We start from the raw sequence: 69,671 nt of genomic DNA, 5'->3' as shown, positions 1-69,671 counted from the left end.
GTGTCAGAAAATGGAGGTTTCACGCCGTCTCTAAGACCATGACTGGTCTGGCAGCAGGAATGAGCTCCACGTGCCCTCTTCTGGGCCCTTTATTTTCCATGGCCCCATCAGAGCCCCAGCCTGCCGGGATCCGTCTTCTCTGTCACCGCTAAGCCGGTCCCTGTTGTGATTCCTCATCGCCCAGCGGTCGCCCTTAGGTCTTATATCCCAGTTTATCCATTCCCCTCCACGGGCACCTCTGGTTATCCGTCGGAGGCTCCCAGCCAAAGGACCCGTTTGCAGAGGAGGGTGCTAGCCCTTCCATGACACAGTGGAGCACTAGAGCCCTGGGCCTGGAACTGGGAAGATGCTCGTAGAGCTCAAAATGGCCTCAGACAGTTGCAACAGGCTTGGGAGGGGAGATGCCATCCACATCCAGAGAGCCAGCTATGGAGACTAAAGGGGGAGGGAACCATAGTGGTCTCATTTTGTTGTTTGTTTGCTTTTTCTTTCTCATGATTTCTTCTCCTTTGCTCTGATTTTTCTTGCACAACATGACAAATAGGGAATTTATTTAAAAGAATTATATATATTAAACCCATTTCAGACTGCTTGCTTTCTGGGGGAAGGGAAGGAAAGGAAGGAGAAAAATTTGGAACAAAGACTTGCAGAAATGAAGGCTGAAAGCTACTTTTTATGTGTTTGGAAAATAAAATGCTATTGAAATTTTTTAATAAAAAAAAAAATACCCTCAGACACTTAAGAGTTCAAGTCGCTTAACCCTGTTTGCCTCTTTTTCCTCATTTGTAGCATGTGCTGAGGAGGAAAATGGCAAACCACTCCAGTAACTGGCCCAGAAAACCCCAAATGCAGTCACAAAGAGTTGGACACAACTGAACAATGCCAGCACTCTGATCTCTTATGGCATATAGCTAGGGAAAATGGTGTGGACACGGTCCTGATTTGGAGGCGTTATGGCAAATTATTTTCATAAGAGCCAAACCATTCCACAACTCCACCAACAATGTACTGGTGTACCGATTTCCCCCCTGCCTCTCCAGTATCTGTCAGTTTCTGTTTTAGTCATCTTTGCCAACGTGATTGCTTTATAAATACAAAGAGTTGCTTTATTTTGCATTTCTCTAATTTTAGACACTCTGTCTCCCTATTTGCATTCTTGTGGGCCGGTCCCTATATCTGAAACTCTCTCCCTCATTAACTCTCCCTTCCGATTACCTTTAAATCTTCACTAAAATCACATTTTCTGCAGGAAACCTTTTCTGATTTCCCTCAATGCTACTGAGATTACCTCCAATTTACCCCTTGTTTGTTAATTATTGTATGTTGTCTCCACCATTACACTGTAAGCTCTTGAGGGCAAGAACTGTCTTTTACCCTTTTTTGTATCCCCCATACTTAGTACAGTGCCTGGCTCACATTGGGTACTGGATAGGATTTGTGGAGAGGCTCGGACTCTGATCGGGCCACGGAAAATGAAGGGCCCAGAAGAGGGCATGTGAGTAGGTGGACAATTATATATGGGAGCCCAGTTAGAACTGAGCTCAGAGTGGGCATAGGCAGCAGGGGTGATGAATACAAAAATCCCAAGGGGGACAATTGCGTAGTGGTCTTATGAGGTCATCTCTGAGCCAGGTTGTTTTTCAGAACTGGGAGTTGACATGAACCAGTCTGAGTTGGTGTTCTAGCAGGTGTTCTAGCATAGCAGGGAGAGTTCTGGGCTCAGTTTGCCAAACCCACAAAGAACTCTCAACGTGTGAATTCTTTATTTCCACAAATATCATGTTGTGCAAGAAAAATCAGATCAAAAAGGGAAAAAATGAGAGAAAAACAAGCAAGCAAAAAAACAACAAAAAGAGTGGAAATACTATGTGGTTGGAAACTGAGTGGATGCCCTTTGGTTAGAGAATGGCTGAATAAATTATGGAATATTTGTGTTATGTAAGAAATGACCCGCAGGATGATTTTAGAAAGACCTGGAGAGACAGGAACTGGTGCTGAGGGAAGAGAGCAGAACCAGAAGATCATTATACACTCCAACAACAATACTGTATGAGGATGTATTCTGATGGACGTGGATATCTTCAACAATGAGATGAACCAAATCAGTTCCAATAGAGCAGAAATGAACTGAACCAGCTGCACCCAGCGAAAGAACTCTGGGAGACGACTAGGAACCACTACATGGAATTCCCAATCTCTCTAGTTTTCTCCGCCTGCATTTTTGATTTCCTTCACAGGCTAATGGTACACTATTTCGAAATCTGATTCTTTTTGTACAGCAAAATAATTGTGTGGACATGTGTACATATATTGTATTTAACTTCTACTTTAACATATTTAACATGTATTGGTCAACCTGCCATCTGGAGGGGAGGGGAAGGAGGGGAAAAGTTAGAACAAAAGGTTTTGCAATTGTCAATGCTGAAAAATTACCCATGCATATATTTTGTAAATAAAAAGCTATAATAAAAAAAAAAAAAGAAAATACTATGTTGTGTTGATCTGATTTTTCTTGCACAACATGATAAATGCGGAAATATGTTTATAAGAATTGCACGTGTTTAGAATGTATTGGATTATTTTCTATCTAAGGGGAGGAGAATTTGGGGCACAAGGTTTTGTAAGGGTGAATGTTGAAAACTATCTTTGTATGTATTTTAAAAACTAAAAAGTTTTTATTTTTAAAAATGCTCAGTTTTATCTTACACTTCCCTGGTTCTGATTCCCAGATCAGCCTGGCACCTTTTGATAGTAAGGAAGACCCCCAAAAATCAAGGTGATTAATTAATTAAATTATTAATGATGCCCTTTTCACATTCCCTCCTTTTGTTCAAGTGAATGTCTGAGGTGCTCCTCATAGATCAAGGAGAAACCGCCAAAAACAGAATTATTTGTTCACCAGCACTTATGGGCCAGAGCTAGGCCACAGGTGAGGCCTGAGATAGAAGAATCCCCCATTAGGAGGACAGAAAGTGTTCCAGCAGCAGAAAGGAGAGACCCAGTGATTCCTCCCACCCTGGAGGGTAAGGAGCTGGAGATATCATAATGCTGAGTTGCAGGGGTTCCTCCCATTTATGGCCTGTTTTTATTTTTATTTTATTTTGTTTATTTGTTTTTATTATAGCTTTTTATTTACAAAACATTTGCATGGGTAATTTTTCAACGTTGACCCTTACAAAACCTTCTGTTCCAACTTCCCCTCTCCTTTTCCTCACCCCCTCCCCTAGATGGCAGGTAGTCCAATCAATATATGTTATATATGTTAAAGTATATGTTAAATACAATATATGTGGACATATTTATGCCGTTATCTTGCTGCACAAGAAAAATCAGATCTAGAAAGAAGGTAAAAAATAATCTGAGAAGGAAAAATAAAAATGCAAGCAAACAATAACAGAAAGAGTAGAGATGCTATGTTGTGGTCCACACTCATTTCCTCTGATCCTCTCATGATCCTCTTCGTTACTGAACAACTGGAACTGGTTTGGATCCTCTCCTTGTTGAAGAGAACCACTTTATGGCCCGTTTTTCTGCCTTTTAAAATGATCAATCTGCACACAGTTCTTGAAGAAAACCAGCCTAGTCCTGTTGCTTCCCTCAAAACTGACTATCCCATTTAATTAGAAAATTTTCACTGATCTAATCATTCCCCCTTTCAGAGTTTAATCCCTATATGATTACATCATAAAGCTAGGCTAAAACTGTAAGGTGTTCATACTTGCATCCTATTGTTATATAAGGACTCAGAGATGTTCCAGCATCCATCTTTTATTTAATAGATTTATCATTATGCTTAAGAAAACTTCTTGATTATAGAAATTTGCTATAAAAAAAATAAGGATATAAGGGGAAATGTTTCCTTATTTTGATGTCAATTCTGGGCAGAAGCTATGTAGATAGTCAAGTGCATTGAGCCAGGATTAAGTCAGATGGGATGGAGAAATTCCCGTTGGGGAAATTGAGTCAGAAGCTTTATGCGAACAGTCGTTCTCCCAGCCTTTCCCGTGAGAACTTCGCCTATAGTTTATGGATGTAGAACTCGATAGGGTTGCTGCATTATGGATTATTGGCTCAAAAGCTTTCCTTGATGATCATATCTGGAATCAGACCCAGAATAATAGCAGTTAACAGTTCCATAAGGTCTTAAATAGCAAGTTCCAGGAATCAGAACTCCGGGTGGGTTCGGCTCTCAAGGATCACATATCCTAAATAAAAGTGTTGGCTATCCTCTTTCATTGCTAAGAGTATGAAATTCACAGGTTCTCTTGATATAGGTAGGACTCATGCTAAGCAGATGGTTTTAATTTCAACATTACACATGATTTTGCCTCAAGATGCTTAATAACAACCAACGACGTGGGATGTGTAATATAAAAATTCTAGATCGTATATAGAGAACAGATTTGATGAAATATTGTCTGTCGTAAAACTCGTCCGGTTATTAAGCCTGTTCAAAGGGACATAAACATAGGATACTGTTCCCAGAATCCCTTTAAACAATGAGAACTTTTTTTAAGGTGACATATCTACATATATTTGTATTCCAGATCAAATAACTAACATAAATAAAATCTGATTTCCTATCAGGATGACACAAGATAGCTCAGGAATCATTACTTTTTACCAACATAAATGTCTGCTTTGAAATCTTACTTTTTTTTACATAAAGTTTTGTAGTTTCAAAACACATGTATAGTTTTCAATATTAGCCCTTGCAAAACTTTGTGTTCCAAACATTGCTTTCTTCCCCTCTTCCCCCCAACCCTTCCCCTAAGGCAAGTCATCCAATCTATATTAAACATGTACAATTCTTCTATACAGCTCTTCACAATTATCATGGTGCCCAGGAAAAATCAGGTCAAAAAGGGAAAAAATGAGAAAGAAAACAAAATGCAAACAAACAACAAACAGAGTGAGAATGCTATGCTGGGAACGACACTCAGTCCCCACAATTCTCTCTGAAGAGCCATATCCATCAGTATTGATGATCATATACTCTTGCTGTTGCTGTATGTAATGAGATGGTTCTGCTCATTTCCCTCAGCATCAGTTTATGTAAGTCTCTCCAGGCCTTTCTGAAATCATCCTGCTGATCATTTCTTACAGAACAATAATATTCCACAACCTTCATATAGCATAATTTATTCAGCCATTCTCCAATTGATGGGCATCCCCTCAGTTTCCAGTTTCTAGCCACTACAAAGAGGGCTGCCACACTCTCTTTCCCTCCTTTAAGATCTCTGTGGGATAAGCCCAGTAGAAACACTGCTGGTTCAAAGGGTATGCACAGTTTGAGAGCCCTTTGGGCAGAGTTCCAGATTGCTCTCCAGAATGACTGGCTCCATTCACAACTCCACCAACAATGTATTAGTGTCTCAGTTTTCCCAGATCCCCTCCAACATTTCCCATTATCTTTTCCTGTCATCTTAGCCAATCTGAGAGATGTGAAGTGGCACCTCAGAGTTGTCTTAATTTGCATTTCTCTGATCAATAGTCATTTAGAGCATTTTTTCATTTAACTAGAAATGGTTTTTATTTCTTCACCTGAAAATTGTTTGTTCATCTCCTTTGACCATTTGTCAATTGGAGAATCGCGTCTATTCTTATAAATTTGAGTCAATTCTCTATATATTTTGGAAATGAGGCCTTTATCAGAACCCTTGAATGTAAAAATGTTTTCCCAATTTACTGCTTTCCTTCTAATCTTGTCTGCATTAGTTTTGTTTGTAAAAAAAAATTAACTTAATATAATCAAAATTATCTAGTTTGTATTCCATAACGTACTCTGGTATATTATGGTCACAAATCCCTTCCATCTCCACAGATCTGAAAGATAAACTGTTCTATGTTCTTCTAATCTGATATAGTATCACTCTTTATATCTAAATCAAGAATCCATTAAATCCTATTCCTTAAAATAAAAACAAAAAACTTCCAAATTTTAACTTCCCAACTTAATATTTACATCTTTGTTGCACAAGTTTATTTGCCTAATTATACTCACATCATTCAGAAAGAATGAGATATTAGGATATGAGATATCCCCTTTGATCCAGCAGTGTCTCTCCTCCTGTCTATATCCCAAAAAGATCATTAAAAGAAGGGAAAGGGACTCACATGTGCAAAAATGTTTGCAGCAGCCCTCTTTGTAGTGGCAAGGACCGGAAACTGGGTGAATGCCCAGTGGTTGGAGAATGGCTGAAAAAGTTGTGGTATGTGAATATTATGGAATATTATTGTTTATAAAAAATGACCAGCAGGAGGATTTCAGAAAGACCTGGGAGACTCACAGGAACTGATGCTGAGTGTAATGAGCAGAATCAAGAATACTTGTACAACAGCACAACAAAATTATACAATGATCAATTCTGATGGACTTGGCTCTTCTCAACAATGAGGTGATTCAAGGCAATTCCACTAGACTTGAGATAGAAAGCGCCATCTGCATCCAGAGAGAGAAATATGGAGACTGAATGTTGTTTGTTTGTTTCTTTCTTTGATTCTTGTAGTTTTTTCCCTTTTTGTTTTGATTTTTCTTGCCACAACATAATATGGAAATATGGTTAAAAGAATTGTACATATTTAACCTATATCAGATTGCTTGTTATCTATTTTAGGAGGGGGTTAAGGGAAGATGGGAGGAAAATTTGAAGCACAAAGTCTTTTTTAATTAATTAAATTTAATTAATATTTACAAAAATTTTATGCATAGGTGATTTTCCAGCATTGACAATTGCAAAACCCTTTGTTTCAACCTTTCCCTCCCTTCCCCTCAACCCCTCCCCCAGATGGCAGGTTGACCAAAACATGTTACATATGTTAAAGTAGAAATTAAATACGATATATGTCTACATGTCCAAACAGTTGTTTTGCTGTACAAAAAGAATCGGACTTTAAAATAGTGCACAATTAGCCTGTGAAGGAAATCCAAAATGAAGGCGGACAAAAATAGAGGGATTGGGAATTCTATGTAGTGGTTCCTAATCAACTCCCACAGTTCTTTTGAAACACAAAGTCTTACAAAATAAATGTTAAAAACTATCTATTTGTGTATTTGGAGCAATAAACTACTATAACGAGGAAATGAGGAAAAATACTAAAATGAAGGTAAAACTTTTAAAACATAAAAAGACTAAGTTACTTCAAGATAGATAGATAACCTCCACAAGTAACAGAGAAATCACCTTAAATAAAACCCACTCTATACTGTAAGTAGACACGAGAATGCCCCTCCCCTTATATATAAGGATTCCCATTTTGTATCCCATTTTCTCATCAGGAAGTTCACAAGAAAGAGAACTCCCTTGTAGGATTGGTAAGAATTTATGATAAGCTGGTTCTAAGAATCCTTGTAGGTTTGCAAAGGAGATTTGACAGTCTTTTCTTTGTGCAATTTACCAAATTTTCCCTTTCCCAATATCTCCATAAAAAGTAGATATTAAAAAAAAAAAAAACTCCAAACAGCTTGGCTAACAATATATTCATTTTCTTAAGAGACAGTCAAATAATTTTAGGTGAAACTTCCTCTTAAATACAGACAAAACTTGGAAGTTTAGAAGTTCTTAATGACGATTACAACAACTTCCTAACCCATCCATTCACCTTTTCTTTTCTTTTCTTTTTTTTTTCCATTCACTTTTTCTTAATAGTACTATTCTCAAGGTAACAACAGCTGGATTATGTGAAGCTACTTTTCTAACAACAAAACTGCTCTAATTGTGGATTATCTGGCTTCAGTGGGCCGACACTGCATATATATATATATATAATCTTAGACACTTCTCAAAGTAAAAAGCAGAAAAGTTGTTTTATTTAATAAATTCTCACGAGAATGAGCAATTCCACCGTGAGGAGGGAAAGAGAGAAAGCTCATGGTAGAAGGGCTAAAGAACAAGGAGAAGACATACAGTTTTTATAGGCTTTAATTACAAAGGATTACATCATGGATTGGGGAACATTAAGGTGCCCCCCCCCTTAATTGGATGTTATTCGTGCCAAAAAACGGCAGATTCCCTGATTCCGGGAGGAACCACACATCAGGCAACTAGTTGTCTAAACATTGGTAAGTTGACCAGCGATAAATGTCATCATTCTGGGTTAAATACATATACCTAAAATCTAAGTAAATTTTGGCTAATACTCAGCATACTTACGCAAGTCACAGAGACCTAGAGAAGATAGAATACAGAAAAGGAATTTAACATTCTTGTAAGTTCTTCACCATATCTTACTCCACACAGAAGGGTCAAGGGTGAAAAATTATCCTTGCATATGTTTTGAAAATAAAAAACTTCAAGGGGCAGCTAGGGGGCGTAGTGCATAGAGCACCAGCCTTGAATTCAGGAGGACCCGAGTTCAAATATGATCTCAGACACTTAACACTTCCTGTCTGTGTGACCCTGGGCAAGTCACTTAACCCCAGCCTCAGGAAAAATAAATAAAGAAAGAAAAGAAAAGAAAAAGCTTCAATAAAAACATTATATTATAAATCAATTAATATTATGTGATATGCAATATAATGAATATGCTGTATTAATAATTAATAACAGGGATTCTCATTTCCTCTTACTAACATATGTTAGACACAATTGCACGCATTTGTGGGCAGGACGTCTCCCCAGGGGAACGCCAGCTTCTCCAGGGCAGGGATTGTGTTCTGGGCCTCCCTGGCCTTAACACATGATAGGTGCTCACTACCCGCTTCCGGAAGTTTCGATTTTGAGGCGGGACCGGGGGTCATGACCCCACTGCTTGCAACCCCGAGAGCAGGACTAGGTTTCCTAAGCTCTTGGCCACGGTTCCTTGTGGGTAGAATGAGGGCATTGACTACCGGCTCCCCAGCCTGACTGATGTTTAAGGCCGTGCATGGAAGGGCTAGGGCTCCACTAGAGGGAGCCCCAACACAGGGAGAGCACGGCCTCTTGTCCAGACAGAGCTTTCGTGCCCTCGTGACTCTGACCCTGAATGCCTCCCGACTCCCGACTCCATCCAACCCTGTGCTCTGTGCCGTCTCCCAGGAGAACGAAGCTCCCAGAGGGCCTGGCAAATAGTAGGGGGCTAATAAGTGCTTATCCTTCCCTGTGTCCTCAGAGTGCCTAACACAGTACTTGGCGCATAGTAGGTGCTCAGGAAATCTTTATCGGGCTGAATTGGATCCTGAAGCTAATGCCACATCTGATGTGGAAGTTAATAAGTATTCAGTTCTTTGTTTGTTTGTTGCTGAGGCAATCAGGGTTAAGTGACTTGCCCAGGGTCACCCAGCTAGGAAGCCCTAAGTGTATGGGACAGATTTGCACTCAGGACATCCTGACTTCAGGGCTGGGGCTCTATCCCCTGTGCCCCCTCACTGCCCCTTTTTTAGGTTTTTTTTTAAGTTAATAAATTGATAGCAGGAGAGTGCCCTTGGATCTCAGTCTGCACGTAGCCCAACCCCAGAATCACTGAGCTGAGATAAAGCAGGGGACCACTCACATGTTTGCCCCCTGACCCTCCTGGCCCAGGTCTCCTGGTCAGCTCCCTGTGTCACCTCTGTCACAAATAATCGTTAAAAAAGCAGAGTTGACTGAGATACCACTACACACCTGTCAGATTGGCTAAGATGACAGGAACAGATAATAATGAATGTTGGAGGGGATGTGGGAACACTGGGGCACTGATGCATTATTGGTGGAGTTGTGAAAGAATCCAACCATTCTGGAGAGCAACCTGGAATTATGCCCAAAAAGTTATCAAAATGTGCATACCCTTTGATCCAGCAGTGCTACTACTGGGCTTATATCCTAAAGAAATACTAAAGAGGGGAAAGGGACCTGTATGGGCCAAAATGTTTGCGGCAGCTCTTTTCGTAGTGGCCAGAAACTGGAAGTTGAAGGATGTCCATCAATTGGAGAATGGTTGGGTAAATTATGGTATATGAATGTTATGGAATATTATTGCTCTGTAAGAAATGACCAGCAGGAGGAATACAGAGAGGCCTGGAGAGACTTACATCAACTGATGCTGAGGGAAATGAGCAGAACCAGGACATCATTGTACACTTCAACAACAATACTGTATGAAGATGTATTCTGATCCAACTCACTTCCAGTTGCTCAATGATGGACAGAAACAACTACACCCAGAGAAGGAACACTGGGAAGTGAATGTAAATTGTTAGCACTACTGTCTATCTACCCAGGTCACTTATACCTTCGGAATCCAATACTTAATGTGCAACAAGAAAATGGTATTTACACACATATATTGTATCTAGGTTATACTGTAACACATGTGAAATGTACGGGATTGCCTGTCATCTAGGGGAGGGAGTAGAGGGAGGGAGGGGATAATTTGGGAAAATGAATACAAGGGATAATGTTGTAAAAAAAATTATTCATGCAAATGTGCTGTCAAAAAAATTATAATTATAAAATTAATTTTTAAAAAATTAAATAAATAAATAAGTGAAAATTACATTTCTATTTAAAAACCCTAAAAAATATAATAATAAATAGTTTTCCTTAAAAAAAAAAAAAAAAAAAAGCAAAGTTAAAAGCCAAGGAGGACCCCCATCACTTCAAGGAGGGGGAAGAGGGCAAGGCTAAACTAAAGTTCAGATGAAAAAGATCTGAGGATCTCAGTGGATTTCAAGTTCCCACAGTCAGCGTCTGATCCGGCAGCCAAGAAAACCAGTGCAGCCTTAGGACATCATGGACGTGTGAGCAGGACCAGAGAGAGGCCAGCTGTCGGCCCTGCCCTGCGAGAACCTGGAATAGTTGGGTCCTTGGAATCAATCACCTGTCCCATGGCCCCAGATAACCCCATCTCAGGTCTCAGACAAAGAGTGGCGGGAAGTGACAAGGTTTACACCCTTCTGCTGAGTCCGTTAAAGGTTAGAGAAAGGAGATCCCGGTTAACTGAGGAGTCCAACAGACCCCCTGAGGGAAACGGCAACGTCTGCAGGAGGCAGCCGGGATTGTTTGAGAACGCAGCCCTGCTGTGAAATCCCGTCCAGCAGACGATTCCATGTGCACGTGGGCGCCTGGCAGCCTAGGGCTGAAGCTGCCCCGCCAGGCCCTGAGAAGGAGGAGGCGGGGAGGGAAAGGAGAAAAGCCTCCACCCGAGGCAGCCTCGGCCTCCTCTTCCGAGCCAGGAGAAACCGTGAGCTTCCGAGAGCCGCTGGATCGGGGCCCTTTTGCTGCTGTCCTGGCAGGATCTTCAGAGGTGGCAACCAGCAGCAGTGTCTCCACCGAGGCCGTGGACAGACCGATTCAGGGGTCCCGAAGCTGGTGCTGCCATTCTCAGCATGAGTGTTTGCACCTTGGAAAGTCGGGCTCGAGGCGCTGTTTCACTGACTGTGCAGACTGGAGAAAATGGTGGGGAAATGGCAAGTGTGAGCCCGGGAACCTCAAACCCCTACTAGCTGTGGGGTCCTGTCATGTACCCTGTGTGCCTCGGTTTCTTCATCTGTAAAATGAGCCAGAGAAGGCAGTGCTCCCCCCTGCTCCCCCGCTCCCCCGCTCCCGTATCTTTTCCAAAAAACCCCGACGTGGGGCCATAGAGTCAGACAGCCGAAATGACTGAATGAGACGTAGCAGGCGCTGTGCTGGACACCCAGACACGCAAACACCAGTCCCAGCTCTCCAAGAGCTCCCGGTCAAAGCGGGGAGAAGCACAAACACCGGGGACAAATCTGGGCCAGCCTGTCCCCCCCCCCCCCGGAACAGCACCCGCCCTCCATTTGTTCTCCATCATCCAGTCCTGGAAGAACCTTGGCATGGAATTTGGGCCGGGCACTCGTGGATCTCCCCGGCAGAGAAGGAGGAAGAAGCAGCCCGGTTCTGTCTTTGGCCGCTCACTGTGTCCGACACACTTAACAGATGCTCAGGGAGAAGAATGAATAATTGAGAGCGTGCATTAGGGGATAAATACCTGAATGGCTCTACCGGTGGGTGAATGAGTGGAAGGAGGGAGGATAAACGGAGAGGAGAGATGGATGGAAAATGGCGGGGAGATGGATGGAGAGATGGATCAATGGGTGATAGATGAATAGGTGAGTGAATGAATGGGTAGAGAGAAAGGTGGCTGGATGAATGAAGGGTGGGTAGAAGGATGGATGGATGGGTAGGTGGGTGAAAGGATGAATGCATAAATTAATGGATAGATGTAGGAAGGTTGGAGGAATGGATCTAAGTGTGGATGGATAGATGGATGAGGGGGCAGATGGATAGGTGAGTGACTGAAAAGGTGGATGGATGGAAGGAAGGATGAATAAAGCATGGGTAGAAGGATGGATGGATGGGGAGGAGAGTGAAAGGATGAAAACATAGATGAATGGATGGATGGATAAATGAATGGATAAGTAGAAAGATGGATGGGTGATAGGTGGGTGAAATGCATAGATAAATGGATGGATATTTAAAGCATATGCATTACTCAACTACCTGGCCAGTCCTACCTTTCAAGTGTTATTTTCCATTTTTTTCTTACCCGATCCCTCCACTTCAACCAAATTGGGCGACATGATATTTAAAATATATCTCACACTTTCTATCAAAAAGAAATGATGGATGGATATAGGGAAGGTTGGATGGATGGATGGATAAGTGGGTGGCCAGATGGGTATGTGAGCGGATGGATGGAAGGATGCGTGGGTGGATGGGTTCCTCAGGAAGTTTCGGGAGGAATCCCAAAGAAGCAGAAGCAAGAATCCAGAGGCGGGTGATTTGGTCAGGGAGCTCCCGGGAGGGTTAGGGACCGAAGAATAGGGCAAGCGATGGACGCCTAGTTCTCCGGAGTGGCCGCGTTGATGCGTTCACTGTTCCCAGAACCAGAAGAGGAAAGTGGGGCAGCTTGACTGGAGGATCAGAGAGTGAAGGATCTGGGTCAGCCTCATCGTGGAGAGCACTGACCAATCAGCAGCGGACAGGGCTCTAGGACAGGTGCCAGGGGAGGAGACAGAAAAAGGGCCCTCACTGATTATCCAGCCCAAACCTTTTACAGAGAAGGAAACTGAGGCCCAGGGAGGCTCGCACAGACCCCCGGTTGGGCAGCAGTAAACCCCAGAGCCAGAATTCGAACCTGCAGCATTGCACGGGTCCCTTGGGACCGCTTTTTGGGGAAATGGTGTTTGTGGAGTCTGAGCCCGGAACGGCCTTCGCCTTCCTCAGACGCTTCCGTTCCCAAGGCCACTTAGAAGCTTTCATTTAGACACACTGAGCCCCCATAATTAAAAGACGAAAGAGCAGGATTCTCCTGGGAGCAGAAGCATCCATTTAGACACAATGAGCTCACTGGGCCTGGCTGCTGAACATCCCTGTGAAAACAGGGCTGGGAAGGGCCTGAGGACAGGGGATGTCAGGGTGGGAGGGGCTTGGAACAGGGGATGTCAGGGTGGGAGGGGCCCTAGATGTCAAATCCAAATTTCTCATTTTACAGAGGAGGCCCTGCCCTTGGAAAACCTGAGTTCAAATCCAGTCTCAGACACGTCCCAGCTGTGTAAGACCTTTCTCTGCCTTAATGTCCTCATCTGTAAGATGGGGACAGCATCTCAGGGTGGTTCCCCCACTCACAACTGCTGGGCAAACTGAGTGTTCCCTAAGTGCCGCCTAATGGGACGATTGCCCCCCTTTGCCCACTTGGTGCCTTGTCTCCCGTATCCCGGGCTAGGAAATGCTGTCTGTGCGGTGCCCGTGCCCTCCTGCCAGCCCTCGGGCCCTGCCAGCTGCCCCGTCCCCATGCAGCCCTCTCAGTAAGGGCCAGACGCGGGTGTGAAGGCCCGAGTGCCAGAACTGGAGTCAGAAAGTCACGGTCCCATCCTGCTTCCCGCACTTGGAGCTCGGCGATCTTGGGCAAGCCCTGTTGGGCCTCAGTTTCCTGATCTGTAAAGTGGGGGAGCTGGCCTGAAAGGCTGGCAAGGCGCCTCCCCATGCTGGGCCTCTGGTTCAGTTCGATGTTGTCTGCTCTGAGGCTCAGAGACCACAAAGGTCAAGTGCTAGCCGGGGCCCTCCCATGACCCTCCTCGGTGCCCGCCCCCACCGTGCCCTCAGGAGGCCCTTCCTAGGAGTCCCCAGTGGCCCCCGACCCCCCCGGCTGGAAGGATGGCTTCCCAGAAGGGGGGGTGCTCTTCTGAGGAGTCAGGGCTGGAGAGATCTCAGAGACGGGTCACCTTGGAGCTGCGGGGGCCCTTTGGCAGAAGAACGTCCCCGCCCCCCCACGACCCGGCTGTTCCTCAGCCCCCCTCTCCTCCCCCTCTCCCCCTCAGCTCCCTCCTCCAAGCCCGCGGTGGGGCTGGGTCCCTTTCCCCCTTGTCTCTTTCTGGCAGTGGGCCCCTCCCTGCCCCCGCCCCCTCCCCCTGGGTGCCAGCACCCTGAGTCGGAGCCTGTTATCACGGCCCTTAGTCATCACTCGGGCTGCCCAAATATAGATCCTGGGAGCTCGTCCCCTCCCCCCAGCCTGGGGCCCCAGCCTCTGCCTCCCACTCCCCCCCCCCGGGGCCGGGGACCCTCCAGCAGAGGCCTCTGGGCCCCCTCCTCCGGGCCCCCTCCTCTCCTCGCCCAGACACAGAGATCAGAGCAGTCTGCTCCGCTTCCATTTCCAGCCCAGCCCTGAGGAAGCACTTTTCCCATCAGCTGCAGCTGCTGTGTTACAAGGACGCCTATAATTACCCCATTTTACAGGGGGAGAGACTGAGGCCCAGAGGGAGCGTGACTTCACGGCAGCACCACGGAGCCGGAAGGGACCTCCGGAGTCAGCGAGTCCAGTCCCCTCCATTCACGCACGAGACTGAAACTCCCAGAGTTAAAGGTCCCACAGCGCAGGCCACAGGGCAGGACCGGAACTCGGCTCCTCAGGCTGAAAGTCCGCTCGCTTTTAGTGAACCATTCCTTCGCTAGTCTAACTGACACTGAGAATGCCCCCGAGGGCAGTTCTGTGGGGATCTGGGAATGTCACAGAGGATCCGGCCCCCTCCTCGTGGACCCACTGAGCCAGAGGGTCACGGAACCGAAGAGTTAGAGGGGAGAGGGAGCTCAGAGGCCATCTTGTCCCCTCACCTTACAGAGGAAGAAGCTGAGACACAGAGAGGACCAATGACCCGCCCGAAGCTCCAGGGGGGAAAAGTGGAGGCCAGGATTTGAACCCAGAGCTTCTGATTCCAAAGGCAGCAGCCTGTCCACTCCATCACTCTGAGGACAGGGAGGCCCTCCCCACTTACAGGGAGGTCTCCGAGACTGGAAACGTTTGCTGAAGTAGAAAGCCCCCATCAGTGTGCTCCCTTACCTCTAACAGCCAGAGGATGCAGTTAGTTCACAGCAATGGCACAATAAAAATATTGCAATAGAGCATCTGCCCCATTAACTCTCCCATCAGTGGATCAGGCAGTTAATAAGCAGTTATTAAGCATCCACTGTGTGCCAGGCACCAAGGAAACAAGGGACCACATAGGGATGTGGAGGGCCAACTTGTGCCTACAGCACAGGGGAGGGGGGCTGCCGGTGCCTCTCTGCATCTACCAGGATTACTCACCAACTCCCCGGGCACGTGGTCTCTGCCGGACACTTTGCCTCAAGACTGGAATGTTCTGTTAGCTGTTTTTGGAAAGCACCTGCCCTTGCCTTAGCATGTGACAGCAACACAAAAAAAGAAAACTGATCTCTTTTTTTGGTCGTTTTGTTGTTTTTTGTTTTTTTTGTTTTTTTTCCCTTTTTGGAGGAGCCTGTCTATTCCTCTCCTGAGTCTTGGCTAGGAAAAAAACCAACCTTCTCACCAGACACTCTTTGCCCTCAGATGCAGGACATAGAAGAGGTTCTCCTTCTGGTTAGCTAATAGATATTCATCTTTTCTTTGGACATTAAGGTTATTGCCCCCCAAAAAAGTACCAAACATTTCTGGGGCTTGGGGCCCCCCGATTTTTCGACTGCAAATTCCACTCTGTAGTACAGATGAGAGGATGAAGGCAGAACTCTGCCCAGGGATAAGGTTATTCATTGATCTCCCACCTGTCCAGTCCCACTCCAGTGGGCTAGCCAAAGCCAGTAGGGGCTTTAAGTTCAGAGTTACAATCATTAAGGGCCTACTATGTGCCAGGTGGGGGGGGCTGGTCAGTACAGTGGATAAAGCATCAGACTTTATCAGGAGTCATGAAATCTCCTCTCCCGGAGGAGACATTTCCCAGCTGGGTGACCCTAAGGAAATTAGCTTTCTCAACTGTGAAAGGAGCTGGAGAAGGAAACGGCAAACCTTGGTGCAGTATCTTTGCCAGGAAAACCCCAAATGGGTTCGGAAAGAGTTGGACACAACTGACCAGCGCCAGCCATGTGCTAGGTATTGTAGGAAATGCTGAGAAAAAGAGGAAAAAAATAAGTAGCCTTTGCTCTCAACGAACTTACTCCATAAGGCCGGTGGGGGGGGGGGGTCAAGAGAACATCAAATAATAAATACAAACTATATACAAAATATAATTTCCTGGGGGGCTATTGTGACTGAGGGAGATCATAAGTTCTCATGCCATTGTTCTTTGGAGAACATTTTTAGTGGACTATCTAAAAATAACGGCAACAAAAACTTACAATAGGGAGCTCCCAATAAAACAAACAGACACTAAAATAGCTCGTTTAATGGGAGTTAGAATTGGATGTTCACAAAGTGCAGGTGGTGCGGAGGGTATTTCTTTTTTTAAATATTTTTTCCCTTTGTATTGATAGTTTTTGCTTTTCCACCGCTTTCGTTTCCCAAGATGTCCCTCCTCCTCTCCCACCTGAAGACCCATCCCTTCGACAAAGAAAAAGGAAGTTTAGCAGAATGAAACGCCATTAAATCAAATCTGATAGCATATGCAGCATTCCCTACCCATAATCCCACCTCTCCTCAAAGAAGGCAGAGGGGTACATTCTCATACCTCTTCTTCACATCAAGCCTGGTCAACAAAACACACAGCTTTCCATTTTGATTTTTGTTGTTGTTGTTGTTGTTCTCTCCTTTTTATGTTGCTGTGGTTATTATATATGCTGTTCTCTAGGTTCTGCTTGCTTCCCTTGGCCCTAGTTCATAGAAGTGTCCCTGAGCTTCTCTGAATTCTCCATATTGATTTTGTATTGTAATATTCCGTTACATTCACGTATCCCGATTTCTTCAACCGTTCCCTAATCGTTGGGCAACTATTTTGTTCTCTGCTACCACAAATAAGTGATGACTAAAAGAAATATTTGGGGGTATTTTGGTCACTGACTTTCTTGGAGTATGTGCCTCATGGTGGGAAGTAGGAATGGAAAAAGTCTGGACATTTTAGTCATTTTCTTGGTGTAAAATCTCAATTTCTTTCTAGAATTTCTGTTCTAATTGACAGCTACACCAACAATGCATTTAGCTTGTCTTTCCACAGTCCCTCCATCATTCAACATTCCCTTTTTTTTTTTTTTTTTTTTTTTTTTTTGCCAAGGCAATTGGGATTAAGTGAGGGCAGATTTGAACTCAGGTCCTCCTGACTTAACATTCCCTCTTTTGATCATCTTTGCCAACTTGCTGGGTGAGATAAAACCTTGAGCTTGTTGTGATTTTCATTTACCTTACAATATATTGTAGTTTGTATCATCTTTTCCTCCCACCCATCAAGAAGCATTTCTTGCTATGCGCTTGGCACTCCACTAAACAAAGGATTTACAACAACAACAACAAACAACAGTTTATGCCGGCAAGGAACCTATTATTTGTTTAATTTAATTTTTAGGTTATACCTATACATTTATTTTTTACATATTTCCATATGAGTCATGTTGGAAGAGAAAAAAAAGGGAAAAAAAACAGAAGGGAAAAAAGTTGGGAATTGCATGCTTCAATCTGTATTCACTCTCTGGAGTTCACTCTCTGAATGCGGAGAGTGGTTTCCATCCAAAGTTTATTGCAACTGGCTTGGATCACCGAATTGCTGAGAAGGACCAAATCTATCAGAATTGATCATGGCACAATTTTGTTGTTGCCATGGACAATGCAATATTTATTAAAGCCTTTTATTTTTCAAAACATATTTGTAGACAATTCTTCAGCATTAGCCCTAGCAAAACCCTGTGTTCCAGTATCCCCCCTTCCCCCACACCCTCCCCTACATGACCAGTAGTCCAATATATGTTAAACATGATAGAAATATATGTTAAATCCAATATAGGCACATATTTATGCAATTATTGTGCTGCACAAAAAGAGAGAGAGAGAGAAGAGAGAGAGAGAGAGAGAAGAGAGAGAGAGAGAGAGAGACAGAGAGAGAGAGAGAGAGAGAGAGAGAGAGAGAGAGAGAGAGAGAGAGAGAGGAGACACAGAGAGAGAGAAAGAGAGAGAGAGAGAGAGAGAGAGAGAGAGAGAGAGAGAGAGAGAGAGAGAGAGAGAGAGAGAGAGATGCAAAATAAAATGCAAAAAACAGAAAGAGTGAAAATGATCTGTTGTGAACCACACTTAGTCCCCACAATCCTCTGGGTGTAAATGGCTCTCTCCATCACTGAACAAGTGGAACTGCTTTGAATCATCTCACTGTTGAAGAGAGCCATCCATGTCCATCAGAACTGATCATCGTTTAATCTTGCTGTTGCCATGTACAACACTTCCCTCAGCATCAGTTCCTGTCAGTCTCTCCAAGCCTTTCTGAAATCCTCCTGCTGGTTGTTTCTTACAGAACAACTCTTTGCTACTACAAAAAGTTTGACTACCAGCATTTTGGTATATATATGGAGGATCTCATTTTGTCAATGTCCTTTTTGGAGCACATGCTTAGCAGGAGAATCTACCAGCCAGAGAGCTTCTTTTTGCATGATTTTATTTGCATAATTCTCAATTCCTTTCCAAGATGGTTGGAGCAATTCCTGGCCCCATCCCCACTACACTAGAGTGCCTAGCTTTCCATCACCCCACGACTACTGTCAGTTCCCATTTTGATCAATTTTTTTCAATTTGTTGAACAGGGAATGAAATTCTTGTCAGGATTGTTTCAATTTGTACTTCTCTTTTCTTTTTCCTTTTTTTCCTTTTTTTCTTTTTTGCTTAGGCAGTTGAGGTTAAGTGACTTGCCCAGGGTCACATAACCAGATCGTGTTAAGTATAGGAGATCACATTTGAACTCAGGTCTTCCTGACTTCAGGGCTGGTGCTCTATCCACAGCGCCACCTAGCTGCATATATATATATATATATATATATACATATATATCTTTATATATATATATATATCTTTATATAGATAGATATGGACATATAGATGCCTTTTTTATTAGTGATTTGAAGCTATTTTTAAGTTTGCATGTCTTCTTGTGAAAACTGTCTGCTCATGTCCTTCAAATATTTATCCTTTGCTGTTGGTCTTATATATTCCTATTAGTTCCCTTTGTGTCTTGGGCAGAGAAATTTGATGACTTGATTTTCCCATGATCCATTGCTTCCCTTCTTCTAGGAGAAGCCTCTTGGACGTCGCACTTGAGCTGACCCTCAAAGGGGACAATGGATTCTGAGACAAAGGTAAGGGGTCACGTACTTGGGGTGCAGGGACAGCGTGTGCAGAAGCCCAGATGGTCCGTCTGGAACGGGGAGAGCTCATGGAGAGCAAGGATGTGTAACCAGGCTGGAAGGGTCACCTAGGGCCAGACCGGAAGTGACTCACCTGGCCAGAGAGGCTCTATTTAACTCTTGAGGGAAGGAGACCCTGGAGCTTTGGGAGCAGGAGAACCACATAGTCAGGCTTGAAATGTAGGAACATCGGTTTGGCAGCTCTGGCTCTCCAAGAGCCTGTTGTTAAATTCCCAGGGTGAGCAGTCGTATCTCAAAATTAGCAAAGGTCACAAATAGGGTTTGAGCTTTTGTTGAATTCTAGGCTAAATTGATGGCTCCAATTCTGGAAGCTGGAGGAGGCAGGAGGGAGAGAGCTGGGAGAGGAAATCAATGCAGAGTTTAGAGGTAGGAGGCCCCCAACTGGGTCCAGACTAGGGTTAATTGTGACATGGGGAAGAACTTCCTAAATATGAGGATGGTCCCAAGAAAGAAGAAGCTGCGACCTCTGGAGCTGGTGAGCGAGCTCCCGATCCCTGAAGGTGAGTGAGAAGCAGAAAACTGGATCTCTACTGACCAAGGACACGGCTGGGGGCCGGACCAGATGGTGCAGCTGGGAGCCGTGATGCTCTGGGCATGACCCAGAAAGGGAAAGCGTCCCAGTGCAGGATGACAATGCAGGGGAGTGGAGCCCTTCAGGGACGAGGTGAGGTCCAAGGGAGGGAGGTGGGGGGCTTCCTGGAGGCGGCAGCGGTGATGTTGGCTTTGGGGTTTAAAAGAGGGTTGGGTATCCAGGGGGCAAAGATGGCACTCCTAGGGTGGGAACCTGTCTGAGCAAGAACTTTCTAATTTGTCCAGAGGGTAGAGGGGAATAATGGGAAATAAAACTGGAAATAATGGAATGAACAGGGAATAATGGGAAATAAAACCAGAAAGAATGGAATGAACAGGGAATAATGGGAAATAAAGCCAGAAAGAATGGAATGAACAGGGAATAATGGGAAATAAAGCCAGAAAGAATGGAATGAACAGGGAATAATGGGAAATAAAACCAGAAATAATGGAATGAACAGGGAATAATGGGAAATAAAGCCAGAAAGAATGGAATGAACAGGGAATAATGGGAAATAAAGCCAGAAAGAATGGAATGAACAGGGAATAATGGGAAATAAAGCCAGAAAAAATGGAATGAACAGGGAATAATGGAAATGACTGGCTGCTGCCAGGTCTTGGAAAGCCTTGCCAGACAAAAGTTATCAAAGGAGGTTGAGATAAGATTAGAAGCTGTTCCTGTGGTCTTTAGTCCACTGTTCCACATGATGACATCTCCTTCCTTCCCCAGGTGTCTCACCAGGTTTCCCAGCAGGAAGATTTGAGCGCCCCCCCTCCCCCCCAACCAGGAATGCAGGGCTGAGCCTCCAGAGGCTTGGGATTCTAAGAGCTGGATGTGAGGAGGGAAAGCACAACCAGCTTGAAGCACAGCTTGGGCAAAGTACTGGAGACAGGAGATGAAGCCCTGAGTTCAGGAAACCACCCTCAAGCCAGAGTGGGCACAACACAGAGCAGGCACAGATGCCAACATACCTTCTGACAATGGAGACTGGGCATGATTTTAGAAGGTCTAAGTACCTCCAAAGCAGTCTGAATTGTGCCCTCAAGGCAAGAATTAGCCACTGAGGACTCTTAAGGTGGTAGCTTGATCTCTCTTTTTAAAAAAATACATTTTTATTTTTACTTTTTGTCTTTACATCCTCCACATTTCCCACAGTGCCCCTCCCCAGTTCTCCCAGAAAGCCAGTCTTTATTAAAAAATAATAATAATAAAAATAAAAAAAGAAAGAAAAAAGTTCCCCCACAGTCTTATCTCACTCTTACCACAGCTCAAGACTGGAAGGCTGGAACTCAGCCAGTGCCATTGCTTCCATTTGACAGATGGAAATGTCTGGCTGCCGGTGAGAACTGGCCCCGCCCTGGCATTTCTTGCTGCCTTTAGCAGGGGCCAAGTTCCCTTTATATCTGTCCCCTTCCCTCTCACCATCCTCACTGAAGCTCTGACCTTCCCTGACTTTCATGTCGTAAGCTCCTTCCCAGCTCTGATTTTTCACATACCTTCTGTTCAGCTCTCCCGTCCCGTGTTCTAAGGTTCTCCCAGCTCTGACGCTCTGAGTCCAGAGGGAAGATACACAGCGTGGTACAAGGCCAAGGACCAGTGTCAGATCCTGGCTCTGCCACGTGCCACCTGTGTGACCTGGAGCCCATCTCCCCGGCCTTAGTTTCCCCATCTGTAAAATGGAGTATGTGGATAGAATGAATGATCAGTAGGGCCTCCAGCCCCAGGCTGTGTGACTGATGGTCCCATGACCTTCAGCTTCGCCGTAACAGAGGCCAGGACCATCCATGGAGAACAGGGCAGGCCCCAGAGGCTTCACAGAAGGAAGGCAGGCCCTCATTTGCAAGCCATTTGCCTTGGAAAGCAGGAAGGGCAGAAGGAACAGGTATGTGCCCAGTCCCCCATGACCAGGCCCAGCCCAGCCCATGGGATGGGTCAAAGTTGGGGGCTTCTGACTGGGGGTGGGGCCTGCCTCCTGCCCCACCCCAACCGCTCCTAGCTCTCCATCAGGAATTTGCTTTCACCCAGTCCTGGGCGTGGCTCCTCAGGGAGCCCAAGGACAAAGCCTAGACCTAGGCCTAGGCCGTCAGAACCAGCTGGGCACTGACCTAGAGACCTTATGGGAAAAGCAATCAGGGGATGCCCTGATTCCCGACTGGTCCCCTGGAGGTCTGCTCGCCACTGGTTATCTTGGATACTTCACTTCCCCGAGAGCTGGCCCTTCCTGCCTCCCAGGGTTGCACCAGGGCCTGCTTAAAGAGGTTTAAGACCTCTTGTTATGGCAAATCCAACCCATTTCTTATTATGGGGAAGGAAAACTGAGACCAGAACAGGTGGGGAAGAGTCCAAAGTCATAGACAACTCTCTCTATTGTCTTCCAGGACAGGGACTATTTCCTTTTGGCCTTTGAACCCACACCCAGGCCCAGGTGGGACAAGATAGGTGCCGGGGGAGTCGGCCCAGTCAAAGAGCACTAAGGGAGGGGAAGACAGAGGACTGGGTACCTGGAGGTGCGCCAAGGGGGAGGACGAGCAGCCCGAGGAAGAACTTTGCTAACTTGGGACCTAGGAGGACAGCAGAGGCTTTAAATAACTCATTCTACACATGAAGAAACTGAGGCAGAGAGAAAAGGCCGGTGGGAAACGATGAGCTGAGCCACAATTGGAACCCAGCTCGCTTGCAACAACCTCATCCTGGCCTGGGCCTTATCTCCTGATCGTTGTTGGCCAGGCAGGGGGAGAAGTTATTTGAGACTGTCCAAACCTGCGACAATTCTTTGAGGGAAGCTCATCCATCATGAACCCTGCAAGAATGGGGGCGAGCCCGTGAGATCGGGGCCGCTTGGGCCTGCTGGGCCGGGGGTGTCTAGAAGGACCCTGAGCACTTGAGGGCACAGCAGGCTAGCTAGCACACTTCCCTGGGCTCCCACTGGGGGCTGGGCTGGCTCTGCCTCCCTGGCCCCATAGCCTGGAGCTAGGCATTCCACCCCTTTCTTGCTTGCTCCCAGCTGGCTGCACCCCCACTCCTTCCCCCCTTCTCCCCTCCCCCCTCCCCGCCTCCTGCAACTCAGCTCCTACTCAGGGACTCGGGGGACTCTCAGAGCAGCTCCATGGTAGCAGACGGGCTCAGCTGCCTCTCCAGCATTAACCCTTGGGCACCTTGGCCTGCGTCTCCAGCCCCAGACGGGTCCCCACCAAGGCGAGGGGCAGACTCACTGTGAGGTTGTCCTATAGCTGCCCCCCAGCACGGCAGAGGCTTTATAATAACCCATTCTACAGATGAAGAAACTGAGGCAGCCTTGGGGCTAAGGGTGAATGAGGGACCTTTCTCCAGCCTACTTTCTGCCCCTCACTGCTCCGTCCAAATCCCAGCTAGACCCGCCTTCCTACTGCCTACTCCTCTTGGGCCCTGGCAGTGGTCTGGAGTCCTGACCTTCACCATCTTTCAAGCAAACAACGAGCATTTATTGAGCACCTATCTTGTCCCCACCTGGGGCTGGGTGCGGGTTCAAAGGCCAAAAGGAAATAGTCCCTGTCCTGGAAAAATGCCCATTGTACAGAGGGGAAAAGCATGCATGGGCACATGTGTACGTGGACAGACAAAACAGAGACGAGGGAGTCTGAAGGGCTTGGGGAGCACTAGGATAGGGCCTCCCCAATAAGTGGGCATTCAAGGTGAGCCTTAAAGAAGAGCAGGAAATCTAAGAGGGGAAATTGAGGAGGCGGAGCACTTCAGGCATCAGGGAGAGCCAGTGCATTAGCCTGGAGAGGGGAAATGAGTCACCATGTCCTCACACAAGGAGATCGGTGCAGCTGGAACATCCTCATCCTCATCCTCACTACAATCAGCACCGGATGCACTGTCATCATTTTCACCCCTTCCCCAGCATGCTCATCGTCTTCTCACCATCCCCATCCTCCTCCTCCTCACCTACTCCATCATCTTCACCTCCCCGCCTTCTCCATCCTCATCCTCTTTTCCAGCTCCATCATCCTCACTGACTTCATTCCCCTCAGTATCCTCCCCTCCTCCCCCATTATCCTGTCATCTCATCATCCTCACCATCTCTATCACCTTCCTCTATCCCATCACCATCACCCTCCCTCCATCTCCGTCTATGGCACCAGGATGCCATGTTGGCCCATGATCCTCGGTACAGAGAATCCCGAAATCTCAGTCTCTCCTCCCAGAAGCCACAATCCAAAGCCGCCCCCGACACGAGCGCACGTACGTGACGCTGGGCCCTCTGAGGGCCCTTTCTGTGCTCCGGAGAGCGGGGATGTCATTGTACTTGGGGGCTGGGGGAGGGGGATGGTGCAATGGGGAGAACTTTGGTTAAGGAGGATAACTGAGCACAGAAAGAGCCCATTCTGGATCTGGAGCCGGAGGGCCTAGGCCTGAATCCCCACCTTAGTATTTTCAGGGCAACTTCAGGCAGGTGGCTCCTTCTCTCTGGGACTCTGCTTCATCTGTAAAATGAAATGGGTTTTGCTTAGTGGGGCAGCATGCGTAGTGGGGCAGCGTGCATAGTGGGGCAGCATGCGTAGTGGGGCAGCATGCATAGTGGGGCAGCATGCTTAGTGGGGGCAGCGTGCATAGTGGGGCAGCATGCATAGTGGGGCAGCATGCATAGTGGGGCAGCATGCTTAGTGGGGCAGCGTGCAGTGGGGCAGCGTGCATAGTGGGGCAGCATGCATAGTGGGGCAGCATGCGTAGTGGGGCAGTGTGCGTAGTGGGGCAGCATGCATAGTGGGGCAGCATGCTTAGTGGGGCAGCGTGCATAGTGGGGCAGCATGCATAGTGGGGCAGCATGCTTAGTGGGGCAGCATGCATAGTGGGGCAGCGTGCAGTGGGGCAGCATGTGTAGTGGGGCAGCATGTGTAGTGGGGCAGCGTGCATAGTGGGGCAGCGTGCATAGTGGGGCAGCGTGCATAGTGGGGCAGCAGTGGAGGGCACCAGGGAGAATGGCCTGACCTAGTCCCAAGTCTGAGCCTCTGAAGAGTGGGAGTTCTCTGTCTGGACTGTTCCTGAGGAGGAACAGCTACAAGTTTTCTCTTTGAAGACTTGAGGTGGTGAGAGGAGCACCAGCTGGGGATGAGTCTGGCAGGGGTCCTGGCTTAAAACAAACAGCCCATCCTGCAACCTCTGACCTCCAGGGCCCTGCCCCAACGCCTGCAGGAGCTGGCTCTCTACTCCCGGTATTCCCCTTTGTCAGGTTGCTTCTGCTCCCCCAGCTCCCTCTGGAAAAAAGATCCCGGACCATCTCCCCCACAATGGATTCTCCCTGGAGGCTCCCTTTGCTCTGCCTCTGCTTCGGGCTCGGGCCCCAATATTCTCGGGGAAACAGCTCGGGCTTCCTGCACCCCGGCCTTGGCCGCCTGCACCCGCTTCATTGCTCCAGAAGATACCTGAGGCCTCCTCCCGGGAGTCCTGACCTTGAGCCGCTCCTCCCCCTCCCCCTCTGAGCTGGCTCCTGCTTCCGTAAAAGGAGAGCGCCTGGCCTCCAGATCTCTGAGGTCCCTTCAGTCTGAACATTCCACAGCTACACTTGACTCCCTGGATCTGTATTCCCCAGGGAAGAGAGCTCTAGAGAAGAGAGAGGGGTGGGCAGGGAGAGAGAGAGAGGGAGGGAGAGAGAGGGAGAGACAGAGACAGAGAGAAGAGAAAGAAGAGAGACAGAGAGAGAGGGAGGGAGAGAGGGAGGAAGGGAGGGAGGGAGAGAGAGGGAGAGACAGAGACAGAGAGAAGAGAAAGAAGAGAGAGACAGAGAGAGAGGGAGGGAGAGAGGGAGGAAGGGAGGGAGGGAGAGAAGAGAAGAGAAAGAAGAGAGAGAAAGAGACAAAGAGACAGGCAGAGACAGGAAAGATGGGAGAGAGAGAGAGAGAGAGAGAGAGAGAGAGAGAGAGAGAGAGAGAGAGAGAGAGAGAGAGAGAGAGAGAGAGAAAGGGAGGGAGGGAGAGAAGAGAAGAGAAAGAAGAGAGAGAAAGAGACAAAGAGACAGACAGACAGGAAAGATGGGGGAGAGAAAGAGAAAGAGAGAGAGAGAGAGAGAGAGAGAGAGAGAGAGAGAGAGAGAGAGAGAGAGAGAGAGAGAGAGAGAGAGAGAGAGAGAGAGAGAAGAGAGAAAAGAAGGGAGGAGGAGAGAGGAAGGGAGGGAGGGAAGAAGAGAAACACAGAAAGGAGAGAAAGAAAAGAAGAAAGAGGAGGAGGGATAGAGGAAGAGAGAGGGAAGAAGAAAGAGGGAGGGAGGAGAGAAGGAAGGAATGAGAGAGTGACAGAGGAAGGGAGGGAAGGAGAGATAGACCCAGAGAGAGGAAAGAGAGAGAAAGGAGAGAAGACAGAGGGGAGAGAGAGAAGACAGAGAGACAGAAAGAAAAGAGGGAGAGAAAGGAGAGAAAAGAAGGGAGAAGGAGGGAGGAAGGAAGAAAGGAGGGAAGGAAAAAGGGAGGAGGGAGGGAGGGAGGGAGGGAAGGAGAGAGGCAGACACAAGAGAAAGAGAGAGAGAAGGAAAAGAGGAAGGAGGAGGGAGGGAGGAAGAGAGAAGAAGAAAGAGAGGAGGAGGAAAGAAGAGAGACAGAGACAGAAAGAGGGAAGGAGAGAAAGGAGAGAGAGGGAGGGAGGGAGGGAGATATGACAGCAAGGCCTGAGGACTCTGCTAAGGGAAGAAGGGGAGGAGGGGCCAAGTTCATGGGGACCAGGGTGAGGGACAAGAGGAGGGGCCTGGGAAGCTCACTGACTAGAACAGGCTTAGTCCAGTAAGTCCTAGGGGATGGAGAGAGGCAGAGCGACACTTGGGAGGGAGGACAAAGTCCCAGGATCTGGTGACAGGCTGAAAATGGGGCGAGGGGGGGTGCAGGGGAGGAGCTGAGAGGCAGCAGAGCGGGAGCTGGTCATGGAGAAAGTCAGAAGGACAAGGAGTCTCTGGGAGGGAGCGGGGAAGGGAGCCTGAAGCGGCAGCTGACTCTCAGGGAAAGTCAGGAGGGGAGAAAATGATGCTTTGGGACAAGTGCCCTTCCTGTGAGTTGTGGAGAAAAGCAGGAAGGGGCCTTGGGGCCAGAGTGTCAGGGCGGAGGATCTCTGACCCCGCCGGGAAGAGAAGGGGCTTTTCCGGAGGACACAGTACTGTTGCTCTGGAGGTCTCCGGGGAGACCTTGCAGAGCAGTTAGAGCAAAGCCCCCCATTTTACAGATGGGGAAACTGTGACCGAGAGGGAGCCCAAGGTGTTAGAGATGCGCGCAGTCACAAGGGAGATCTGAGTGGAGCCGGGGGGGCTCGTACTCCGGCGGGCTTGGAGGCGCCCATTGTCGGAGTCACGACGGCCAGTCCCGGTACTCCACAGCTCCATTTCCCGGAGGAGCAAACGAAGTCCCAGGGAGGCCAGAGGAGCTTCCAGAGGGGGCCCCGCAGGGCTGGGGACTAAAATGCGGCTCCTTCCACTTGGGAGTCCGGCGCCCCCTCCCCTCAAGGGTCCCTCCGGCTTCGGCGCCCCCTCCCACCAAAGGCCCCTCCGGGAGAAGGGTGGGGGCTGAAGGCCGAGGTTCCGCAGGCCCCAGATCCCGGGCCACCTTGTGCCAGTCGGGCCGGGGGGCTGCTCCCGTCAGGCGCAGGCTCCCCCGTTTCCTCCCCGGCCGGCCCGTGCGCACCCAGAGCCCCGGCGGCCCCGGCGCCCCGGCCCAAAGCGGCCCCTCGAGCCTCTGGGCGGGGTCGGGCTCCTGCAGGCCCCGCCCCCGCCCCGCTCCTCCACCTGCTGGCACCCCGCCCCTCCCCCCGCCCGCGGGGCGCACCGCTAGGGCACAGGGGCCCTGCGCCTTTAAATCCTCAGCAGGTTAGGGCGGTGAGTGACATCACTGGAAGCCTCCCGGGGAGCCGGGGCCGGCGGAGCCGCAGGAGCCGGCGGAGCCCGAGCCCAGCAGAAGCGGGAGCCGCCGCCGGAGCCGCAGCCGGAGCCGGGAGCCCGAGCCCAGCAGAAGCCGCCGCCGGAGCCGCTCGCGGGCGCCCATGGAGCAGCCGCGGCAGCCGCGGGGGAGCGCCGGGGGCCCCCGGAGGCCCGGCCATCCTGCCCCTCCCCGGGCCGCCCCGGAGCCCGGCGGCCAGGCCAAGGTAAGCCCTGCGGCCCCCAGCCTCCCCTCCCCCTCCCGGCCAGCCCCCCACGCCCGGCGCCCGCACCTGTCCCGGGGCGGAAAGCCGTCCCGGCGCCGGGGCTGCGGGGGGCTGCGCGGGGCGGCCCGGGCTGGGGACCCCGCCAAACACGCCCCCGGAGACTCTCGCGGTGGTCCTCGGCCGCAGGGCTGGGCCCCCACACCCCAGTCCTGCCCCCTCCCCACGGGCTTCTTTGGAGGGGCGGCCGGGGAGCTGCTTTCCAGCTGGAGAGGCGGGGTCCCTGCTCCCCCCCACGCCCTCAACCCTAGGGGACGTCTCCCCCTCTCTCCGCCTTGAGGTGGGGGTGTCTCGTGAGTCCTGCGGCCCATCCCCCACGGGGGGCGCCTGCCCCAGGGGCTGAGCCCCGCTCCGGGCGCGAGGGGCCGAGTGCGGCCGGGACCCGGAGGTCAGCTGCCCCCCCCTCCCCCGGCCGGCCGGACCCGGGGCCCTCTCACAGCGGGCGCAGACACGGAGGGGGCACGGTCCCCGCACCGGGAGGGGGGGCGAGGTGGGCGAGCCTTCCGCGGGCGCCGGCAGGGGCGGCCCCAGGCTGAGGGGGAGCCGGCAGGAGAGGAGGCGGACACCTCGGGGAGCCAGGGCCGTGCGCCCCGTTACAGCCAAGGACGCCCTCACCCCGGCTTCCGGCCGTGGGGGCAGCGGCGGCTGCGAGACAGCGAACCGGCGCCGGGCTCCCGCCCCCTGGCAGTCCGGGGGCTCCCGCGGGGGACGGGCTGGGGGCGCGCCGGCTCACAAAGGGGGGCTGAAGCCCTGGGGCCCAGGAAGCCGGAGACTCCGGGCCTGCTGGCCGCTGTCCAGGGACGCCGGGGAGGAATGGAGCAAAGGAAGGGCAGGAGGGGCACTGGGACAGGAGGGAGCACTGGGGCAGGAGGGGCACTGGGGCAGGAGGGAGCACTGGGGCAGGAGGGGGCACTGGGGCAGGAGGGAGCACTGGGACAGGAGAGGGCACTGGGGCAGGAGGGAGCACTGGGGCAGGAGGGAGCACTGGGGCAGGAGGGGCACTGGGGCAGGAGGGAGCACTGGGGCAGGAGGGGCACTGGGACAGGAGGGAGCACTGGGGCAGGAGGGAGCACTGACACAGGAGAGGGCACTGGGGCAGGAGGGGGCACTGAGACAGAAGGGGGCACTGGGGCAGGAGGGAGCACTGACACAGGAGAGGGCACTGGGGCAGGAGGGAGCACTGGGGCAGGAGGGGCACTGGGACAGGAGGGAGCACTGGGGCAGGAGGGAGCACTGACACAGGAGAGGGCACTGGGGCAGGAGGGGGCACTGAGACAGAAGGGGGCACTGGGGCAGGAGGGAGCACTGACACAGGAGAGGGCACTGGGGCAGGAGGGAGCACTGGGACAGGAGGGAGCACTGGGGCAGGAGGGAGCACTGACACAGGAGAGGGCACTGGGGCAGGAGGGAGCACTGACACAGGAGAGGGCACTGGGGCAGGAGGGAGCACTGGGACAGGAGGGGCACTGGGACAGGAGGGAGCACTGGGGCAGGAGGGAGCACTGACACAGGAGAGGGCACTGGGGCAGGAGGGAGCACTGGGACAGGAGGGGCACTGGGACAGGAGGGAGCACTGGGGCAGGAGGGAGCACTGACACAGGAGAGGGCACTGGGGCAGGAGGGAGCACTGGGGCAGGAGGGGCACTGGGACAGGAGGGAGCACTGGGGCAGGAGGGAGCACTGACACAGGAGAGGGCACTGGGGCAGGAGGGGGCACTGAGACAGAAGGGGGCACTGGGGCAGGAGGGAGCACTGACACAGGAGAGGGCACTGGGGCAGGAGGGAGCACTGGGACAGGAGGGAGCACTGGGGCAGGAGGGAGCACTGACACAGGAGAGGGCACTGGGGCAGGAGGGAGCACTGACACAGGAGAGGGCACTGGGGCAGGAGGGAGCACTGGGACAGGAGGGGCACTGGGACAGGAGGGAGCACTGGGGCAGGAGGGAGCACTGACACAGGAGAGGGCACTGGGGCAGGAGGGAGCACTGGGACAGGAGGGGCACTGGGACAGGAGGGAGCACTGGGGCAGGAGGGAGCACTGACACAGGAGAGGGCACTGGGGCAGGAGGGAGCACTGGGGCAGGAGGGGCACTGGGACAGGAGGGAGCACTGGGGCAGGAGGGAGCACTGACACAGGAGAGGGCACTGGGGCAGGAGGGGGCACTGAGACAGAAGGGGGCACTGGGGCAGGAGGGAGCACTGACACAGGAGAGGGCACTGGGGCAGGAGGGAGCACTGGGACAGGAGGGAGCACTGGGGCAGGAGGGAGCACTGACACAGGAGAGGGCACTGGGGCAGGAGGGAGCACTGACACAGGAGAGGGCACTGGGGCAGGAGGGAGCACTGGGACAGGAGGGAGCACTGGGGCAGGAGGGAGCACTGGGACAGGAGAGGGCACTGGGGCAGGAGGGAGCACTGGGGAAGGAGGGGGCACTGGGACAGGAGGGAGCATTGGGGCAGGAGGGAGCACTGCGACAGGAGAGGGCACTGGGGCAGGAGGGAGCACTGGGGCAGGAGGGGGCACTGGGGCAGGAGGGGCACTGGGGCAGGAGGGAGCACGGGGGCAGGAGGGAGCACTGGGGCAGGAGAGGGCACTGGGGCAGGAGGGGCACTGGGGCAGGAGGGAGCACTGGGGCAGGAGGGAGCACTGGGGCAGGAGAGGGCACTGGGGCAGGAGGGAGCACTGGGACAGGAGAGGGCACTGGGGCAGGAGGGGGCACTGGGGCAGGAGAGGGCACTGGGGCAGGAGGGGGCACTGGGGCAGGAGAGGGCACTGGGGCAGGAGGGGGCACTGGGGCAGGAGAGGGCACTGGGGCAGGAGGGGGCACTGGGGCAGGAGAGGGCACTGGGGCAGGAGGGGGCACTGGGGCAGGAGGGGGCACTGGGGCAGGAGGGAGCACTGGGACAGAAGGGGGCACTGGGGCAGGAGGGAGCACTGGGGCAGAAGGGAGCACTGGAGCAGGAGGAAGCACTGGGACAGGAGAGGGCACTGGGGCAGGAGGGGGCACTGGGGCAGGAGGGGGCACTGGGGCAGGAGAGGGCACTGGGGCAGGAGGGGGCACTGGGGCAGGAGAGGGCACTGGGGCAGGAGGGGGCACTGGGGCAGGAGAGGGCACTGGGGCAGGAGGGGGCACTGGGGCAGGAGGGGGCACTGGGGCAGCAGGGAGCATTGGGGCAGGAGGGGGACTGGGCAGGGTGGGGTGAGGGCCACGGAAAGCTGAGGAGATTGGCCTCTAGGAAGAGATAAGAATCGGGGCTGGCAGACGGGGAGGGCCCTTGGCAGCCTCCTGGCATCAGGGCAGGAGGAACGGGAAGGGCTGCTCCCGGCTTTTTATTGTCTAGCCCGGGGAGGGAGCTAAGGGCAGGGAAAGTGAAGGCCTGGCCTCCAGCCCTGGCCTCCAGCCCCAAGAGGAGGAAGAAGTCTGAATTGGAACTTAGGTCCTCAGACTCCCTGGCCAGGGCTCTTTCTGCTTGGGCCTCAGAAAGGCTCCGGGGAGTCATCTTGTCCAAGCCCTGGGTTAGTAGAGGGGGAAAGGGTCCCAGTGCTGAGGGTGGGGGGTGGGGGGAGGGGGGCCGCCCTCCAGTGATGGCAGGACCTCAGAGCGGAGGGCGACTCCCACATTTCCCCATCCCCAAGCCAGGGGGCTTTCTCCCGGTCCCAGGGCTGACCCTCAGGACCCCCGCTTTCTCCTCGGCTAGTTAAATTTTCCTCCACAGTGGAACCCCATATCCCCAGCATTCTGAGGGCAACAAAGTGCCGGGTTCCAGGAATCCCGTGACAGGGGTTCTGGGAGTGCCAAGGCCCCAAAGCCTCGGGTGCTACAAGTTTTAGGGGTTCCATGGGGGCCGGATGGTAGGGAAGTGGGGGGGCTGAGCCAGGAATGCACCCAGCAGGTGCCCCTGGGATGGGAACAGCGCCAGAGAGCGGCCGGGGTGGGGGCCTGCTCAGCCGCTCTCCCGCTGGGCCCTGCCCAAGGAGAGGGCATGGGGCTGCCGCCATGGCTTGGGAGCCTGGCACCCTGAGGTGCCCCTCTGACCGGAGGGCACGAGGGGCGGGTGGGAAGCTCCCTCCCCCCAGCCTGGGCCTCCCACCTGCCCTTCCCAGTAAGTGAGAAGCACCACCCACCAGAAGCCTGGGTGGGGGGAGGGCAGCGCCAGCCCCAGCTCCCTCCTTCTTGGGCCCCTCCGGGCCTGGGAATGGACACGGGCGGCTGGGAGGGCAGCCGGGGACAGGGCTGGCTGGGCCACAAGAACAGTGCAAAGGTCAGGGGCTGGGGTTCAAGGTCACACACGCCACAGGGAGAAACTCTCAAGGCCTGTACTGGGACTGTTTGAGCAGAGGGTTCCCCTCTTGGGGGTGGGGGGTGTCGGAAGATTGGAAAGCAAAATGGGCTTTCCCAGTCTACCTGGCCTTGCAGTGAGGGAGGTGGCCGGGGGTCCCCAAGGCCCTTCCTGCTCGCTGGGCCATGGACCCCCCATCTTTGGAGAGAGAAGCTCCACCACAGGGAGCCCTTCTGACTCGGGGTGAACAGGGGCCTCATGCAGCCACAGGTCTCTGTGGAAGCTGGGAAGTAGCATTCTGGGGAGCTCACGGAGGGAGCTGGAAAGGGGGCAGCTCAGGGCCCCCCCTCACTTTAGAGAAAAGAAAGCGGAAGTCCTTCGGGTGACTTGCCCAAGGTCACCCCTGAGGAGGAGCTCTCAAAGCCGCCTCCTCTCGGTTCTTAGTGGTCAGAGCTGTTCCCTGGCGTGGGTTGTCCAGTCTGGAAGCCGGGGGGCTGGGCCCCCGCCTTGGGGATACCTCCCCACCTCCCCCAGTGATGGAGCCCAGCTCTCTAATTATCCATAGGAGCAGGCAGCCCCCCGGCCCCTGGGACAGAGACCTGGCCCGGCACCCGCGGGACTGAGCCTGAACCCAGCAGCCAAAGAGCAGAGGTCGGCTTTGTCTTCGTCCCCGGAGCAGAGGGCAGCTCCGATCCCCGGCCCAGCTGCGGCCTCGGCAGGGGCTATGCCGCCCCTGGGACCCGGCCTGACGCCACTGGCAGCGGAGCAGGGCCAGCCTCCCGCCTCCACGGGGCCCAAGCCACCCCGGGGGGGCCTCGGATCCGGCCTGGCTCCATGGATGGCAGCGCCGGCGCCCTGTGCCCTCTCCTCGCCGGGGAGCAGGCCTTTCCCAGCACCCCCTGTGGAGCAGCACCAGCCTTTGTCATCGTCCTCCTCCTCCTCAGGGCAGAGGCCAGGCCCTCGACCCTCAGGGTTAAGTCCGGGACCCCCAGCAGCAGAGCAGAAGCCGTCCTCCCTGTCCCCCCCGGGGCAGAGGCCGCCTCTGGCCTCCACCAGCCATAACCCTGCCCTGTCCTGCCCTTTGCTGTGCCCGGCTTCATCCCCCCTCGAGCAGAGACCTCTGTCGCCCTCTGGAGAGCCATCGTGGGCATCCCAAGAGCCAGCCCCGGGCCTATTGTCCAGGGACTGGGTGCACACCGAGCCCGGACCGGCTCCCTCTTCCCAGAGACATCCCCTAGCCCCGTCCCAGGGCAGGGGCAGAGAGGGCGCCTCCTTGCCAGCGGGGGCCTCCCACCCCCCAGGCCAGACTTCGCCCGGGCCCTCGCTGTCTCTCTCCTTCAGGCCACGGCCCGAAGCCCCCCGCAACCCCAGCCCAGAAGACTCTCTCTTGCCCTGGCCGCCCCAGGCCCTGCCACCGGACCCGAGCCAGGGCCAGCCAGAGGCAGGAGCCCGTTCTCCAGTGCTGCTGTCTCCAGGGTCCCTGAAGCCAGCATTCTCCTCCTCCACGGGAGGTCCCATGGCCCTCCCCAAACCACCCCCCTCCCCTAACCGCTCCCCTAACCGCTCCCCGAACACCAGCCATATCAGCGTGGCCTCACACCTGGGGCCCCCAGCCCCCAAGCCCCCCGAAACGTCCCCCTCTAAGCCTAGTCCGAACGGGACCAGCCCAAGTGGGCACAGGAGCCCGGGCCCCCCCATGCAGAGCCTCCGGGCCCCTCTCCCTTCCCCCTCTGGATCTGCTTGGTCAGCACAGTCTACCTGCAAAGGAGACCCTGGCTTCCGGTGAGAAGGGGGAGTTCCTGGAGCTGCTGGGCCCAGGGATGGCAAGTGGGGAGAGGGAGGCCTCCAGAAGACGGCAGTTAGCCTGGGTACCGGCCCACGGGATGCCAGTGGCACCTTCCTCCCTGCCCCACTTCTCCCCAGCCCCTGCGCCTCACTTCTATCCCCACGGGCAGTGACTGGAGAGGCTAGCGGGGGCCCTATGCCCGACCAGGAGGGAAGAGGCCCTTGAGGAAGGCTCTGGCTTGGGAGGGAGCACGGGGGTTACTGTCGCTCCCATGCCCAGTTTGGCTCGCCCGGCAGGATCACCATAGTGACGTGGAACGTGGGGACCGCCATGCCCCCTGATGATGTCACCTCCCTCCTGCATCAGAACGGGGATGACAGCGGTGATTCAGACATGATAGCCATCGGGTGAGGGCCATGGGGCCGTGGTACCCTCCCTTTAAACACCCCCTGCCCCCCCCCCAACATAGACACGGATGAAATTCAACAGACAGAAATTTCTCAAGAAACAGAGACCCTGGCCTGCCTTTCTATGTATGACACTCAGCACAGAGCCTTGTGCATCATAGATGCTTAATAAAGGCTAGTTGACTGCATCATAAGTGCTTAATAAATGCTGGTTGACTGCATCATAGGTGCTTAATAAAGGCTAGTTGACTGCATCATAAGTGCTTAATAAAGGCTGTTTGACTGCATCATAGGTGCTTAATAAAGGCTGGTTGCTTGCATCATAAGTGCTTAATAAAGGCTGTTTGACTGCATCATAGGTGCTTAATAAAGGCTGGTTGCTTGCATCATAAGTGCTTAATAAAGGCTGTTTGACTGCATCATAGCTGCTTAATAAAGGTTAGTTGACTCATCGTAAGTGCTTAATAAAGGCTAGTTGACTGCATGCATCATAAATGCTAGTTGATTGCATCATAGGTACTTAATAAATGCTAGTTGATTGCATCATAGGTACTTAATAAATGCTAGTTGATTGCATCATTGGTACTTAATAAGGGCTAGCTGACTGCATCATAAGTGCTTAATAAATGCTGGTTGACTGCATCATAGGTGCTTAATAAAGGCTAGTTGACTTCATCATAAGTGCTTAATAAAGGCTGGTTGCTTGCATCATAAGTGCTTAATAAAGGCTGTTTGACTGCATCATAGCTGCTTAATAAAGGTTAGTTGACTCATCGTAAGTGCTTAATAAAGGCTAGTTGACTGCATGCATCATAAATGCTAGTTGATTGCATCATAGGTACTTAATAAATGCTAGTTGACTGCATCATAGGTGCTTAATAAATGCTAGTTGACTGCTTCATAAATGCTAGTTGATTGCATCATAGGTACTTAATAAATGCTAGTTGATTGCATCATAGGTACTTAATAAGGGCTAGCTGACTGCATCATAGGTACTTAATAAATGCTAGTTGACTGCTTCATAAATGCTAGTTGATTGCATCATAGGTACTTAATAAGAGCTAGCTGACTGCATCATAAATGCTAGTTGATTGCATCATAGGTACTTAATAAATGCTAGTTGATTGCATGCATCATAAATGCTAGTTGATTGCATCATTGGTACTTAATAAGGGCTAGCTGACTGCATCATAAGTGCTACTTGATTGCATCATAGGTGCTTAATAAATGCTAGTTGATTGCATGCATCATAAATGCTAGTTGATTGCATCATAGGTACTTAATAAATGCTAGTTGATTGCATTATTGGTGCTTAATAAATGCTAGTTGACTGCATCATAAGTGCTAGTTGATTGCATCATAGGTGCTTAATAAATGCTAGTTGATTGCATGCATCATAAATGCTAGTTGATTGCATCATAGGTACTTAATAAATGCTGGTTGACTGCATCATAGGTGCTTAATAAGGGCTAGCTGACTGCATCATAAGTGCTACTTGATTGCATCATAGGTGCTTAATAAATGCTAGTTGATTGCATGCATCATAAATGCTAGTTGATTGCATCATAGGTACTTAATAAATGCTGGTTGACTGCTTCATAGGTGCTTAATAAATGCTAGTTGTCTAAATGATGGCTGCAGTGGGAAAGGTCTTGGATCTGGAGTGAGAGGACCTGGAGCAAGCACTCTGATGACACCTGTGTGACTTTGGGCAAAATATTGTTCCTCTCAGTTTCTCCTCTTAGAGCCCCGCGTTCCCCAGACACCGACGGATCAGATAGTCTCGCCCTCCCCCAGCCCTACCTGTATCTATTAAGAAGCAGGGGGGCAGCTGGGAGCTCCAGGCACTAAAACACAGTGGGTGTCCTTTAAGAGCTTACATTTCCCTGGAGGATACAATAGATACTTCCAGAGTCTCCGGCCTCCCGTACCCCCTTCCTGGAAGTGAGGGGAGGGGAATGGAAATGGGGGCTAGAGAACGGAAGGGTGGAGGCTGTGTCCCAGCCGTCCTCAGCTTAGGGATTGGGGAGAGCTGGGGGGAGCACTCCTTTAGGGATCACAGCGGGTGCTCTTGGAGGTCCCAGAGCTCCAATGTGCTCTGCTCTCCCCAGGCTGCAGGAGGTGAATTCCATGATCAATCAGCGGCTCAAGGACGCGCTCTTCACGGACCAGTGGAGTGAGCTCTTCATGGATGCACTGGGGCCCTTCAACTTCGTCATGGTAGCGCCCCCTCCCCTCCCCTCCCTGCCCCAACAGAGGCTCCCTCTCCTCCCGGACCGGAGGGTTGGGAGCTTCCTGTGGCTGGGAGTGGATTGTAAGGCTGCTCACCGCTTCAGGGTCCACTCCTGGCTGACCTGCCGGGCCTCAGTTTCCCCCCCTGTAAAATGGAATTAGATGGTTTCTGAAGTCCCTTCCGAGCCCTAGGATCCTGTGACGTTCCTAGCAAACTCCTTCATCTCTCGGGTTCCTCAGATCTCTAGCCCTAGATGTCTATGCCCGTTTCCATCATTTCTCCCATAGCCCCCTGGGGCCTCTGGGAATTGGGTCCCTTGCTTGTTCCCCTCCTCCGCCCTCCCCAGCCCACGGTCTGCCTCTGCCCAGGTGAGCACGGTGAGGATGCAGGGAGTGATTCTTCTGGTCTTTGCCAAGTATTATCACCTGCCCTTCCTCCGGGACATCCAGACGGACTGCACCCGCACCGGCCTGGGGGGCTACTGGGTGAGTGCCCGATGGAGACTGAAGGAGGGTCGGGACGGCCGCATGTGGCAGAGCCCTAGTCTGGAAGGTTGGAATGCTAGTCCCCAGACTAAATCATTGACCTTGGGAGACCGAACGTGGTGACCTTTTCGGACCTCAGTCTTCTCATCTGAAAAATGGGGGTGATCACAGCCCTTACCTCACAGGATCATAAAACTGGAAAATGGGGGTGATCACAGCACTTACTTCATAGGATCATAAAACTAGAGGCTGCAACAGCCATTTCATCATTAGCGGGGACTCCCAAATGGAAAACTCCCTCCAAGGATGCAGGTGGCCACCTTCTGCAACTTCTCGTCTCAGAGAGAATTGTCTGGAACATCCTTGTCAAGCTACAGTAGAAATTGTTCCCTGTGGGACACATAACTTAGAAAAAGCACAGATTAACATCACCTATGTCATGTTGCATTTTATTTATTATTTATTATTTTATGTTACCTATTTATTTATCATATTATTTATTTTATTATAACATTTTATTTGTTTATTTGTTTGTTTGTTATGATTTCCCAATTATATTTTCCACTGGTTTATCCCATAATGCGGAGGAGGGCTGTGAGTTTGCTCCTTTGGCTCTAGAGCCCGACGGGGTCTCACAGCCATGATGGCATTTGAGAAGAAGGATGGGGGAACAGTTGGAGGTCCCTCCTCCAGTGCGACCCCACTTACGGTCCCCTAAGGCAGCTCCCTGAGACTGAGTTGCGAATGAGTCGCCATTTGTATCTGTGGACGGAGGGGCCACAAGGGAAGGACCGGGACGGGTCTGTACATAAGAAAATGACGGTTCTGATGATTTCAGGGCAACAAGGGTGGGGTGAGCGTCCGCCTCTCGGTCTTCGGCCACATGGTCTGTTTCCTCAACTGTCACCTGCCTGCCCACATGGACAAGGCGGAACAGCGGAAGGAAAACTTCATGACCATCCTCAACATGCAGCAGTTTGAGGGGCCCATGGCCCACGGCATCCTGGACCATGAGTACGGTGGGCCGTGGGGGGCTGGAGTGGGCCCCGTGGGAAGGGAAAGGACTGATTCAGTGTTTTCATGGGTCAAAGGAGGGACTGGGATCTCCCAGGCCTGGCTGTGAGCCTCCACCGAGCCACGTTGCACTTCTAGTCCTGCAGTTCTTTTTTTTTTTTTTTTTTTTTTTCCCTGAAGCAATTGGGGTTAAGTGACTTGCCCAGGGTCATACAGCCAGGAAGTATTCGTCTAGCTGCCCCTAGTTCCTGCAGTTCTGAAGAAAAGGCGCGTCAGATGCCCCAGAGAAGTGGAAGTGTGACCATTGCACTTCCCTTCTACAACAGGGACCTAAACTCCCATAAGAAAAAATTGTTTTTGACTTTTTGAGCAAAGGGAGCCAGGCCCGGGATCCAGAAAGGACCCCCCAACATCTGTAGTTTCTTGTAGCTGAAGGGCCTCCTCAAGGGAGCAGCCCCCAGCCCTTCCCACCCCAAATTCAGCCTTCTTTTCCTTTTGACTTGTTCTGATTTTCTCAGTCGTCTGCACTCCAAACTACGTTTTCTTGGTGATTTTTTTTTTTTGATGGTGTTGGGGTGGGCGTGTGGTGGGGGAGACATTCAGGATCGGCCCCTCCCCCAATCCGCAGACCCAGTGACTGGCAGGGAGTTCTCCCCCACCTCTTACCCTCCCCCCGCCAGACCTCGCTGAGCCCAGACCCTCACCACGCGTCTTCCACGTGTCCCCAGCATTGTCTTCTGGTTTGGGGACCTCAACTTCCGCATTGAGAGCTACGATCTGCACTTTGTCAAGTTTGCCATCGATAACAACCAACTTCAGAAGCTCTGGGAGAAGGATCAGGTGAGGGCCAGGCCAAGGAGCCCACCCCTGGCCGTCCCAGCCGGACACCCCGGGCCCAGAGGGAGCCGTCCGGTTCTCCTGTTCTCTGAAGCTAGCCTGGCCCCGGTCTGCCTCCGAGGCTCTATGGGAGGGCTGAGGCCTTCCCCCCACCCCCGTCACCCCTTTTCCTGCTGGGAGTCACCTCAAGAAGTTGGCTCCGGGCCCAAGGCCAGTGGGAGAGGGGCACTGGTACACAGGCGGCCGTTTCCACTGTTAATTATTCAGAAGGATGGAGCCGTAGAGTCCAGACAACCTCTTCTCACCGGCCTCCCCCTCCTTAGCCCGGCTTCTGGTCTGGCCCAGGCTGTGGGGACCTTAGGTGAACCCAGGCCAGAGGAGCTGCCTGGGCCCGGCCCAGGAACTGGGCTAGGAAGGTTGGGTGAAAAGATCTGGAAGGTAGGAGGCTGGCCTCCATCACATACTAGATAGCCGATCTTGGGCAGGCCCATAGAATGCAGAGGCTGGATCCGAGGCTCTCAGAGCTCCTAAGGCTGACATTGAATGGAGATTCAGAGCTGGGAGGGACCCCACGGGCTCATCAAGTCCCATTTGGCAGATGAGGATCTAGAACCAGAAGGGTGAAGGGACTTAGCCAAAGTCACGCAGTTTAAGTAGCACAGGAGGCATTCAAACCCAGGTCCTTTGCTTTTAAATCTCACTGCTGAGTCACAAGGTCTTCTGTGTTCCAAGCCCCCATCTCCCAGCTTTGACTTTCTAGGATCTAAGGGTTCTCCCAGCACTTGCTTTCTAGGTTCTAAAACTCTTTCTCAGCTCTGATTCTCTTTTCTAAGGGCCTTCCTTCTTCTGACATCCTAGGCTCTAAGGTTTTTCCCATCAATAGTTTTCTGGATTCTAAGGGTCCTTCCCAGCATTGACATTCTCTTTTTTCCAAAGGCCCTCCAAGTTCTGACATGCTAGGCTCCAAGGTTCCTCCCAGTATTTGTTTTCTAGATTCTAAGAGTCCTTCCTTATTCTGACATTCTCTTTTCCATGGACCCTCCTACCTCTGATATTCTAGATTCTAAGGTCCTTCCCAGCATTAGCATTCTAGGTCCTAAGGATTGTTCCCAGCTCTGACATTCTGGGTTCTAAGGTTCCTCCAAGCATTGGCTTTCTAGGTTTTAAGGGTTCTTTCAAGCTCTGACATTCTCTTTTCCAAGGGCTCTTCTAGCTCTGACATTCTAGGCTCTAAGATCCCTCCCAGAAGTAGTTTCCTAGGGTCCTTCTCAGTTCTGACATTCTAGATTCTAAAGTTCCTCCCAGCATTAATTTATAGGTCTATTCTTTTCCAGTTCTAACATTCTAAATTCTAAGGTTCCTAAGAACCTAGAAAACATGCTGGGAGGAAGCTTAGGGCCTAGAATGTCAGAACTTGGAAGTTCCAAGGACCCTTGGGTTCCATTATCTGACATTGTGCTCCCTTCCAGCTCGAATGCTGGTTCTGGGATCTTCCCAGTGACCTGGGCTCATGACTCTCCCAGTTCAGCCTCCTGACTCTGTTCTTTCCTCTTCCCTTTTCCAGCTGAACATGGCCAAAGGCTCGTGGCCAGTCCTCAGGGGCTTCCAGGAGGGGCCCCTCACCTTCGCCCCCACTTTCAAGTTTGATGTGGGCACCAACTATTATGACACCAGGTGAGAGCAAGTCTACTCCCAGGAGCCCTTGAGGAGGGAAGGCAGGGAGGGCCAAGGGGAGGGAGGAGAAAGGCATCCGGGACCCGCTCTGCATTCTGGTCCCTGTTCGAGCACCAAAATGTTATGTCCGGGCTAGCTCCCTGAAGAGATCAGAATCAGCCAGAGTCAGGATAAGCAAAAGTCCTTGCCCCACATTGGGCGCCAAAATTCCCGACCTCCCCTGGAAACAGTGCCAAGAAGCGAAAGCCTGCTTGGACAGACAGGATCCTCTGGAAGATCAAGACCCCCAGCGGGGGACGGAGCCCCTCTGGCCGAGAGAGCCACCGAGTGCAGGTGACCCAGCACAGCTACCGGAGCCACATGGAATATACCGTCAGCGATCACAAGCCTGTGGCTGCCCTCTTTGTCCTGCAGGTGAGCGCTGGCCCTGCCATCTCTAGGCCTCTCCTGGGCCCCTTATTGCTCCTGCTTCCCTTACCTCATCCAATTGGTTCCCAGCTCTTCCCCTCCCGCTCAGGCCCCCAGAAGCCTTCTCCCTGTCCCTTGCCCTCCACTCCCCAAAGCTAGGACCCAAGGCATTTCAAGCATTTGTCCATCTTCCTTGGTGCAAGAAGTCCCTTCCCACAAGGAAAAGCATCTAGGACTAAGATCCAGGAGTCCCTGCGTTCCCTCTCCTCTCTGCCGTGAACTCCCTGGCCAACCTCACGCCAGGGTCAGGGAATTGGGCCAGATGGGCAGTTTTCAAATCCTTCCACAGACTATAAATTGCAGAGGAGGAATGACCTGCTTTGATAGCAAGGGTTGTCTCACCTGGGACTTCTCTAAACCAATGAAATCACAGGCCTGGTGTAAAAAATCACATGGCAAGAATAAGAATAATGCCCTGGGCATAGCTAAGTGGCGGCACGGAATTGGAATCAGAGAAATTCTTTTATCTCTTATGACCAGAGTGACATTGGGCAGGTTCTGAACCTTGGGTCCAGAATATATAAAACGAGGCCATTGGAACACGTGGCCTCTGTGGCCCCTGGCACTCTAAGACCCCGAGTCACAGCATCACGCAGAGTAGTTTCTTCTTTTTTATTCCAAAATGACTTAACCTCCCCAGCTCCCTTCTCAACTCTCTATCCCAGAAGTCCTCCAGCCCTTCTCTCTGCCCCGTCCTACCTTGGGGCAACAAGCACAGGCTCTATTAAAGGTATATTTCAGGTCCCGAAGTTGTTGGAGGCTAATTTGGTTTCTGAAACACCGGGCCAGATGGCACGTAGAGCCTCCCCTGGATCTTAGTATTCTCCTCGAGTGACAATAATAACAGTCATATAATACAAATCATAATTACAGTTATTATTGCTGTAGTTCTTCATGGATACAAAACATTTTTATTATTTCATTTGAGCTGCACAGCAACAAGCCCAAGTGAGGCAGGCAGGGAATCTCATCCCCATTTTCAAGGCTAGAAAACTGAGGCACAATTTGCCCAAAATCTCAGAAGGGAAATAGTCTTCTGCACATTTCCCAGGGGGAATCTCGGGCAACCGGCTGATATAGACGCGACCCTGTCTGCCTCCCTGGTGAGGGGGAGGAATGGGCCCCCCCTCTCATTCTCCCACTTTCCTCCTCCAACACTTCTCCCCACCCTTGGACACAGTTTGCCTACAGAGACGACGTGCCCCTGGTGAAGATTGAGGTGGCAGATGAGTGGCTGAGGCCCGACCAGGCCATGGTCCGCTACCGCATGGAGAGTGTCTTCCCCCGAAGCTCCTGGGACTGGATTGGCCTCTATAGGGTGAGACGCCACCTGTGTCCCCATGAGAGAAAAGGGCGTGGGCCGTGGCACAAGTGGCATGAGCCTGCCCCATGGAGAACGAGTCAAGCAGTGGGGGGACACAGAACTTAGAATATGGAATGCCAATGTGGGAAAGTCCTTAGAACAGGGGATGTTAGGGCTGGGAGGGAGCCTAGAACAGGGGATGTCAGGGCTGGGAGGGAGCCTAGAACAGGGGATGTCAGGGTGGGGAGGGAGCTTAGAACAGGGGATGTCAGAGCTGGGAGGGGTCTTAGAACAAGGGATGTCAGGGCTGGGAGGGAGCCTAGAACAGGGGATGTCAGGGCTAGGAGGGAGCCTAGAACAGGGGATGTCAGGGCTAGGAGGGAGCTTAGAAATATAGAATAAGGAACATCATGGCTCGGAGGAACCCTTCTCATGTGTCCAGTTCCAAAATACTCAAGGAGATGTTTTGTGTCTGAGGGAAAGCTTGTGGGCAGCAGGTTCCGATGAGGCTGCAGGCCCGGCTTCCCCCTCGTCCCCAGCCTGGGCCCGAGCCCACGCGCAGGGGATGATGCCGACCACCTTCGCTCACCCCCAGCTCCTCCGCGGCTTTGCCAGAGGAGTCGTGTGCCGGGGCGAAGCTTGTGAGGCTGGAAGGAGGCCCCAGCCCTGAGCAGGGAGGACTTCTCCATGCTTCCTTTCCTTTGTGATCTGGAGCAAATGACTTCTTCCCTCATCTGTAAAATGGGAGAACGAGCGGTTTCGACGAGCTGATCTCGGAGGGCCCCTGCAGTTCTCAGCCTGACTCTCATTTTCAGCCGCTTAGGAAGCTGTGAGCAAACGAAAGCTCCTGTTTCCTGAGCTCTGTGCAGGGACCAGTCTAATCGCCTACGGCATCGTCAGGTTCTAAAGCATAGTGACCCTTTGATGTGGCACACTCTTGTTAGGATTTTACTTTTGCCAGTCGCACACACTATGATGCCCCTTTTACAGATAAGGAGACTGAGGCTCACGGGCATTAAGTCACTTGTTTATAGTTACTCTGTTTGGTCTGGATCCGAAATGGGATTCCAGTTCAAACCTTCTGCCAGGGCTCACTGCTCTTAAAAAAAATGTTTTTTCCCATTAACACGCCTTTATTTCCTCTCTTTTTTCCATCTCTTCCCCACTGGGGAAACAACAAAATCCTTGGGACAAACACAATAGAGAAGGAAAACAAGCCCCAGATTAGCTCTGCCCAAAACCATAGGTGCCATTCCGCGGCCCCGAGTCCACCGCCCCTCTGGCAGGAGGCCAGTAGCCCAGTGGTCATGGCTTCCAGCATGAGTCCAGAGTCAGGGTCCAAAGCCCCCAGACAGACAGAGCGAGCCAGGCCCGGAGAAAGGGGCCAGGGGAAGCACAAGCGGAAAGTTGGGGCTCTGGTGAGCTCTCACCCCAGCTTCTGTCCCCTGCAGGTGGGATTCCGGCACTGTAAGGATTACGTGGCATATGTGTGGGCCAAGCATGAGGACATGGATGGCAGCATGTACCAGGTGACTCCCCCACGTCCCAGAGGCCCCTCTTGTGTGCTTGTGAGCACCTGCTTATACACGCACACACACACACACACACACACAATCACACACACACACACACACACAAAATCACACACAATCACACACACACACACAAAATCACACACAATCACACACACACAAAATCACACACAATTACACACACACACACAAAATCACACACAAAATCACACACACAATCACATATACTCTACACAAAATCACACAATCACATATACTCTACACAAAATCACACACAATCACATACACACACAAAATAACACACACACAATCACACACACACAATCACATATACTCACACAAAATCACACACAATCACATACACACACAAAATCACACACACACACACAATCACACACACACAATCACATACACACACAAAATCACACACAATCACATACACACACAAAATCACACACACACACACAATCACACACAATCACACACACACAAAATCACACACAATTACACACACACACACAAAATCACACACAAAATCACACACACAATCACATATACTCTACACAAAATCACACACACAATCACATATACTCTACACAAAATCACACACAATCACATACACACACAAAATAACACACACACAATCACACACACACAATCACATATACTCACACAAAATCACACACAATCACATACACACACAAAATCACACACACACACACAATCACACACACACAATCACATACACACACAAAATCACACACAATCACATACACACACAAAATCATACACACACACACAATCACACACACACACACACACACACACACACACACACACACACACACACACCTGGCGTCAGCCCTTCTGGGTTCTGGAGGGCCAGGGCCCCTAACCCTTCCTCCTCCTTGTCCCCCAGGTGACGTTCAGTGAGGAGTCACTCCCTAGGGGAGGGGGCGAGTTCATACTTGGCTACTACAGCCACAGCCAGAACATCCTTATTGGGGTCACTGACCCCTTCCAGGTCAGAGGATGGGATGGGAGGGGGGCAGGAGGAGGGAGAAGGAATGGGGAGGGGGGAAATGGAAGGAAGGAGACAACAGAAGGGGGTGAGAGGGCCAGGAGTGGGGCCCGGGAGGGCCAGGAGTGGGGCCCGGGAGGGCCAGCAGCTGCCCCTCACTCACTGTGGCTCACTCTCCCTGGCCCTGACCCCCTCTCGCTCTCCCTCGCTGACCAGATCTCCCTGCCTGCCTCCGATGAGGGCAGTAGTCCCACGGACAGCTCCAGGGCCAGCTCCGAGGGGGAGGATGACAGCACCCTGGAGCTGTTGGGCCCCAAGTCCCGGAGCCCCAGCCCGGGCAAGATGAAGAGACACAGGAGCCGCAGCCCCGGCCTGGGCAAGTTCTCCGGCCTGGTCCTGCGGCCTTCGTCCCGGGAGAGGGGGACCAGCCGCAGCCCCTCCCCCCAGGGCCACCGGCCCCTCAAATCCACCAGCTCTGTGCTGGGCATGGGCACGAAACTCAAGGAGAAGAAGGGGAAAGGAGGCCTGGGCTCCGAGGAAGAGGAGCCGCCCCTGCCAGAGATGCCCGGGCCCTGGAACTTCCCGCTGCCCAGCTCCCTGCCTCGGCCCGTGCCCCGCACCCTGGGCCTCCTGCCCTCCCTGCGGCTGGAGCCCATGGTCGGTAGCCAGTGGCGAGGTGAGTTTGAGCACGAGGACCAGCTCAGCCCAAAGAGCCCCAGCCGTGCCCCCCGGAGCCCCTCCCCCACCCCCAAGAGCCACCGGGGGCTGGAAGATGGGCCTCTGGGGCCCTGAGTGGGAGCCGCCACCCCGTAGAGCCCGCTGCGTCCGCCCGCCTTCTCCGTGCTGCCGCCGTCTCCACCCAGCATCCCTCCTGCAGGGCCCTGGGGCAGGGTCAGGAGGGGCCCTGCAGGGTGCGGGGCTGGCCAGGGTCTCCACCTCCGTGTGAGGGCCCCTGCCTCCTCTCATCCTGGACCTGACCTGTGACAATCGCCGCCCCCTTGCTTTCCCCAAGCCCAGAGCTGGGTGCAGGGGGGCTGGGGGCTGCGTGGGCCCCCAGCTGCTAGCCATCATCCTGAGGGTTGTTTATGAGGAATAAAATTCTCAGAACTCTCTGGAGTCTCTTATTTGGGGGGGGGGGGTAGAAAGGGGGAGGCCCCATGAGTCTGGGAATCCCTGAGCTAGAAGGAAGCCAGGCTGAACTTAGCGGGAATCTTCCCCACAGGTAGGGGTCCTGCCTCCACACAGACCTCCAGCCATGGGGAGCTCACTACCTTACATGGGCGCCTATTTCCCATCTGGCTCGGATGAGTTTTTCCTCAGCTGCTGTTTGTTCATTCAGGGCTGAAAGGGAGCATTTAATCAAAGCCCCTCGGGGTTATTTTACTGATAAGGAAACATCCCAAGAGGTTGGGTCTCAAAGGTCATGAGTGAACAAGGGGCTGAGACCGGAACCCTCATCTCTCAAGGCTGCCTCCATCTCCCCCCGCCCTTGCTCCTGTCTTGTAGAACTGAAATGATTTCCCTTCCACCTCCCACTCTGCAGAGTCAATGAGAAGGAGCTGGGGGGAGTGACGTAAAACAAAGATCACCCAGAGGAAGGAAAGAAATGAGCGTTTATTAAACACCAGCCACTGGGCTCAAGGCTTTACAAATATCTCACCCGATCCCTGCAACAACCCTGTGAGGTAGAGATTAACCCCATTTTACAGATGAGGAAACTAAGGCAGGCAGGTTAAGAGGCAACTTGCCCAGAATCACAGTGAGAGGGAGATTCAAACTTGGGTTTTTCCTGACTCCAGATCCACATAAAGAACATTGTTGCACTGGGCCTTAGGGTCCAATTAACTGCAGAGGACTTCGGGATCCTTCTCCGATGATTTCCCCCCAGGGCTGGAGTTTTATCTCGGGTGCTTCTAATGATCTTACTGCATCACTGTGAGGTGCCCATTGTGTACAATCCTGGTGCCGGGACTGGGTGCCTGAGGGGAACCCCTGGTGCTTGTGTGGGGCACCGAGACTTTAGGTAACTTGCCAGGGTGGCCCAGGCAGACTGAGTCAGAGCTAGGCTGCAATAAAAGGCATTAATTCACCATAAAAATGAAAAACAGTCGCTCACGGGGCGAATATCCTTCCATTGCCTGGGACGGCATTTGCCCCTGCACAGGGGAGGAAATGCAGAGGAATGTGAGGGGGAAGGGTAACAATGAGGGGGATCACTCGGCACCTACACAGGGGATAAAGTAAAACATGAAACTTTTCAAGGTCCCATTTGAAGGGAGAAACATGTTCACATCTAAGATGAGACGAATTTGGGGTGATTTGGTGGAATCCTCTTGAAGGACCAGCAAAGGGCTTGTGCTGAAGGCGGTTCTTGGGCAGAACGAGGCCGGAGGCACAGCCAGGGCAAAGGCCCAGAGGTGGGAGTTGAAAGAAGCAACGGGGCACAGTGATTAGAGACTGAGAAATCAGGGCTTCCCTCACTGGACAAAATGACAATAAGGTGCTCACCTGTTTCCTCGTGACATGGGACTGAAATCAATCTGAATAAATTAATGGAACCCCATCCCAGAGTGCTCATCCTGGCACTTGACGTGGTACCAAAGCAGGCCCCTGGGAACATGGGTCTGTCCGGCAGCCCTGGCAAGATGCCCCAAGAAACTCGGATCCGCGCAAACTCCTCATGATCCACGGGTTCGGGGGCCACGGGTCACCAGAAGCTGGGGAAGATGAGGGTTCAGGGGTTCCAGGCAGGGGAGGATACCAAGACCTAACCCGGGCGATCCTGAGAACCTGGGCCTTCCCTTCTGCGGGGAGATCTGGGCCCAGACCATCCCCTTAGCCAGAGCAGGGGATGCTGGGACCGAGACAAGGGAGCCCGGCACAAGCTTCCCCACAGGGGGCAGGGAACGGTGACTAATTCTACAAGGAAGCCAAGGGTTCTCGAGACAATTATTCCTTCCTCTGGAGGCTGTCACAGGAGGGAGGCTGGGCCCCCTTCTGCTTGTCCCGAGGTTAGAGCTGCTAGAAATTACAAGGCAGCCCAAAGACCCAGGACTTCCCAGCAATTAGAGCCAGCTCACAATGGAATGGGCGGATGTGGAGGTGGTGAGCTCCCTGTCACCAGAGCCCTCCCCGCGAGGCTGGGGGAACAGTGCTCAGGGCTGGGAGGGGCCGGAGAACAAGGCCCACCCCTCCCTCCACAGAGGAGAGAACTGAAGGTCAGAGAAAGAAAGGCTGCCCCAATCAGCCATCAGAGGGGAGCCGGGCCATGGGCGCTGTCCATTGTACCGCTTCAGGAAGCAGGGGGACCAGAGCCCAGGGGCAAGAGCAGAAGGGGAGCTCTGTCCTGGGTTTCAGGTTCTCTTCCCTGGCAGCTCTGGGAGCCCCCACTCTGCTCTGGGAGCCCTCACTCTGCTCCAGGGACTGTGGGTGGGGAGGAGAGGTCTGTCCACAACTACTGAGGCTGGAGGCTGCCCTTCCCCACTGAGACTGAAGTCCCTTCTCAGAGCCTTCTGTGGAGCAAGAGGAAGGGTGCACTGGTGGTCAGCAGGGGGCGGAGGAGGCCCTGCCAGGTACCGAAGAGTCAGAGTGGAAGAGAGACAGCTGGGGGTGCAGAACAGGGGATGTCAGAGCTGGGAGGGAGCTTAGAACAGGGGATGTCAGAGCTAGGAGGGGCTTAGAACAGGGGATGTCAGGGCTGAGAGGGGGCTTAGAACAGGGGATGTCAAAGTTAGGAGGGGCTTAGAACAGGGGATGTCAAAGCTAGGAGGGAGCTTAGAACAGGGGATGTCAGAGCTAGGAGGGGCTTAGAACAGGGGATGTCAGAGCTAGGAGGGGCTTAGAACAGGGGATGTCAGAGCTAGGAGGGAGCTTAGAACAGGGGATGTCAGAGCTAGGAGGGAGCTTAGAACAGGGTTTGTCAGAGCTGGGAGGGAGCTTAGAACAGGGGATGTCAGAGCTGGGAGGGAGCTTAGAACAGGGGATGTCAGAGCTGGGAGGGAGCTTAGAACAGGGGATGTCAGAGCTGGGAGGGGCTTAGAACAGGGGATGTCAGGGCTGAGAGGGGGCTTAGAACAGGGGATGTCAAAGCTAGGAGGGGCTTAGAACAGGGGATGTCAAAGCTAGGAGGGAGCTTAGAACAGGGGATGTCAGAGCTAGGAGGGGCTTAGAACAGGGGATGTCAGAGCTAGGAGGGGCTTAGAACAGGGGATGTCAGAGCTAGGAGGGAGCTTAGAACAGGGGATGTCAGAGCTAGGAGGGAGCTTAGAACAGGGGATGTCAGAGCTAGGAGGGGCTTAGAACAGGGGATGTCAGAGCTAGGAGGGAGCTTAGAACAGGGGATGTCAGAGCTAGGAGGGGCTTAGAACAGGGGATGTCAGAGCTAGGAGGGGCTTAGAACAGGGGATGTCAGAGCCGGGAGGGAGCTTAGAACAGGGGATGTCAGGGCTGAGAGGGGGCTTAGAACAGGGGATGTCAGGGCTGAGAGGGGGCTTAGAACAGGGGATGTCAAAGCTAGGAGGGGCTTAGAACAGGGGATGTCAAAGCTAGGAGGGGCTTAGAACAGGGGATGTCAGAGCTAGGAGGGAGCTTAGAACAGGGGATGTCAGAGCTAGGAGAGAGCTTAGAACAGAGGATGTCAGAGCTAGGAGGGGCTTAGAACAGGGGATGTCAGAGCTGGGAGGGGCTTAGAACAGGGGATGTCAGAGCTGGGAGGGGCCTTAGAACAGGGGATGTCAGAACTGGGAGGAGCCTTAGAACAGGGGATGTCAGAACTGGGAGGAGCCTTAGAACAGGGGATGTCAGAGCTGGGAGGGGCCTTAGAACAGGGGATGTCAGAACTGGGAGGAGCCTTAGAACAGGGGATGTCAGAGCTGGGAGGGGCCTTAGAACAGGGGATGACAGAGCTGGGAGGGCCTTAGAACAGGGGATGTCAGAGCTGGGAGGGGCCTTAGAACAGGGGATGTCAGAGCTGGGAGGGAGCTTAGAACAGGGGATGTCAGAGCTGGGAGGGGCTTAGAACAGGGGATGTCAGAGCTGGGAGGGGCCTTAGAACAGGGGATGTCAGAGCTGGGAGGGGCCTTAGAACAGGGGATGTCAGAGCTGGGGGGGGCTTAGAACAGGGGATGTCAGAGCTAGGAGGGGCTTAGAACAGGGGATGTCAGAGCTGGGAGGGAGCTTAGAACAGGGGATGTCAGGGCTGGGGGGGGCTTAGAACAGGGGATGTCAGAGCTGGGAGGGGCCTTAGAACAGGGGATGTCAGAGCTGGGAGGGGCCTTAGAACAGGGGATGTCAGAGCTGGACAGCAATTTGGAACTGTACCCAAAGGCACATTGTGCATCCCCTTTGATTCAGCAGTGTTTCTCCTGGGCTTTTATCCCAAAGAGATCTTAGAGGGAAAGATGTTTGTGGCAGCCCTTTTTGGAGTGGCCAGAAACTGGACACCGAGGGGACGCCCATCCATTGGAGAATGGCGGGATAAATTGTGGTATATGAAGCTTGTGGAATGTTATTGCTCTGTAAGAAATGAGCAGCAGGAGGATTTCAGAGAGGCCTGGGAGACTCACAGGAGCTGCTGCTGAGTGAGAGGACCAGGAGATGACAGGACTGTGACCTGGGACTGCGATCGTTCCGAACAAATTCCTGGAACCCCGTCCCAGACAGTGGTCATCCTGTCATGACTTTAAACCCTGGCATTTGACTTTGACCTTGACAAGGTCAAATTGAGGATCAATTCTAATGGCTTTTTTCAACACTGAACTGATTCAAGGCAGTTCCACTAGACTCAGGATGGAGAGCGGTCTGCCCCCAGGGAGAGACTGTGGGACTGAGTGGGGTCCAAGCGCCGCATTTCCCCCTTTTTGCTCTTCCTTGGGCTTTTCCTTTCTCCTTCCCCTTTTGCTGTCCCTTGTCTGCTCGGGATTTTCCTTTCTCCTTCCCCCTTTCGATCTGACTTTTCTTGCGCAGTGTGACAAATAGGAAGCACGCTTAGAAGGCTGGCCCATGTCTAACCTGCCTCAGATGGCTTGCTGCCTTGGGGAGGAGGAGGGAGAGAAACCGGGAGCACGAGGGGATGTCAGAGCTGGGAGGAGCCTTAGAACAGGGGATGTCTTGGAACAGAGAATATCAGAGAATGTCGGAGTTAGAAGGAAGCTTGGAACAAGGAATATCAGAGCTGGGAGGAGCTCAGAACAGGGGAAGTCTGGGCTAGGAAGAGCTTCCATTTGATCAGGTCTAGCTCCATTTTTCAGATGAGGTAACTGAGGCTCGGAATGAGAGCCTAAGGTCCCACAGCTGGGATGGACAGATGCCCCATCTACGTATGCATCTACACGGGGGGAGCCATGAGCAGCTCCCATGTCTGCCGGTGGAGACTGGAAGCCCCAGGTCCTCCGGGGCAGCAGGTTCTCCCTCTGGCCTTGCCCTCGGCCCTGAGACAGGCTCACGATGCCCTCCACGGCTTAGCCCTGGGGAAGGAGATGCCCTCCTGCCCCCCCAGAGCCACAGCCTCAGCTGGACTCAGGGCAGAGCCTCCTGGACCAAGGACGTGGGGACAGGCGATGCTGCTGGCCCCGGGAAGCCGCTCAGCCTGGAGGCTCAGACGCCGGGGGACAAGTGACCTTTCTCATGGCATCCCAGGGAGGCGGCGGCCCCCGCCCGGCCCCGGCCATTGCCAGCTCTCCCCTGAACGGTATTCCAACATCGTCCAACATGGACCGGACGACCCCGGTTATTTGTCTCCAGGCAGTAAATAAGCTCCCGGTCCCTCGGGCAGAGAAGGCCGGAGCCAAACAGAGGGAGCCTCTGCGGGAGGCGAGCGGGGCATCGAGGCCGCCTGGACGGTGACGTGACTCCTGGAGGGGCCGGCCCTGCCTTGGCTCAGACCCCTGGGGCTCTCCCGAGGAAGGACCGGGGAGGAGCCCGGCCTGCTAGCCCGGCCCACATTTTGGAGATGGACAAACAGGCCCGGAGATGGACTGGGACCCAGCCGTCCGCTCCCTCGCTGGCGCCGCACCAGGGAGGGGACTGGCCCTGACCGGCGTGCAGTCTGAGGGGCTGGGACTGACCTGGGGGTCCGGCGCCCAGCCCAGGGCTCACCCCCCCCAGCAAGGCGGTGACTCGGCCTGTCAGTCACGGGTCCCCAGGAGGGAGCGGGGCCCTTGGGTTGTGGGGCCGTGAGTGGGAGGGCAGAGGCTGCCCCAGAAGAGCGGAGGGGCGGCCCCACTGCCGGCAGTCCGAAGCCCGGGGTCTGGCCCGGGGAAGTCCGGGTGCCGCGGGCCCCTGCACACCCGCCCGGCCCCAGCAGACCCCTCCATCAACGCGGCGCCCAGCGCGAGGCGGAAACCATCTCTCGGCACCTGTCGTAGAGAGCCCGGGCCCCCCGAAGCCCCCGGCCCCGCGGTCTCCTCTCCCGCTTCCTCTTCTTCAGCCGCTTCTCCACAGCCGTCCCTCCGGCCTGCTTCCTCCACAGCCGCCGCAGGTGCCGGGCCGGGACCACCACGGCCCCGGGCTCCTCCCTGCATCTGCGGGGAAAGAACCGGGTCAGGGGCACCGGAACCGAGTGGGAGGGGCCTAGAACAGGAGGTGTCAGAGTGGGAGGGGCCTAGAACAGGAGTTCAGAGTGGGAGGGGCCTAGAACAGGAGGTGTCAGAGTGGGAGGGGCCTAGAACAGGAGGTGTCAGAGTGGGAGGGGCCTAGAACAGGAGGTGTCAGAGTGGGAGGGGCCTAGAACAGGAGGTGTCAGAGTGGGAGGGGCCTAGAACAGGAGGTGTCAGAGTGGGAGGGGCCGAGAACAGGGAGTTCAGAGTGGGAGGGGCCTAGAACAGGAGGTGTCAGAGTGGGAGGGGCCTAGAACAGGAGGTGTCAGAGTGGGAGGGGCCGAGAACAGGGAGTTCAGAGTGGGAGGGGCTTAGAGATCCTCCTCTCCAACCTCCCCATTTCACAGAGGAGGAAGCTGAGGCCCAGAGCGGTTCGGTTCCTCTGCTAAGGTTGTATGTCTCTGCGTCTAGAACACCGAGCCTCGGAGCTGGAGGAAGCGGGCGGTTCCCAAGGTCATGGGGGTCGGAAGAGGGGCAAGGAGAGGGCGGGGCTGCTGCCCCTCCCCAGCCCTTCCGGGCACCGAGAACCAGCCGCTCTGCCCCGTGCCCGCTCACTCTGGGGGGCACGGGGCGCTCTCCCGCCACCTGCTGGCCACGGGCCTCCACCGCAGGGACAGGCGGGAGAGGTGGGGACCGCCCTGGGCCCCGGCCCAGCAGGTTCAGACTCCGACCCAGTCATGGTGCTCCCGCCCAGGCCCGGCCTTCCAGAGCGGCGCCCACTCACCCGCGGCTGGGCTCGCAGGCCTCCGGGGGTCTCAGCTCAAAGCACGTCCGAGCCAGCGCCGGCCACAGCTTGTCCTCCACCTCATTGGGGCTCCTGGTCCTCAGCACCTTCGCCAGCCTGAAGGGGCACCGTGGCCTGAGCCCTCCTGCTCCCCCTCCCCCTCCTCCTCCCCCCCACCGTTCCTCTCTCCTCCCCCCTTCCCTCCTCCTCCCCTGCCTCCCGTGCCCCTCTGGGTGACCCCCCCCACCATCCCTCCCTCCTTCCCCCCACCGTTCCTCCCTCCTCCCCCCCACCGTTCCTCCCTCCTCCCCCCTTCCCTCCTCCTCCCCTGCCTCCCGTGCCCCTCTGGGTGACCCCCCACCATCCCTCCCTCCTCCCCCCCACCGTTCCTCCCTCCTCCCCCCCCACCGTCCTGTCCTCCCTCCTCCCCCCTTCCCTCCTCCTCCCCTGCCTCCCGCGCCCCTCTGGGTGACCCCCCCACCATCCCTCCCTCCTCCCCCCTACCGTTCCTCCTCCCCTCCTGCCTCCCCGGCTCCTCACCGCCTGGTACAGTTGCAGTGGAAGAGGGTGCGCGCCCTCCAGTTGTGCAGCCGGTACTTGGTCTCCCCGGGCTCGATCTTGTGCGGGCAGAGGTCCAGCTCTCGGTAGCAGCCGCAGGGCTCGGACAAGTCTGGGGGGGAGAGTGGAGGCCTGAGGGGCCAGAGCAGGGCGAGCTGCAGGTGGGCGAGCAGGAAGCCCGAGGCAGGAGCACCGGGCACATCTAACTCCGGGGTCAGGACCTCGGCCAGAGCGGAAAGGGCCGAACTGAGGGGCTCACAGGGCCCCCGGTGCCCTGTGACCTCGGGCCGGAATTTTAACTCCCTGGGACTCAGTTTCCTTATTTGGGGAGGGGGGAGCGGAAGGTAATTGGGGGTAAGTGCCCGGGTCACTCGGCCAGGGCCTGAAGGCCCAGGAAAATAAATCCCCCTGACTCCAAGCTGGTCCCCTCTGTGCTAGGGCACCAGCCAACTGCCCGTAAGGATGCATGCTCAGAGACCCGGGCGGACGCACTCTCGCACACACTCTCACATCCCTTCCTTCCACTACCCATCCATCCTGTAGCGCAATAAATTCCAAAGATTCCTGGGGAGAAGCCCAGGGAGACAGTGCAGCAGAAGGCGCCTTGGTTCTGTAGTTCAGACGTACTGGGTTCAGATCCCGCCTCTCCTATTTGCCACCTCTGTGGCCCCCTCCCCCAGCCTCAGTTTCTCCACCTAAAATCCCAGGGTGACTTCCAGAAGGTCCCTTTTATCTCTGACTCTATTATCCCATAAAGCAGACCTCCCCCCGGGGTCAGGGCTGGGCACCCAGGAGCGTTTGCTAACATGGTTTGTTGAATCATGCTTCAATCCTACAAAGTGATAGAAATAATCCCTGAATCACAGAATCTTAGAATCTCAGAGCCAGCAGGACTTCAGAGGCATTTAGTCCAACCAAATCTGAACCAGAATTCCCTCTTTAGAATGGATCAATTAAATAAGCATTTAGTAAGTACCTGTTGTATGCCAGGTATGTGTGTAGCCCCAGGGGCACAAAGAAAAAACCATCAGTCCCTGGCCTGGGGGGAGGGGTTATCATTCTAATGGAGGAGAGGGCATGTCTGATGTGAATAACTGATAAACATTTATTATGCACTCACTGTATGCCTCCTACAGCATTAAGAACTAGGAACCGAAGGAAAGGCAAAAACTCTACCTCTGCCCTCAGGGAACCTCCTGTCTAAAGGAGGAGATAACAAGATATAAACAATATGAAGGTAATCTCAGAGGAAAAGGCACTAGCATCTGGGGAGACTGAGGGGCATGAACTGCCTTTAAAACGGCCCTCCAGAGGCAGCCCGCCCCACTTCAGGACCCCATTTTCACACTCACTCAGCTTCCCTCCACTCCCAGTCCTCAAGCAGACGCCTTCAAAGGGGAATGCAGCACATGCCAGGAGCAAGAGCTGTTATCCATTTCTGAGGTGAGTTAAGGTTTTCGAGCCCTTTACATCCATTATCCTCGAGGAGCGTCCAAAGGCTCAATGGGGGGTGGGCACTCTGGATGTTTATTGCTCCCATTTTTAGAGGAGGCTTGGGTATGGGCCTGCTATCGTCCAGGGGAACAAGTGCACTTTAGGGGCCCCATCCCTGCTCACCTTGGTAGATGTCCTTCTTGTCAATGGGGTGGAGAGTGCCCTTTGGACCTGCATCATCAGGAGCTGGGCTCTCTGGGGGTCCCTGAGCAGCTCCCTCTGCCGTACCTCCAGCTGCTTGTTTCCCTCCAGGCCTGTGGCCTCTGTCCCAAGGTCTCCCCCCAGTATGGTCCCCAGATGTTCTTGCTTGCTTTTCTGGTGTGGTCAGCATGCTGGGAACCAGGGCGGGGACAGTTGGAGACAGTGGTTGGGCGGTACTATTAACTTTCTGCGGACTGCTGGGCAGAGACGGGGAAGGATGGAAACGGGACTTGTGCCCCTTGGCTCCAACACCCAGCATTCGCTGCCTCTGTCTCTGCTGCTTCCTCTGAGAAGGCTTCACTCCAGGGCTAGGCTGGGCCTGAGTCACATTATAGCGACTCTGTTGCAGAAGTCGGGCCTGGGAAATTGGGCCATATTTCTTACACCTGGTAAGGAGAGGAAGGAGAAAGGAGAGGAAGGTCCATAGACCCCAAATGGTCATCTGATCCCTACCCCCTCTTTTAGAGTTGGAGGAAATTGAGGCCTGGGGGTCTCTGCCCTGGCTCAGACAGGCCCCTCCAGGGCTGGGAGGGCATGCAGTAAGCACTTAATAATGGCTCTTTTGGTCCTGACTAGAGAAGGAGGCTCTGGAGAGACCCAGCCCTGGAGACCATCTAGCACGAAGCAGTGTCCCAAGTCTGTCTCCTCCCCCCTCAAGTGGACATAAGAATTCTGTCCTCCTAGCCTCACAGTGTGGAGGGGAAGCCCATCTGTGGTCAAAAGTCCTGTGCAAATGAAGGATCCTACTTCCCAGACATCTTCAGGAAAACGCATTTTCTGTTCTAAGCCTCCGCTCTGACATCCCCTGTTCTAAGTCCCTCTCCCCCAGGTCTGACATCCTCTGTTCTAGGACCCCTCCCAACTCTGACATCTTCTGTTCTAAGTTCTGTCCCAGCTCTGACATCTTCTGTTCTAAGTTCCGTCCCAGCTCTGACACCTCCTGTCTGAATCCTTTCCCATCCCTGACATTCCGTTTTCTGTTCTCAATTTTATGGACTCCCATTTCTCTAGGTGCCTCTCCCAGTTCTTATGATTCTCTGGCCTCCTCCTGCTCAGAGGGCTCACCCCGGAGCTGGAGAGGATGAGCTGTACTTTCCTCCTCTCCTCCCTGGCCCCCAAGCCTCCCGACCAGCCTGGAAAAGGCTGTCAGGAGGCTGCCTTACTGGTTTGGTGCCCTTGGGGCTGGGCTGCCACCTGTGCCTGGCCTTCTCAGGCCTCAGACAACAAAGGCATATGGTAGAAGGCTCCTAGATCCATCTAATGCAGTCCCCCCCCCTCCCCCTGTTTTCCAGAGGAAGAAATCGAGGCCGGGAGAGAAATCATGGCCGGACGGCCCTGGTGGCGGAAGTAACCACCCGGCTCTCTCCAGGTTAAGGTTGCAGAGAATCATACCCAGTGGGGATCAGGCTCGGGTGGTTACTTATCATTATTGCCTCATCTTACAGGTGAGGAAATTGAAACTGGGACCGAGAATTCGCTCTCACGGCCACACGGGCCGGCAACGGGGAGTCCGGACAAAGACATGCTTCCAGGACACGACGAGGGGCTGCCTCAACCCACTCTCCTGGGCCCAAAAAAGTCCCAGGCCCGGGTCGCCCCAAGCCTCTGGCCAATAGAGCACAACAGGGGGAGGGTGTGGGGAAGGAGTCCCCGAAGGAACAACAGGGGAAGGGCCCAGGAGAGGAGGGAAAAATCTGGCAGGAGCAGTCAGACGGGAGCAGTCAGATGGAGCCCAGGCCACGTACGCGCCCACAGGCACCACGGGGCCCCAGGCCACCTACCCGCCCACAGGCACCACGGGGCCCCAGGCCACCTACCCGCCCACTGGCACCACGGGGCCCAGGCCACCTACCCGCCCACTGGCACCACGGGGCCCAGGCCACCTACCCGCCCACGGGCACCACGGGGCCCAGGCCACCTACCCGCCCACGGGCACCACGGGGCCCAGGCCACCTACCCGCCCACGGGCACCACGGGGCCCAGGCCACCTACCCGCCCCACCAGTACCACTGGATGCACGCCTCCTTCTCCTCCAGCACAAAGCAGGGGATTTCCAGCAGGTTGAAGAAGGTGGTACCCACAAAGTCTGAAATCGCATCCTGTTGCCTCTGGAGACAGCTGCGGAACCTGGCACGGGGAGCCCAGAAGTCAGTTCCTTTGCCCCATGCACAGCACTGGTGGGGGGGGGGGACGTGCAGAAGGGAGGGGGCCCTGAAAAGCGGGCTGATTTTAAAGAATCCTCACCAACCCGCCCCTGCCCCCCAGCCCTGAACCCCTCCTGAGCCTTTTTTTAAAATTTCGGAGCCATTCCTCTTTTCAGAACAATCATTTGAAAATCAAAGGAAGGCAAGTCTATGGAAATGGTTCCCGCGGAAGTTCACCGCCTTTGAAATCTCTAAGTAGAGCACTTGATTTTCCCATGAGCCCCCATTCCAACCCCCAGCTGCTGCTGCTGCTTTTTTTTTTTTTGCTAAGACAACCGAGGTTACGTGACTTGCCCAGGGTCACACAGCTGGCCGATCCCCAAGTGCAGGCGGGTAAATGGATGCTGCCCAGCTAAGATTATTCTCAGTAAATGCTGGATTTTTGACCTATTTCATCCACCTGCATCCCAGGTTCGTGGAAAAAGTTCTCCGGGAAAAGGGGTCTCCAGTTGAAAAAGTTTAAGAAGTGCATCCCAGCCCCCCTTCCATGTTCCAATTGTGGACACCGAGGTCTGGCCCAAACTTTCCCAGCACTCTCCTTTCGGGGAGGTTTTCCTGGCCCCGCTCGCTGCCGACGCAAAGTGGGCGCCCAAGCAAACCTCGCGAGCCCCGCCCCCGGGGGCTGACCCAGCGTAGGAGGCCTCCGAGGGACCCCCCCCAGCCCGAACTCCCCTCCCAGCTTCCTTCCCAGGCCTGGGAAATGAGGTCCCCGGGGAACGCGCCCCCAGGAGGAAGGATCGCTCCCTAGACGCTGCCGAGGCTGCTTCGCACCGGCCCCGCCTCCCCCACTGCCGGGCCCTCCACTCACCTGGAGTCGCAGTCACAGTGGGAGATGGTGTGGAAGCGATAGTTCCGGATCCCGTAATTGTACTGGAAGGGGGCGATGTTCTGGGCGCAGAGGTCGTGCTCGCGGCAGCACAGGTCGGGCCCCTGGAAGAGGCCTGCGGGACGGGGGGCGCTGGGCGGGCGGCCGGGGAGGCCCATCCCCCCCTGCAGGTCCGCGCCCCCTCCCACTCCTCCCCGGCCGGCCCCTCCCCCCGCGGGCGCACCCGAAGCCCTCGTTTGCCAAAGGCGCCTGCCCGACGAGTCCGAGGGGCCGCAGCTTTGGAAGCCGGGCCCTCCGCCTCCGACCCCCGCCAGCCCCGGCCCGGCCCCTCCCTGCAGAGCCCGGCTTCCTCACCCAGCTCCGAGGAGTTCCCCGCGGAGTCCCCGACGCCGCACCACAGCGTCCCCGGCATGGTCCAGCCCCTCTTGGCGCGCCGTCGGGGCTCCTGGGCCGCCCGCGCTGCGCCCTCGCGCCCGGCGCTCGGGGGGCCCCGCACGCAGGCGTCCCGCTGCTCCCGGAGCGCCCCCAGGGCTCGGCGCAGCGCGGGGCGCGGGGCGCGGGCGGAGGGGCCGGCCGGGTCCCGGGCGCACTGCTCCCGGTACGCGCGCACGGCGGCGGCCTCCTCCCACAAGGCGCACTCCAGCAGGTGCCCGCGCTCATCCCAGCGCGCGTGGACGAGCGCGGGGCCGCGGGGGCTCCGGCTCAGGAAGCTCAGCCAGCGGAGGGGGGCGCCGGGCCCTGCCCGGTGACAGAAGGTGGCGCTCCAGCCGAAGCTCGGCCCCGCCGCCCCCGGGGGCACCAGCGCGGCCCCCCAGGCCACCAGCGCCCAGAGCAGCCAGCGCCGCATCTCGCCGGCCCTCGGCCCCTCGGCCGCCGGCGCGGAAGTGCAGCGGAGCGCGGCCGAGGAACGGAGGCGCCGCGGGCTTCCCGGAGGAGGATGGAGCGTGTGGGGTGATCGCCGCTCCGAATCCGCCAGCCCCGCCGGGCCGGGGGCGCCGCTGATTGGCTCCGGCGCTTTAAAGCCACCTGGCCCCACGCCCCGCCCTGGGAGGGTCTTTCCGCCTGTCACCCGACGCGCGCGGCCCGGGATGCCGGGCGGGGCCCCTCCGCCCCCCAGCCTCAGCCGCCCCCTCCCGGCGGAGCTCTCCCGGCTTCCCTCGGCCCGGCGGCGGCGGAGCTCGGGGTCCGGGAGCGGCGGGGCTCGGGGTCCGGGAGCGGCGGGGCTCGGGGTCCGGGAGCGGCGGGGCTCGGGGTCCGGGAGCGGCGGAGCTCAGGGTCCGGGAGCGCGGCTCCCTTCGGGTGGGAAGAGGAGAGCCATGTGTGCCGGGCGATGGGCGGGGCCCAGTGCCAGGGACGGGGCTGGCACGGCTCACCTGTCACCAGCCGCTGGCCCCGGGCCAGCGAGGAAGCCGGTGATGGGGCGCGGGCCCGCGAATGTGGGGGCGGAGCCGCGAATGTGGGGGGCGGCCCGGGCCGGGCCCCCAGTCCTCAGAAGCCGCCGGGCCAGTTCTGGGAAACCCCGGGGGTTCAGCGCCGCGCTGCAGCGCCAGCTGCCCGGGGCCACACGTGTTCTGCCCTCCCCGCCCCACCCTCCCACCCGGGTCTTGGACCTAGAACCGGGGGCCGGAGCCAGAGTCGCCGCCGGGGCCCACCCTCCCGCGGCTTCCTCGGGGCCAGGCCGCGTTCCTGGGGTAGGCCCTGGGAGCTGGCCAGCACCGGGGCCCAGAGCCGCATGGGAGGGGCCCAGCTTGGGAGCCGGAGCGGCCTCCCGCACTGCAGGCTAAAGAAAGCCCCCAAGCCTTCCCCGGGATCCCGGGCAGGAGACACCTCCCCCACCCCCCACCTCCTCCACTCCCCCACCCCCCACCTCCTCCACCCCTCCACCCCCCACCTCCTCCACCCCCCCACCCCCGCTGGAGCCTCCCCCTTTGGGGAGTTAGGGAGTGGGACGGGAGCGCTCCGGCTCCGGACCAAAGGTGCCTCGGGGTGTGTGTGGGCGTGGGCGGCTGCGAGATACTGGCCGGGTTTGGGAACAGAGTCCCAAACCCAAAGAAAGCTCTGGGGTTTCTGGGACTGTGGGGGGTTCCCTTATCAACCTCAACGCGTGTTTGTGTGTGTGTGAGTGCGCGTGCAATTCAACCTACTCATTTTACAGAGGAGGAAAATCATGAGCTAGAACCATAGGCATTTCACAAACACACATGAACAGAGCGGGAAACTGAGGCCCAGATAGGGCAAGTGACTGACCTCCAGGGCCCTTTGCTCTGCGCCGCAACTCTGATTCTGATATTGCTGACTCATCCTGAACCTCATTTTCTGGCTGGAAAGCGGGGAGCACAAACGGCCACCAACCCTTTCTCGGGAGGAAAACGATTGTGGGGTTTTTGAAGAGGTCATGGGAACTGCAGCCTCCTGGAGCTGGCAGCTGTTCTCCCCTCCCCCAGCCCAAGGTCATCCTGGCAGCTGGGGGTGGGGGTGGGAGATGGGGCTGCTCCCTGAAGCTCCTGAGCCTCCCTGGGGGAGGGGAAGTCAGGCTGGTGTGCAGCCCTGAAGGGGGAGCTGGGGGAGGGCACAGGCAGGCCCTCTGTCTTCCTCTCCAGAGTCCTCGAAAGAGGTCTTTGGGGGGCCATGGCAGGCCCTCAGCTGGAGGCTCTGGGAGGAGCCTGGACCCAGGGCCAGAAAGCCTGAGTGCTGGTTCTGATTGTGCCCTCAGCTCCCAGAGGGCCCCTGGACAGGGTGGACCTCGGGAATCCTCCGCAGGAAGTCGTGGGGAAGCACCTCCTGAACCCCAACCTTCTACGGCAACCTGAGGCCACGGCTTCCAGAACCCAAGGATAAGACCTTTAAATGCTCTTCATGTCTTTGACTCAGTTTCTTCCTCTGCAAATAAGGGGGTTGGGCTTCCTGATTTCCATTATCCCTTCTCCAATTATCTGATCCTTTGATCTAGTCTGGAATATTGACTGTATTCCCTGTGTGATCTTGCAAACCATGACTCAGTTTCCTCCTCTGTAAAAAGAGATTAGCCAGAAATGAACTCAGAGGTTTTACTTTAGAGCCAAGATTCTATAAATGCTGAAAATAATTAATAATTAATAATAGCATCTGGGCTCCTGCCACTTTCTAGCTCAGAAGTCCTCCCCCTTCTTCCCCGCCTCCTTCTCCCCCTGGGCAAAACTGTAACGTTCTCTTGTCTAAAGTGCCATGTTCTCTGGGAGCAGGTTTCTTGAGGAGCTTCTGGAGGCAGCCTTCCTTTCAGTTCGGGGTAATCACCCCCAATGCAGCCAGGAATTAAAATCCAGATCCTTTATTGTGTCCTTCAAAGTCTTGTCTCTTTTCTTGGGGCCTGGTTAGCTTTAATAGAGGCCTATCCCTCTCCTTGGTTCCAAGAGCTCCCTCCGAATGTCTCCGAATCCAAAGGTTTGTCCTTCAGCCTCCGGCCAGCTTCAGACTCTTGTCCTCCCAATGTCTCCAGCCAGCACAAAGGTGGAGGTTGGAATGAATTTAGCTCTCCCTCGGAGAGTGGGCTTGTGGGCTTCTGAATCTCCCGAAGTCCGAGAGTGGGCTTGTGAACTCCATATATATACTCTCTGAAGGTGTGAACGAGTACATAAACATTAGCACGTGTTTCAAGTTCTGGCCCATAACACAAAACCTCACCCTTATCAAAAGACAAGACAGATTAAATGAGGAAGAGGGCAGGATGGAGGATGGAGGATGGGACAGAGACCTGGTCTCCTTGATGGCTGGGAGGACAGGAGAGAGGGCCAGAGAGTCCCTGAGCTTTGTCCCTCCCCTCCTCACTCCTTCCTCGATGGCCGAGGCTTCAGCTGGAGCCCCCCTCCCCCCATCAGCCTCCCTCTAGAAAGCAAGTAGAGGCCGGCCTCTCTTTCCCAGCACTTTGCTCTCTGAAACACCAAGTCAAGCCTGAGACAATGAAGAAAGATGTCAAATGGGCTGGAAGAGCATTTGGCCAGTGCCGGGGGGCCGAGGGCAGCCTGGGACGAGCCTGACCCAGGACAGAAGGAGCTTTGTATTATGAGGGGAGGAAGGGGATGTGAGGGCCAGACCCGGGCAGGGGAGAGTGAGGGTTAGGGCTCAGCCCTGCCTCTGCCCCTCAGGAATCAGAACCAGGGTCCTTGAGTGAGAGGTTTCAAAAGGAAGAAATGGTGAATTCCCCAGAGAGACCAATCAGTGACTGTGGCTCAGCCATTATCTGCGCCGACTACTCTGGTCTTGGCTGAGATTTAATTCATAGTCACCGGAGCAAATGTGTCACCAAGCAGCTCTTGGGATGTGCCCAAAGTAGGGGAGAAACAGGGCCAGGATCTGTTCGGAGGAGGATGAGATTAGGCTGGAAAGTCAAGGAGGGCTTTCTGGAGGAGGCAGTGAAAGGCCCAGTTTTCAGGTGGGCCCCAGTTCTGCCCATGAGACTGAGCCCTCACGTGGGAAGGAGTCAGGATCAGGGAGGAGAGACATGGGAGGGAAGGAAGGATGGCCAGCAGCATAGCATGATGAAAAGGGCACAAGAAGACCCGGATTCGAGTCAAATGAGCGTTCTCCATGTGACATGAGGCAAACGCCCACTGGACCTCAGTTGAACTGTCTGTAAAAATGAACTGGTTGCATTACATGGTCCTTGCAGCGTGAGGCAGAGTCTCAAGAGTCCAAAGACCTGAATCCTGACTTGTTGCCAACCTCAGTTTCCTATTCTGTAAAATGGGGAGATTGGATTTGATGGCTTTTGAGGCCCTTTTCAGCTCCAGAACCAGGAGCATGACTGGAGAAGGTAAAGACTGAGGCCTGTGGGGATCCAGAGGCAGGGCTGGGGGCTAATTAATTGTCAGGGCTTTCTGTAGACTACAGGAGAGGAAGTCGTGTGAGATCCATGTGGAAAGTCAGGTGGGAACCCAATAGCAAAGGGCTTTCAATGCCAAACAGAAAAGGGCAATTGGCAGCCGTTGAAGGTTTTCCAGCAGGGGAATGACTTGTACTTTAGAAATATCCTTGAACAGACAATTTTTAGATGAAGAAATTGAAGCTACTCATAGCCTTATGAAAAGGTGCTCCAAATAACAATTGATAAGAGAAATGCAAATTAAGACAACTCTGAGATACCACTACACACCTTTCAGATTAGCTAAAAAATGACAGGAAAAGAAAAGGACAAATATTGGAGGGGATGTGGGAAAACTGGGACGCTGATATATGGTTGGTAGAACTGTGAACAGATCCAACCATTATGGAGAGCAATCTGGAGCTATGCTCAAAAAGTTATCAAACTATGCATGCCCTTTGACCCAGAAGTGTTTCTACTGGGCCTGTATCCACAAGAGATCAGGGGGAGGGAAAAGGACCCACAAGTGCACAAATGTTTGTGAAGACCCTTTTTGTAGTGGCTAGAAACTGGAAACTGAGTGGATGCCCATCATGGAGAATGACTGAAAAAGTTATGGTATATGAATGTGATGGAATATTATTGTTCTGTAAGGAACGGCCAGCAAGAGGATTTCAGAGAGGCCTGGAGAGACTCTCAGGAAGTGATGCTGAGGGAAGTGAGCAGAACCAGGAGATCATTGTACATGGCAACAGCAAGATTATACAATTATTCTGATGGACGTGGCTCTTGTCAACAATGAGATGATTCAAACCAGTTTTAATGGTCTTGTGATGGAGAGAGCCTTCTGCACCCAGAGAGGACCACATCGTAGCATTTTCACTTTTTTTGCTTGCATTTTATTTTGCTTCTCTTTTTTTCTTGTGTGGCACGGTAATTTTATAAATATGTATGCATGTATTGGATTTAACATATATTCCTACAATTTTAACATATATTGGACTATTTGCCATCTAGGGAAGGGTGTAGGGGAAGGGGGGGAATTGGAACACCAGGTTTTGCCTGGCCTAATGTTGAAAAAATGTCCACTGTTTTGAAAAATAAAAAACTTTAATAAAAGAAAAAAAGAAAGAAATATCCTTTTGGGGGCAGCCAGGTGGCACAGTGGATAGAGTACCAGCTTTAAAATAAGGAAGACCTGAGTTCAAATCTAGTTTCAGACACTTTACACTGTCTAGTTCCAATTGTCTCAGCAAAAAGAAAGAAAAACAAAGAAAGAAAGGAAAGGAAAGGAAAAAGGAAAGGGAAGAGAAAGGGAAAGGAAAGAGAAAGGGAAAGGAAAGGGAAAGGAAAGGAAAGGGAAGGAAAGGAAAGGAAAGGGAAGGGAAGAGAAGGGAAAGGAAGGGAAAGGAAAGGGAAAGGAAAGGAAAGGGAAGGGAAGGGAAGGGAAGGAAAGGGAAGGGAAGGGAAGGGAAGGGAAGGGAAGGGAAAGGAAAGGAAAGGAAAGGAAAGGAAAGGAAAGGAAAGGAAAGGAAAGGAAAGGAAAAGGAAAGGAAAAGGAAAGGAAAGGAAAGGAAAGGGAAGGGAAGAAAAGGGAAAGGAAAGGAAAGGGAAGGGAAGGAAAGGAAATGGAAGGAAAGGAAAGGAAAGGAAAGGAAAGGGAAGGGAAGGGAAGGGAAGGGAAGGGAAGGGAAGGGAAGGGAAAGGAAAGGAAAGGAAAGGAAAGGAAAGGAAAGGAAAGGAAAGGAAAGGAAAGGGAAGGGAAAGGGAAAGGGAAAGGGAAGAGAAGGAAAGGATCTCATTTTGGTGACTGAGGGAAGGAAAGAGCCATGATGGAAGCCATTGCAAAGGAGGAAGGCAAAAGAAGATGACCGTGGCCATGTGAGGATAGGACCATGGATAGCAAACATGTTTGACACATCAGGTAGAACCAACAAGACTTGGCAGCTGATCAGATATGAAGGGAAGAGCAGGGAAGAGTTCAAAGATGACAGCTCCCTGAGCGGGAATGGAGAAGTCAGAGCTTTAGATGTTGGGTTTGAAAGGACTGTGGGCATCCAAATGGAGGTGTACAGTGGGCAGTTCGAGAGGTCAGGGCTACACATGTAAATCCAGAGAACCTCTGCAGGGGGGAGAGAGCTGAATTCATAGGAGCTGAGGAGGTCACCAGGAGCCCAAGGACAAAGCTTTGGTTAAAACTCAGTGAGAATCACTTGAAATGGGTTGTTTATTCTGGAGACGATTTGGATGGAAAGAGCCATCTTCAAGTATTGGAAGGGTGGTCATAAGGAAGAGGGCTTGGTCCCAGTGGGCAGGGCTGGGATTATGGGATGAAATCTGACTACAAAGACGGAGACTTGGGCTACACGGAAACACCCACACTTTTTGTCTTCCTGGGATACCACAGAAAGCTGGTCCCCCTCCCCGCCCATCTGTGGCCGAAGCTTTAGAAGAAACTCTCTATCTGGCCTGGCTTCCCAGGAATTAGTCACTGAGATCCCCTCAGTGCTTGGATCTGTGACCTAATAGGGTTGGGGTGGAGAGAACGGGCAGGGTGTTTCTAAAACACATGTGTAGACATGTTATCGAAAGATCAGGATCTGGGGCCTGCCTCCTCCACTGACTCATTTTATTACCCTGAGAGAGTCTTCCTCCAATCTTTAGAACTGAGTTTTCTTATCCATAAATGGAGGGAATACGAATTAATAACTAATTCTATTCCCTCATGGGTATTAGGGGGTACTGTGATGCTCCTAGAATCAGGAAGACTCATCTTTCTGAGTTGAAATTCAATCTCAGGTATGTGTGGCCCTGAGCAAGTCACTTAACTTTGTTTCCTCAGTTTCCTCATCTGTAAAATGAGCTAGCTAGAGAAGAAAATAGCAAAGCACTCCAGTATCTTTGCCAAGAAAACCCCAAATGGAGTCACCAAAAATTTGACATGACTGAAAGACCTATACCTGATATTTTACAGATCAGTTAACAAGCATTTATTAAGTGCTTACTGTGTGCCAGCCATTATGTCAGACAGTGGGCATATGAAGCCAAAGCCAAATAAAAGGAAAAGAAATAGTTCCTCCCCTTAGGTGGCTTTGTCTCCAGGAGGGGACCCTGAAGAAGACCCCTGTGGGACATGGGGCTTGAGCTGAATCTCGAAGGAAACCAGGGACTCCGAGGGGTGAACATGAAAGGGGGAGAATGATCCAGGTGTGGGGATGAGAGCTGAAAGGTCATCGAGGAGGGAGGGTCTGGGATTGTGGAGTGGAGAAAGGAGAGAAATGAGCAATGAGAATGGGAAGATAAATGGGGGCCAGGTTCCGAAGGGCTTTGAATGACAGGATTCTTTATTTGACCCTGAAGGTAATAGGGGAGCCTTGGAGGTCATTGAGAAGGGGGTGTGGGAGTGAGAGTCCAATCTTTTCCGACTGACACAATGTGGGTCCATCTGTCTGGGGGAAGGGAGGAAAGAATAGGTGGGAAGAGGGAGATGCTTGAGGCAGGACAGCAGCTTAGGAGAAACCCAATGGGGAAGTGACTGGTCCAAGGTCACTGAGCAGCCAGTAGAGGCAGAACCCATGTTTTTTAGCTCATCGCACTCCCTTTTAGGGACTCACACAAGATAGTAACTGGGAGGCAGGAGGGAGTCACTGGGATGCTCGAAGCAGTCATCAGTTAGTCAGTCAATGAGCGTTCAGCTTGGGCTTACAGCATGTCGGGTGTTGTGATGAGGGTTTTAGAAATCCTAATTCGTCTGATCCCCACAAGTCCCCTGGGAGGCAGGAATGGGAGAGAGATTTTGAAAACACCTCTGGACAGTGGAGAGGGAGAGCAGGGGGAAGGGACCAGCATTAAGGGAGATTGGAAAGGCTTCCTGGAGGAGGAGGTGAAGGAAGCCAGGGAAGCCCAGAGGGGGAGGAAACCTAGCCAGGGGAAACACCCCGAGTGGGGAGATGGAATGTCTTGTGTCAGGAACAGCTGGGAAGCCTCCTTGCTGGGTCATAGGGTACATGGAGGGAGGGAAAGGGAGGAAATTGAGAAACGGGGAGGTGGGCAGACTTGGGTTCGAGCCCTGTCTCTCCCACATGTGACTCCCCCAGGTTCTCCATCCAGAAAAGGCAGGAGGAGCTTCCTTTCTGGGAATTCCAATCAGTGACGACATTGCTCTAGTATCTTCAAGTTGACGGACCAGTCTCACTCTCTCCCTCGAGTCGGATGATACCTCTCCGAGGGACAGCCAGCATCTTTAACCCCATTTTTATAGTTGAGGAAACTTGAGTCTTAGAGGCTTAGAGACCCAGACTCACAAACGAGTGTGTCCTACCACCCACTATCCTGGGCAGGGACCTGCTCTGCCCACCAAACTGCCCACACCAGGCTCTGCTGCTCACTCTGGTTGTTCACTCTCCATCACCCATCTGGGGTTTTCTTGGCCATTTCCTTCTCCAGATCATTTTATAGATGAGTAAACTGAGGCAGACTGGATGAAATGACTTGCCCAGGATTATACATCTCGTATCTGAGGCTATTTTAGGAAAAAAAGAATCTTCTTGATGATTGGTTGCATATAATAAGTGTTCAATAGGTGCTTAAGCTGGGGGTGGGGGGAGAAGAACCCTCAAGGTTTCTGACCAAAACAGAAACAATTACTCTTAGATTGACTTTATTATTATTATTATTATTTTTTGGACTGCCTCAATTCTGGTCGCCTCAAACTGAGACTTGAGCTTAAAAAGACCAGTCTCCCATTGCACCCGGGGCCATCTCTATGATCCGGATCTAACTCTGGCCACTGGACGGAGGAGAGAGTGCTGCAGGTGACCTTGCCCAATCCCAGTCACTAAATCCAACGCCCTTGCATGTCTCAGAATTGCTTTCCAATTCTTCCAGAACAAAGGACAAACATCAACCTGGACAAAAAGTTCTTCTTTATTTTATTACAAATGTCACCTCCAAGAGAAATAACTTGCCCCAGGTGAGGGTAATCCTGGCCTACCTCTGGGTAGGTGGGAGGAGACTCAGGTGAGATCTCCCTGGGGAGAGTGTTTGAGCAAACAAAAGGAGAAGAGAGATTAGAAGGATCACTCAAATTGATAAGATTTACACCTGAAGGAGGGAACAGGAAGGGGAAGAGAAAGATGATTGCAAAAGAAAAAATCCTTGGCCTGGAAGGGATGGCCCTGGAGGTCAGACTAGGCCAGGGCTTCCTCAGGGAAAGTCAGTGGGGGAACTCCCCACTCAATTCTCAGGCCCCTGCTGTGTACCAACTGGTGAAGGTAGAGAGATAAAACAATAAAAGTCTCTGCGCTCAAGGAACTGACATTCTACAGGGAAGAATACAAACACACAGGTAGAGGCAGCTAGGTGGCACAGTGGATAGAGCATCAGCCTTGAATTCAGGAGGACCCAAGTTCAAATTTGGTCTCAGACACTTAACACTTCCTAGCTGTGACCCTGGGCAAGTCACTTAACCCCAGCCTCAAAAAAAACCCAAAACAAAACAGATACACAGGTAAGTAAATATTTAAAAATTTTGTTTTGATTTATTTCATTAAATATTTCCCAATCACATGAAAGAAAATTTCTTTAACATTCATTTTCTAAAATATGGAGTTCCTCTATGGCCAAAGGGCTATCAAATTGACGAGGTTAGGATCCTCTTGATTGCCCGTCAGGGAACCAAAATGATGAGGTCTTAACATCCCCTGATGGTTGGAGCACAGGTTTTTTCATGAAAGAATTCGTGAAACCCCCAATTATTAATTGGCAAAAATGGAAGTTTATTGTCGGACAGGAAGCCAGTTCTGCTAAGAGACTGACTTCTCTAGTGGCAAAGTCTTATTAGGGAAATGGAGGCTGGCACTGAGAGGAGAAGGCCTTCTCAGCGGGCAGAGGGTCCTCTCATGCAGCTATGTCAAGGAGAAA

The 69,671-nt window shown here is 53.4% G+C and overlaps 2 protein-coding genes across 2 annotated transcripts; one reads left to right on the top strand and one right to left on the bottom strand.

Annotated features, from left to right (window-relative positions):
- The first annotated feature begins 27,898 nt into the window (after positions 1-27,898).
- INPP5J (inositol polyphosphate-5-phosphatase J) lies at positions 27,899-46,420 on the top strand. Its single transcript, XM_074293444.1, has 13 exons — positions 27,899-28,212; positions 33,116-34,332; positions 34,633-34,743; positions 36,855-36,963; positions 37,345-37,461; positions 38,300-38,475; positions 39,204-39,315; positions 40,877-40,986; positions 41,217-41,400; positions 42,635-42,772; positions 44,209-44,286; positions 45,209-45,313; positions 45,527-46,420. Exons 1-13 carry the CDS (start codon positions 28,111-28,113, stop codon positions 46,100-46,102), a joined length of 3,135 nt encoding a protein of 1,044 aa, XP_074149545.1. The 5' UTR covers positions 27,899-28,110; the 3' UTR covers positions 46,103-46,420.
- A 485-nt stretch (positions 46,421-46,905) lies between these two features.
- Positions 46,906-59,923, bottom strand: PLA2G3 (phospholipase A2 group III). The gene is made up of 7 exons (XM_074269485.1): positions 59,267-59,923; positions 58,895-59,027; positions 57,875-58,009; positions 55,805-56,268; positions 54,170-54,299; positions 53,630-53,746; positions 46,906-52,830 (listed from the first exon to the last, which is right to left on the bottom strand). The coding sequence occupies exons 1-7, from the start codon at positions 59,757-59,759 to the stop codon at positions 52,623-52,625; spliced, it is 1,680 nt and encodes a 559-aa protein (XP_074125586.1). The 5' UTR covers positions 59,760-59,923; the 3' UTR covers positions 46,906-52,622.
- Positions 59,924-69,671: the final 9,748 nt, after the last annotated feature.

Source organism: Sminthopsis crassicaudata, chromosome 1 (genome assembly GCF_048593235.1).
Source record: "Sminthopsis crassicaudata isolate SCR6 chromosome 1, ASM4859323v1, whole genome shotgun sequence".
Taxonomy (NCBI): Eukaryota; Metazoa; Chordata; class Mammalia; order Dasyuromorphia; family Dasyuridae; genus Sminthopsis; species Sminthopsis crassicaudata.
Note: the sequence above shows the minus strand (reverse complement) of the source record. Positions and strands in the feature narration are given on the sequence as shown.

Coding starts and splice junctions, on each gene's coding strand:
- INPP5J (XM_074293444.1), top strand. CDS start 28,111: ATGGAGCAGCCGCGGCAGCCGCGGGGGAGCGCCGGGGGCCCCCGGAGG. Junction 37,462..38,299: donor CCGGCCTGGGGGGCTACTGG/GTGAGTGCCCGA, acceptor TGATGATTTCAG/GGCAACAAGGGTGGGGTGAG. Junction 41,401..42,634: donor CTGCCCTCTTTGTCCTGCAG/GTGAGCGCTGGC, acceptor CCTTGGACACAG/TTTGCCTACAGAGACGACGT.
- PLA2G3 (XM_074269485.1), bottom strand. CDS start 59,759: ATGCGGCGCTGGCTGCTCTGGGCGCTGGTGGCCTGGGGGGCCGCGCTG. Junction 54,300..55,804: donor CAAGAAGGACATCTACCAAG/GTGAGCAGGGAT, acceptor TCTCCCCCCCAG/ACTTGTCCGAGCCCTGCGGC. Junction 52,831..53,629: donor GCCTGCGAGCCCAGCCGCGG/GTGAGTGGGCGC, acceptor CTTTCCCCGCAG/ATGCAGGGAGGAGCCCGGGG.